General features: G+C 42.9%; 2 protein-coding genes across 2 annotated transcripts in view; one reads left to right on the top strand and one right to left on the bottom strand.

The window, feature by feature from the left end:
* The first annotated feature begins 18,015 nt into the window (after positions 1-18,015).
* On the top strand, positions 18,016-46,797 carry TUBB1 (tubulin beta 1 class VI). The gene is made up of 4 exons (XM_069243428.1): positions 18,016-18,383; positions 32,915-33,023; positions 38,341-38,451; positions 42,207-46,797. Exons 1-4 carry the CDS (start codon positions 18,327-18,329, stop codon positions 43,292-43,294), a joined length of 1,365 nt encoding a protein of 454 aa, XP_069099529.1. The 5' UTR covers positions 18,016-18,326; the 3' UTR covers positions 43,295-46,797.
* An 18,532-nt stretch (positions 46,798-65,329) lies between these two features.
* The window catches only part of ATP5F1E (ATP synthase F1 subunit epsilon), a 14,092-nt gene continuing 7,332 nt past the window's right edge, over positions 65,330-72,089 (bottom strand). The window contains exon 3 of the mRNA XM_069243427.1: positions 65,330-65,483. The gene's annotated coding sequence lies outside the window, so the exon portion shown is untranslated. The remainder of the gene's footprint in view (positions 65,484-72,089) is intronic.

The following is a 72,089-nucleotide window of genomic DNA, read 5'->3' as shown; positions in this document are numbered from 1 at the left end:
ATTACATTTTATTCATCCAAAAGTGAGAAAGTGCAAATTCATTGATTTCATCAAAAAGGTGACAAAGTCCCATTCTGATTGGGGACTTCAAAAAGAATTCAACTTTTTTCATCCAAAAAGTGAAAAGTGCAAATATTTCTTTTTTGTCAAAAAAGTGACAAAGTCCCATTTTGACTTTGCGTTGGCGCAGTTGTGCGTCAAAAAGTATAAATATGGCCCTTAATCTTTTGTCAAAGTTGACATGTTTGCCGGCTCCCATGTCAGAATGTGACTTTTTTACTTTTTGGATGAAAAGATCAATGTTTCTGAATAAAAAAGTGCAAATTCATCAATGTCTTCAGAAAAGTGACAAATTCCCATTCTGGGTGCAGACTTAGAATTATTTTATTTTTTTTCATCCGAAAAGTGCAAAGTCCAACTTTAACTTTTTTCTTCGAAAAAGTGAAAAAGTGCAAATTCATTGTTTTATTCAAAAAAGTGAAAAAGTTCCATTCAGAGTGGGGAAGTGGAAAAAAAATTCAACTTTTTTGAAACAAAAAGTGAAAAAGCTCTAAATTCAACCATTTTCTTTGGAAAAGTGACAAAGTCCCATTCAGAGTGGCAACTTAGAAAAAATGTAATTGTTTTCATCCAAAAAGTGACAAACCCCAATTTCAACTTTTTCATCGAAAAAGTGACAAAGTCTCATTCTGATGGGGGACTTAGAAAAATTGTAACTTTTTTCATCTAAAAAGTGAAAAAATCCAAATTATAATTTATCTTTAAAAAATGTGACAAAGTCCCTATGTGAGTGGGGACTTGTAAAAAATGTCAACTGTTTTCATCGAAAAAAGTGACAAAGTCCAAATTTGACTTTTTTCTTTAAAAAAGTAACAAAGTCCCACTCAGAGTGCAGACTTAGAAAAAAGTTCAACTTTTTTCATCCAAAAAGTAAAAAAAATCCAAATTCACATTTTTTCTTCAAAAAAGTGACAAAGTCTGAGTGGGGACTTGGAAAAAATATCAACTTTTTTCATTCAAAAAGTGGAAAGTCCAACTTCAACTTTTTTGTTCGAAAAAGTGACAAAGTCCCATTCTGAGTGGGGACTTAAGAAAAATGTCAACTTTTTCCATCCAAAAAAGTGACGAAGTCAAAATTCAACTTTATTCTTCAAAAAAGTGACAAAGTCCCATTCTGAGTGGGGGCTTAAAAATAATTCAACTATTTTCATCCAAAAAGTGGCAAAATCCAAATTCAACTTTTATCTTCCAAAAATTGGCAAAGTCCCATTCTGAGTGGGGGTTTAGAAATTTGTAAAACCTTTTTCATCTAAAAAGTGACAAACTCCAATTTAATTTTTTTCTTTAAAAAAGTGTTTCTTTCTCAGTTTTGTCTTAGAAGAACTTTTGACTTTTTTCAAGAGTTGAATTTTTTTTTAAGACCCATCTCATTCTGAGATGGGACATAGAAAAGATTTCAACATTTCTCAAAGTTGACATGTTCCCCGACTACCACATAGAATGAGACAATTAGATTTTTTGATGAAAAGATCAACTTTTTTAAATGAAAAAATGAAAATGTGCAAATTCAACTTTTTCGATCCAAAAAGTGAAAAAACTCCAAATTCAACTTTTTTCTTCAAAAATGTGAAAAAGTCCCATTCTGAGTGGGAACTTAGGAAATATTTTAACTTTTTTCAATCAAAAAGTGACAAAATCCAATGTAAATGTTTTTCCTCCAAAAATTGACAAAGTCCCTTTCAACTTTTTTCTTAAAAAAAGTGGCAAAGTCTCATTTTGAGTGGGAACATAGAAAAATGTGAGCTTTTCTCAACCAAAAAGTGAAAAAATCTGAATTCAATTTATTTTCTTCAAAAAAGTGACAAAGTCCCATTCTGAGTGTGGACTTAAAAAAATTCTACTTTTGAAAAAAGTCAAAAGTTCTTCTAAGTCCCATCTCATTCCGAGATGGATCTTAAAAAATAATTCAACTTTTGTCAAAGTTGACTTGTTTGCTTGCTCCCATGTAAAAATAGGGCATTTTGACTTTTTGGATGAAAACATCAACTTTTTTGATCCAGAAAGTTAAAAAAAGTGCAAATTCATAATTTTCTTCAAAAAAGTGACAAAGTGCCATTCTGAGTGGGGACTTAGAAAATAAATTCAACTCTTTTGATCCAAAAAGTATAAAAATCCAAATTCAATTTTTTTCTTAAAAAATGTGACAAAGGTGACTTCCAATGAACCCTTTCAAGTCTAACATAAACCCTGTCACCGCAACACCTGGCTCCAGACATTAGTAGAGGGTAAATCAGCCCTCTGTGTGAGGTCAGGACACAGTCTATTGACATGTAAGGTGTGAACTACCTCTCCCTCTCCCAGCCCAGGATGACTATCAGTATGCAGATGGATCCAGATGCCTCTCCTGTCACACCCAGCCGTTCCTATTTTGAGGCTATCTGGAAAGTATGCACAAAGTGTAACTATCACTCAGCCCTGATTAGAGTCAGGCTACAAAACACAAGAGGTATTAAAAAAAGAGAAATTCAGACTTTCTAAAAGTGGAGTTTTTAAAATAGCAGTATAAAATTAACTGTACCAGTAATCAGGTGTTTTTACTACCATCCCCAACATGCCAACGGTACTCCTTTCAGATCAGAAGTATATAAAGGAATTCCCAATGCTAACCTATGAGAGAAGCAACCCTCACAGAAGTGAAAAACAAAATAGGCTGTTTGTCACTACTACGACCTGTAAAACATAAAAGTGCATGCCCTACCTTTTACTTATACAGTACCCTGCCCGTAAGGCTACCTAGGGCCTACCTTAGAGATGACTTAGGTATGACAAAGGAGGAGTTTAGGCCTTGGCAAGTAGCTTGAAATTCCAAGTCAAGGTGATAGTAAACTGTGCATGCAGGCACTGCAGTGGTTGGCCTGAGACAGGTTTGAAAGGCTACTTCTGTGGTTGGTATAATCAGCGCTGCAGACCCACTAGTAGCTTTTAATGTATGGACCCTGAGTATATGGTATGCCATTTTACAAAGACTTACAAGTAATTTAAATGTGCTAAGCTGGTGTAAGTCAACCATACCATGTTTTAGAGGAGAGAGCACATGCACCATAGCACTGGTTAGCAGTGAAAAAGTGCCCAGAGTCCTAAAGTCAACAAAAAGTAGGTCAGAAAAATAGGAGGAAGAAGGCAAAATGTTCGGGGATAACCCTGCAGAAGAAGCATTTCCAACAGTCATGAAATACGCCAATGTCTGGATAAAATTAGGTAGGGCATCTTGTACCTCAAGGGCATTACAACCTACGGTACGGCGGCGCTGGTTTGCGTCCAAAATTTTACCGCCGACTAACGCAATTCCTACACGCCATGCGGGCGCCTTATTTAAGGATTGGCGTTAGCCGGCGCTGCGGGCTAGTCAGAGTAAAAAAAAATTACTCAAACCAGGCAGCGCCGACGTAGGGGAAAATGGGGTTTTGCATCAAAAAATGGTGCAAGTCAGCTTTGAGTCAAAAATCATGACTCAAACCGGACTTGCGCCATTTTTTGATGCACAACCCCAATGAAATGACTCCTGTCTTAGCAAAGACAGGAGTCATGCCCCCTTGCCCAATGGTCATGCCCAGGGAACTTCTGTCCCCTGGGCATGGCCATTGGGCACAGTGGCATGTAGGGGGGCCCAAATCAGGTCCCCCATGGCACTTTAAAAAATAAAAAAATGAGACTTACCTCATCTTACCTGTACTTACCTGGGATCGGTCCCCCCATCCATGGGTGTCCTCCTGGGATGGGCGAGGGTGGCAGGGGGTGTCCCTGGGGGCAGGGAAGGGCACCTCTGGACTGCTTCCACGGTCTGAGACCATGGAAGTGAGCCCACAGGTCCCTTAACGCCTGCCCTCACCCAGGCGTTAAAAAACGGCGCACATCAGGCTGTGCACCGTTTTTTAAGGCCCGCACCCTGCTGTGTGTCAAAATGACGCAGGAGTATAAATAAGGCGCACAGGCCTTAAAGTAATTTTTTGGACGGGAATGCCTACCTTGCATGTCATTAACGCAAGGCGGTTTCCCGCATCCAAAAAATGATGCACACTGAGTTTTTTTTACGTCCGCAGGGTCGGGCATCAAAGTATAAATATGGGTCGGCGCAAACAGAGTATAAATATGCCCTTTAAAGTCACCACTCTGATCTTTAACTGCTCTAATTCTAACTCCTTGAGGATCTGTTTGGTTGCCAAAAATGGTTACGGGATGTGGACAAAAAATATAGGAGCTATTCACAGAGCTATTGAGAGAGCTTCACATTTCCTCTGGCTAAGACTCCAACTTTTATCTGGGCCTTTTCACCAGCTTTCATATGTGCGGCAGTTAAGCTAACATTTCAGATGAACCCCCGACTCTGCTTTCGATGTCAAAGCTCTAACCTGCTTCTCAGTGCAGGACAAACTGATATATTTTCCTCCTTGCAAGGTTTAGATTTGCCCTGACCCACCAGTTGTCCAAGTAACTAACATAATCTACTGAACACTAGCACTTCTTTGCTATAATAGTTAGCCCTGCTTCCTTGATTATTTATTCCTAGACCAATGTGAGTGTGATGGAACTTTCAGACCTTTCTGAAGATGGATATATCATAAAAATCTGCCAAAGTAAATGTGCCTTCCATCGAGTGTTGGAAATTCTAGAGACCATTTAACAACTTTGTGAGGATTTGGGTGTAATATATAGTATGGCTGGGAAGCCTTACCATGCAGTACACTCACAAATACAGATTTGGGTCCAGTCAGGTATGTTTATTTAACTTTAATCTCACCCGTGGGTAGCTGTAGCTTGGAGCAGTAAGGCTTAGCAAAGGAGCAATCTGTAAAGCATTCAACAGATCCATACAACAGAATAAGAAAGCCATACAACATAAAAGAAACATGACACTGATTTATAAGAATAGAACACATTTTTATGAATTTTTACTGACCTTAATCGTCAAAATCCACCAGAGGGTTACGGGGATACAGATTTTGGAAATAATTGCTAACTTTTATATCAACTGCAGACAAGAGTTGGCCAACAAAAAGTTTGGAAACTTTTAAAAAGTTTGTAAAAGTTAGTTTGACAACTTCGTCCCAAGTTGGGCGACAAAGTCTGACAGGACAGAGGTCTGGGGGACCAGAGAAAATACTCTGGACAGTTACCTGTCAATGACACCACTTTTATCAAATCATTTTATTGACATTTTCAGTAAAAAGAACAATACCAGTAAAAAGAACGATACAAAATAGAGCAACGTTAAAAGCCTAGGCATCATACACATGGATGCTTTAAAACCCATTATCTGCCTGATTCTCCCACCGCATTGCGATTCTCAACATTGTTTGATGGTTCTCCCAGGGGTTAAATGTCCACAGCCAGCAATAGTGTCTGGGCACAACATATATTACCTCTATAGTCATTCCACCGCCCCCACATTTTAACCCACTTTAGCGGGCAGCCCTGACATTCATACACTTCCCTTTCAGCCAGCATGCACCAGTTCATATTGTGATTCCAACCTTCTAATTTGGACTCTTGTTCTGCTCACCACATTTTTTTAATATTTCTTTTTGCAATAGCAAACCCCAGCATTAACCATATATGTTTAATACAGAGCAAGCTTCTTTCCTCCCAAACATTTAGGAGACACCACTGTGCTGGCGTAGTGAGTGAGGATCCGCACTCTTCATTCAGACAGTCAACTACCACCCTCCAAAGTCCTGTATTTTTTAACATTCCCAAATTGTGTGATAAAAAGTGCCCACATGGCCACAATCCTGTCTGCAGTTGACAATAGTTGTCCTACCCATTTTGAGCAACGTGGTCGGGTAGCAATACAACCCTGAGCATTTTTAGAGCAAGATCCAAACTTTACAGGATGAGTGCCATAGATGACAATGGAGTGACCCTGATGCTCAGGGATGCAGGCTCAAAGATACTCCTGATGCTGTGCACTTCACTGGGGTGAAGTCCAGTCAAGCCCTTGGTCAACAGGTTGGTAGGGCAACTCTGTCCATGGATCTTGGGATCCCAAGAAGTCCTCTTTGCAGTGTTCCAAGGGCTGCCAATGCTAGACCTGGAGCTTTTGCAACACAGTGGTCATGGTGCAAATATTTGGTGGAGGCTGTGGTCCCTCTTGGGTTATGAATCTGGTCACAACCAACACTCATGGCTCCAGCAGACATGGGTGCACCTTTTGTCTATCTCTAAGTTGTCCTTACCAGTGCCTGGTGTCTGGTAGCAGTAAAACTTCTATGGTGGCTCCCAGAACTGCGTCTTGGGCTTTTTTCAACTTTGATGTACCCAGTCCTATCCTGGGGGCCCAGCCAATTGACCTTTGGAGTCTCAGCTGCTCCTCAGCCATTTTTTGACTGGCTTTTTTTTACTTCTTGTCTAGATTTTTTTAGTTTTAACTCCTGGTGCATCACGGTTGTCAGCGAGGAAGACCGGGTTCAAGCCCTGTGGCTCCTGTCATCAGGCAATGTTCATGATGAATCTGCACTTCATGTGTCCTTGCTGTCTAGAGCGTCACCATGACCCGAATTTGTGCTCGAGGATCTGTAGACTTTAAGGAAGCGGTCTCTGAAGTTAATGGCGGACCAATGATTGACTCTGCTCAAGTCGAGATTTCGGTCAAGAGGAAGGTCCCAGGCTTGGTCGCAAATTCCTCCATCATTGTGGTCCCACCCCAAGTCTTCAAGGCGATTGGGTAAGTCAAGGCGCAATTAGAAGTCTAAGAAGTCAAAGTGTACTTCGACTTCTCGTCCGTCGGCTGACGAGACGAGGGAGAGTCGACGTTCTAAGCCTTGCTCTGCAGAGCCTCAGCCTGGGATGACTTCACACCTCCCTGAGTTTCCGGGAGCCAGAGTGACCCCTGCCCAACTAAAAATGTTTTATGAGACCACACTCCTCATTTTTGGGCAGTCTGACACCAGCTGGAGTGCCTTTGGGCCCTGTAGAGTCAGAAGGGGCCCCTTTGGGTTCCGCACCACCAGTTTTGAACCCATTCATATCCCCAACTTCGACACAGAGCCAGATGTCCATTGTATGATGCTGCCTCCAACACTTGAAAAACAACAAGTGATGGACGGAATGCTGAACATTGTCAAACATTCACCCCCAGTCACAGATCTGGGTTTAATCCATCGTTTTTTTGCTGCCCATGCCATTCCAGTTTGGACCCAGCCATATGCAAATCAGTCTTGACCCTGTTCCCCATGGGAACAGAACAGCCCGAACTGCTAGGCCAGGTCTTCCCTGGACTGGAAACAAGCATCCTGGGACCGGTTTCGGGGTTTCACCCCTCATCAGCCAGGCTAGCTTGAATCCAGTGGCATGGGAAGCACGGGACCCACGTCTGGGCATACCCTTCCCACTTAGGATGACAAATGCAAAAACAACAAGTGATGGACGGAATGCTGAACATTGTCAAACATTCACCCCCAGTCACAGATCTGGGTTTAATCCATCGTTTTTTTGCTGCCCATGCCATTCCAGTTTGGACCCAGCCATATGCAAATCAGTCTTGACCCTGTTCCCCATGGGAACAGTCCAGCCCGAACTGCTAGGCCAGGTCTTCCCTGGACTGGAAACAAGCATCCTGGGACCGGTTTCGGGGTTTCACCCCTCATCAGCCAGGCTAGCTTGAATCCAGTGGCATGGGAAGCACGGGACCCACGTCTGGGCATACCCTTCCCACTTAGGGCAACAAATGCAAAAACAACAAGTGATGGACGGAATGCTGAACATTGTCAAACATTCACCCCCAGTCACAGATCTGGGTTTAATCCATCGTTTTTTTGCTGCCCATGCCATTCCAGTTTGGACCCAGCCATATGCAAATCAGTCTTGACCCTGTTCCCCATAGGAACAGTCCAGCCCGAACTGCTAGGCCAGGTCTTCCCTGGACTGGAAACAAGCATCCTGGGACCGGTTTCGGGGTTTCACCCCTCATCAGCCAGGCTAGTTTGAATCCAGTGGCATGTGAAGCACGGGACCCACGTCTGGGCATACCCTTCCCACTTAGGGCGACAAATGCAAAAACAACAAGTGATGGACGGAATGCTGAACATTGTCAAACATTTACCCCCAGTCACAGATCTGGGTTTAATCCATATTTTTTTTGCTGCCCATGCCATTCCAGTTTGGACCCAGCCATATGCAAATCAGTCTTGACCCTGTTCCCCATGGGAACAGTCCAGCCCGAACTGCTAGGCCAGGTCTTCCCTGGACTGGAAACAAGCATCCTGGGACCGGTTTCAGGGTTTCACCCCTCATCAGCCAGGCTAGCTTGAATCCAGTGGCATGGGAAGCACGGGACCCACGTCTGGGCATACCCTTCCCACTTAGGGCGACAAATGCAAAAACAACAAGTGATGGACGGAATGCTGAACATTGTCAAACATTCACCCCCAGTCACAGATCTGGGTTTAATCCATCGTTTTTTTGCTGCCCATGCCATTCCAGTTTGGACCAAGCCATATGCAAATCAGTCTTGACCCTGTTCCCCATGGGAACAGTCCAGCCCGAACTGCTAGGCCAGGTCTTCCCTGACTGGAAACAAGCATCCTGGGACCGGTTTCGGGGTTTCACCCCTCATCAGCCAGGCTAGCTTGAATCCAGTGGCATGGGAAGCACGGCAGAAGCATTGCCTCCTATGTCAGATCCGGAGCCCCTTTCTTATAGGCTAGGTTACGGTTAGGAATGGGACAGGTCGCTGGACTCTCTAGAATACCAGCTCCAAGAAAGTATGGACTGGCATACAGACTTGGGTGAAGCCTGTAGACTGAATACTTCTCCAGAAACTGGCATGCTTTTTCCCTCACCGTAGCTATTGAGGAGGGAGCTTCCTATTCCATGGTGGTGAGAAGAGCAGGCGAGGTCCTGGACCTTGAGTTACCTTTGGTGACAGTCAGGACTAACCTCCTGACAGAGGTGCTTCAACCTGGAGCTTCCTGTTTAATGAGGCCCTCACAGATGTCTTACTAGGTACCCAGTCCAAACCTAGAACAGGGGCTCCTGTGAACAGGACAATTGTTCCGCCGTTTCACCTCCTCCAGGGGACCCAAGTCTTCTGATGCAACACCCCATCCCTGAGAGCTTGGTTATCCAACCCTCCACTTCCCAGAGCACGTTCCCTTTCGCAGGCCTGGATAGGGAGTCCTAAAGGCTGGATTCGCTTAGGAAGATTTTTTCATCCACCAGTCTAGCATTGGGGACCGTGAACACAACATGCTTCTTTGGGCTGTTACTACCATACACTGCTGCGCTTGTGCTGCCACAGTTCCCAAAGGAGGCACGGGCTATACTCTCTCAGGCAGTTGCCGATAGGAGAGACACAGCAAAGTTTACTATCCATTGTGGACTGGACACGACCTACTCGCTAGGCAGAGTGGTTTTGTCAACAGTGGCCCAGAGGCGCCATGCCTAGTTGAGATTGATGCCTGGCTTTTCAGGGGACATCCAATCTACTTTGATGGATATGCCCTTTGATAGCACCTGTCTCTTCAGAGACAAGGCAGACTTGGCACTCAAGTGCTTCAAGGATTCTTGGGCTACGGCCAAGTCCTTGGGCCTTGCAGCAGTCCCTCAACCTTCTCAATCTGCCTTTCACCCCTTTCGTGGCTACAGAAAGGGCACTCCACCCATGCCCATTCCTGGCCAGCCACTGTGCTGTGCATGCTGCCAAGCCTCTGCCTGGTTGAGGACCGTGAGATCCACTGACCTTATGGATCGAGGAGCCAGCGACCCCCCACTCTGCAGCAGCCTATAAGCCTTCTTAGTCCGAATCTCCCCAACTAGGGCTAGTTGGAGGCAGAATCCGCTATCACCTGCCCAAATAGCAATCCATCATGTCAAACAGGTTGGTTTCTCAGATAGTCCAAATGGGCTACACCCTCCTCCTCGAGACTATCCCTCCATCCATGCCACCATCCTATGATCGGATGAAGGAGGAACACTTATCCTTTCTTCGCAAGGCGTGTACGGCTCTCTTAGCCAAGGGAGCCATAGAGAGGGTTCCGTGCCAGAAGTAGGAAGTGGTTGCTATTCCGGCTACTTTCTGGAACCCAAAATGGACAAAGGCCACCGCCGTATCCTAGACCTTCAGGTCCCTCAATCACTCAAGATAGTCACTCTGGCTCAGGTTCTATCTGCCCTAGCCCGAGGAGACTGGATGGTAGCGTTGGACTTGCAGAACACTTACTTCCATATTCCCACCCTGCCTGCCCACAGACATTACTTGCAGTTCACAGTGGGCCACAAGCACTTTCAGTTCACCCTGCTCCCCTTTGGCCTTACCAGCGCCCCTTGGGTGTTCACCAAGGTGATGGCAGTAGTCCCAGCTCATCTGTGCAGTTCAGGGGTTTCAGTCTTACCCTATCTTGATGACTGGCTGTTGAAGGCGGGCTCGCCCCAGGCTGTCGTCTCACATCTCCAGTCTATGGTGGACCTCCTGCCTTCACTGAGGTTCACTATAAATGTGCCAAATTCACACCTGACTTCCTCTCAGACACTTACTTTCATCGGAGCTGTTTTAGACAGAGTTCAGTTTTGGGCTTATCCTCCTGAGCAGCAAGTCCAGGATATTCAGGCTATGATATCAATGTTTCAGCCTCTATTCTGGATTTTTTGGTGACAATGACTCCGAGGCTACTGGGCCTCATGGCCTCTTGCATCTGCTGGAGATACATGCCAGATGGCATATGCGGCCTCCGCAGCGGGACCTGAAGTTTCAGTGGGTGCAGCAACAGCGGAATCTCTCTGACAAGGTCCAGATCTTGGAGGGAACTGCGTAAGGTCTGCAGTAGTGGTTATCGAACCGTGACTGGATCAGAGGCAGATCTCTTTCCTTTCCCCAACCAGATCTGACATTATTGACAGATGCATCACTCCTGGTGTCGTAGTTTGGACTCTTGCTCTGAGCAAGACTGCTGGTTTAAGGATGACAGTACTTTTGTTTGTAGGCGACTACGCCTTTCCTACAACAAGTCGCAACTGTTGTCCCAACTTTACTGGCTCACTAGCAGCACCTCACCAGAAACACAATAGTAAAAGGTGATTTAGGGCAGCCGTTACGCATGGACTCGAGAATAAGACATCTCAGGGAGTGTTGTGGTTAAACGGAGATTACCCCTTTCTCACAGATATATCATGTCTCAAACAAACACAGGCAATGACAAAGATGCAGTAGAGTTTCAATAGTTTTTATTTAACATAACTGCAATTTGTGATAAGTTGCATGGGCTGCAATGATTAGGACAATGAATAATGCAAGAAACATAATTGTGAAGACAAGAGTCATTATTACAAAGACTCCCACCATCTTGCAATACGTAGAAAAGACATTCAAGATGTAATATGCCCTAATGTAAAAGGCCTAACCTCCTACCTAAAGGAGAGCTGGGTTTGTTAACCCTAATCTGCCAATGCCATGTCCATGAGAGGAGCCCCCAACCCTCATTACCTTGGAATGAGGTCTCTATCTCAGACTCCGCAGTGACACGAAGACTGGGTCAGCGTCAAGACGACTGCAGCATCGGTATCAGCGATGGTGGCGATGCCCTCTGGTCGGAATCCCTCTGATTATCTGTCTAAAGTGTGATGTATTTATACAGATCTACAAGGACCCCTGATGTAGGTGAGTTCCTAAACAATAGATAACAGACATGCTTGGGACGGCAATTAATATAAACCATCCCTCGAAAGTATAGAGAAGGAAAATCCCTAAGTGTGAACACCTGCTGTTTGTTTGTCTTTGGTGCTTGATTTTGACGCCTTGGCGCGGTGACACTGATAATGTTACCCATAACAAGTGGCCTAACTATAAACAAGGCAGCCATCTTAGAAGAAATAAATAATTAAATGGGCTAAGACAGAGCAAGCTAAGTAGGTTAAAAGTCACTAGGTGACAGGGGCACGAGTCTGCAAGCCAGAGGCTAAGCTAACTCCTGTTATCCCATTAAAACGAACTAGGATTCACTACACTGGGATGGTCGGCCATCTGGGAGATGTGGAGATCAGAGGCCTCTGGTTTCCAGCGGAATCCGTACTACACATTAACCTGCTGGAGGTCCGTGCGATCCGGCTAGCATTGAAAGCATTTCTTCTCTCTATCAAGGGAAGATGGTGCAGGCGTTCATGGACAACACCACTGCCATGTCAAACTGCAAAAAGCAGGGTGGGTGGGGTCCTGAACCCTTTATCAAGAGACTCTGTGCTTCTGGACATGACTGGAACAGCAGGGAATATCCCTGGTGGTTCAACGTCTGGCTGGATCTCTGAGTATCAGAGCAGACAAACTCAGATGAAAATGCCTAGCGGATCATGAGTAGTATCTCCTTCTGAAGGTGGCACAAGGTCTCCTTCAGCAGTGGGGAGAGTCTTGGTTAGATCTGTTCACATCTGCAGCGAAGGTGCCATGTCAGTGGTTTTGTGTGTTAGAATTTCCAAGGCGGCAATCACTCAGAGACACTTTTCATCTCGAGTGGAACTCAGGCCTCCTATACACCTTTCTGCCCATACCACTTCTGCCCAGAGTTCTCAAGAAGATCAAGAATGATTGGTCCCAAGTAATCCTTATGGCTCCAGACTGGGCACGGAGAGTCTGGTATCCCGAGCTGCTGAGCATGTCCATCGATCCTCCGATCAGACTCCCCCTTCAGGAGGACCTTCTGTCGCAGCAGCAAGGGAAGGCTGTGTACCAAAATCTTTCCACTCGCCATCTTCTTGCATGGAGATTGCGTGGCAACAGTTGACAGCCTTTGACCTTCCCGGCCGAACTATGTGTAACGTAATCTTGGCAGCCAGGCGTCCCTCCACCAAAACAGTATGGCCCATATTTATACTTTTTTTGCTCCGCATTTGCGCCATTTTTTTACACAAAAGCGGTGCAAACTTACAAAATACAATTGTATTTTGTAAGTTTGCGCCACTTTTGCATCAAAAAGCGACACAAATGCGGTGCTAAAAAAGTATGGTCCTATACGCCTGTCGTTGGAAAAAAATTATGGCATGGTGCACAGACAAGTCTAATGACCCACTCTTTGCCCCCCTAAGGTTCTGTTGTTTATCCTTTCTGTGGCCCAGTAGGGTTCTGCAATGGGCACCCTTGAAAGTTATCTATTTGCTATTTTTGTTTTTTTTAGGCTGCCTGATCAACCTACTTTGTTTAAGTACATGGGTTCCTCAAAGGTCTTACACACCTTTTTCCTCCTTCCCCATTTGTTATGCCCCAACGGGATATGAATTTGGTTTCAACATTTCTGATATGTGTGCTCCTTTGGAGACGTTCCACAATTGTCCCCTCATGCTTCTCACTTTGAAACCAGACTTCCTTGTCGCATTACATCTGTACGCAGGGTGAGTGACCTGCAGGCACTGTCATCTAAGCCGCCCCACTGTTCCATCTATCCTGACAAAGTGGTGCTTCACACTAGAGCTTCTTTTCTGCCAAAAGTGGCTACTCCGTTTCATGAAGGCCAATCAATCACTCTGCCCACTTATTTCCGCACCCTCACATCCTTCTAAGGAAGAGGAGAGACTCCACCACTTGGACCCAAAAAGAGCTCTGGCGTTCTACCTTGATTGTACAAAAGAGTTCTGGGTGGATGACCAACTCTTTGTCAGATATGTGGTGCAAAGAACAGTTGGGCAGTGCAGAAGTGGACCATCTCCAGATGGGTTGTACTCTGCATTAAGATCTGCTACGATCTGGCAAAAAATCATCCACCTGAATGTTTGTATGCTCATTCTACCCGAGTTACAGCCACTACCACCTCATTAGCATGTGGAGTTTCAGTCCTTGACATCTGTCAGGCAGCAGCGTGGGCTTCTCTGCTCATGCTTACCAAGCATTACTGCCTGGACAGTTAGGTCCATAGGGACGGATACTTTGCCTGTTTGGTCTAGTATGATCTTGGTTCGCAGACCCACCTTCAGGGATGGTATTGCTTGGGTATCTATTCAAAGGTAAGGTATCTGCAACTAAAAGTCTCTATCAGATGAACAAGTTACTTACCTTCAGTAACTTCTTATGTGATAGACAATATCTAGTTGCAGATTCCTTACCACCCCACCCCATCTCCCCGCTCTGTAAACTGATTTCTAGGGGCACGGACTCCCCTTTCAGGGTCTTAATTTTGATGCACCAGTAGTCAGTGTTCTTCCTGGCTCTGCGCTTCTGATGTGGAAAGTTATGAAAACAAACTGACATCAGCATGCCGGGGTGGCGCCTATAAAGGAACTGCAATGTCATGTCCAGGATGGGCGACGACGGACGCAAAGCTGATCAACATCACCAAATGGCGCGTAGAGGTACTGCTCACGAAAATTCTCCAGATCGAGTCTGACACCTGGGGGAAATTCAAAGGTAAAAAATCTGCAAATAGATATTGTCTGGACCAGATAAGGCATTACCGAGGAAGTAACTTGTTTTTCTTGCCCCCTTCAAGATGGCATGACCCTTCCTCTGTTGTAAGGAGCAAGGTAGCCCATCCTAGAAGTGTGGCTACCTGAGAGCAACGTGCCCACAGAAAAAACGGTTTGGGGGCGAGATTCCCCTCTTTGGCCTTGTGTCCAAGCTGTTTACAGGAACAAAAGGCAACCTGCTGGGGGGTGTTGGGCCAGGCGGCCCATCAAACGCAGCTTCCCCTTTGAAGCATGCCTCTGGGCTAACTACCCGAATGACCATTGGAAGAGGAGGTGACACCTCGCTGCTTCTGCACTGCCTTTGCTCCTGAGTCCGGCAGTCAGTCATATGTCTCCCCAGGTGGTCAGAAAGCAGTCTGTGTGAAGTATGTCTTTGTGAGACTACTGGATGAGCAGAGCACATAGTGGCAACTTTCTAAAAGTTACCCACCTTTAATAGTGACAATAATTTTGAGCTGGACATCAGGTCACATGTAATGCCACGATTAATTTGATACCTTACATGACCCAGTTTGGTAGTCCCAGTGAAAAGTTAGCTGAGTTCGGAAGACACGCTGTAACTCTGTTTTAGCCAATGGGGCTCCCAACTTACCCACAGCAAAAAGACAATTTGGAAATGTTACTGTTAAGACATATTGTAAAACATATGTCTTAGTTAACAAAATAATGCTTCCTGTCATAGCACTCTATAGTCCTTCCTTAGGGAAAACCTACATATAATGTGAAGAGATAGGGTGGCTTTGCTATTGGTTTAAATGGCAAAGTTGAACTGGCAGTGAAAACATTGTTCTTCCAGTCTGCAGTGGCAGGCTAGGAGCCTTTTTGTACCTTGCCACACAAAGGTTGGCACAAACTGTACTGCAGCCGAGTGGACAGTCTGTCTTACATTCCCTGTCTACCCTGGGTACCATATTCTAGGGACTTACAGGTAAGCCAGACCTTGACAACTGGGTGTATCCAATGTGACATTCAATTTGTATGGGGTTAAAGCCAAAACGTCTTGTCAGGGCTGCTATTCTTTTAGCAAGAGTACCAGCAGTTCTCAGCAAAAGTACCCAGGTTTTAGTAATACAATGCCAGCATATCTCTGTGGGCCAGGACAGTAGTGGCAATTTCAAGCAGACCTTTATTATATTTAATAAAGTAATAGCACTTCCGAGTAGATTTGTCCTACATTTAAAGAGACACTGTTGGAATTTCTTAGCAGCTCTGTTATATATTTATTTAATAGGAGTAAGTAGTCCCCCATGGCTCGACTACCCATTTAGTGATCCTGTAAATCTGATACGTGATGGCAAGGCTGATCTATTAGGTGTGGTCTTCAGGGAGGCCAGCAAGCTGCAAGTGGAAACTCTTCTGAATCTACTATAGCAAATAAATGAATGTATCCTAAAACCTGTTACCAGTCCTCTGTATATAGTACTGAAATGACACAAAATTGTTATGTATGCAAGTTTTCTCATACAAAGAACAGTAGTGCCCATTGGATCTAACCCCAGCTATATATAACTACAATATACATACACGAATGAACCATCTCTGGACCCTCCACTTAAATGGGATAGTTTTGGCAGGTTATAAGAACAGGACAGGGGCCTCTATAAAGCTGAGTAAAGCAGAAGCCTTGGGACACCACCAAGTGGTGACACAGAATTATGAAGCATTTTGATAAAATTGACTTTTGTCAGTGTGCACGCTATGAAAATCAATGTAGGTCATCAGTGGGAGTGCTGTGCACTGCCTAGGGCCAGTGTTGCCCAGTCAGGTAGACACTAAGAAGCCTGTTTGTCCTAGCATTTAGAGAGGTGACCTGGCAGTCAGGTCTGGAGCTAGGCATGAACAATATAGGCAGCTGCCCAGGCCCCTGCACTCAGCCCACCAACCTGGGGCCCTGCACCAGTAAGCCACATCAAGGCCACGTGACATCAGTCGACTTGTGCCCCCTGCTCATTTGAGAGCAAGGTGTCCAGTTTAAATTGTGCCCATGAGATGGGGGCCCTCGTCTGAGCCTCAATGGTATGGTGGGTAAGGAGACCTAGAGCACGCCCTCCCCTATGGTCCCAGCTGAAGGACGCACGTTCTGCAGGTTTCTTCAGCAGTGAAGGCCTCCTACCGTGTGTCCCATACAGAGGTCCTCTAGGGTGCCCATTGTCTGGCAGTTTAGTGTCCCAGCAGTTTTAGCCCTCTCAGCCGGCAAGCAAGCCTCACAGCAGCTGCACGAGTACAGTCATCTATAGAGATGTTAATAGCCCTCAATTTGTCAGGCTGTATACAAATTAGAAGGGCCTCACACATTCCCTTCCTGCCCATGGCCCCACAAATCCTAGAACTTCCCCTACTGGCACTTCAACCTAGGCTACTAGATGAGGTTGATAAAGAAGACATTACTAACTGTTTTTAGCAAGCGAGTGACCTCAAACCTACAAGTTAATACTGCAAAGCTTACCATTAACCTATTTACAAATCTTGACGCTGAACAAAATACACTATTATGTTATTGTGGTCTGCATTTGCCCAGCACTGGCTGAAGACAGAAAATATTTACTGAAAAAAGAAATAAACGGCCTAAGGATTAGATCCTGCAGACAAGCACTAATCGAAGCATTCAACCCACAAAACACTATATTGAATATTAGATTGGTTAATTTTTTGGAAATTTACTCCGGTAAAATAACGGCTGCTAAAAGAAGAATGTGTTAGGGAGGGAGCAAATAGAGACATAATCCACCTACTTTGAGTAAAAATGACAAAGATAGAAGATATTCTGGTAATATTCGCCATACGGCCAGACCACTATGAAGTACTGTATTAGAACCCAGAGTCAAGTAGGGATTCTTGTTCCTTGTGAATTATGCATTCTCTCAGTTATTTAAACATTTTATGTAATTTATATGTTTTAGTGTATGAGCACAGTTTTGTTAACTTTTTTTTGTTGAAGGATTACATTTATTGTTTTAATTAACTAATAAAAAAACAATCTCTCTCTCACTATTATGTTACATATGTATGTCTTGGATTAAGGCAAAAATACACCATCTAATATTAGGAATGGCTGCTTCTTCCCTTGTACATTACACGGATGTAACCAGTGAATCTGAAGTTTAGTGACTACGAACATACTGTCTTCAGTACATTTGATCATGGCCCATCAGCTTCATCCTTTGTTTGCACTTTTCTGTTTTCTTAACCTATATTATTATCTTTTCCGGTTTGTCCCATCACAGTGGTGTTGTGGCTTTAACATTTTGCAAAGCATGTTGCCATCTATGCAAAAGCTGTGTTTAAATATCCTATTTTGGAGGGCTTTCAGATGCCAGTTGTCATACGTGGTACGTGCACCCGTCTTATCTGTACACACAGCTGTTTGCAAATGGAAAGTGCACCATCATCTTGCTGCGGGCGCTCTTGACACGAAGCCCATTTCAGGGAGGACTGACTGAGAATTCGAAAATATCCAATATCATTATATACCACGCCCGTTCTTCCACGCACCCCAAAAATATTTTATCTGCTGCGTCCTGGCAGTTCCTAAAGTGCGATAATAAATATTTCATTTGAGTGCCGTTAGAATTTCTCAGAATACATACTGGAGCACCGAGCGCTGCAATAGTGTCACATATTGTGTCCACTGGCCGTAGTGTACGCCAGTGATAGCAAGGCTGGGCCCACGCATATATCTAGCATGGCGTCGCAGTGATTAAGGCGCGCCTCGTGCTGACGGATGGCGAGGGCGTGGTGGGGTCTTGCAGCCCTGGGCTGGTGACATCACCATATTAAAGCCTCTCTCTCGTCCCCCCTCACTGTCACTGCAGCGCCTCAGACGGGGCTTGTTCTGAAGACTCGCAGCAGCACCTGTTCCACACACCAGCCAATCACAGACCCGCACCATGCGCGAGATCGTGCACCTGCAGATCGGCCAGTGCGGCAACCAAATTGGCGCAAAGGTAAGAGCGCGCGAGACTTTGGACAAATGGAGTGAACAGTTCAATATGACAAAGACTGAAAATCTTTTAGTATGTTGTATATACGAACGTATATTTATTCGCCCTAGTGCTATACTTTGGCGATTGTGTGTCAGAGAATTTCAAGTAAAAAAATGTGGTACAAAAATATTGTAGCCAAAATATCGGCCACCATCAGTGCAGTAGCGAAACTGGAGAAGGCCACCCTGCAAAGTACAATATTTTGGATACGATATTTTGGGAGACTACAAAACTGGTGACCAACAATAATCCAGAAGATTTCATATCTACTTGCACACAATAGCCAGGACTGATAACTTCTCAAAATATATGTGTATGTTCTTCAACATTTGCGAAGATCTGAAAGAACAGAATTCAGCAGCATTGGCATGACTTGAACCTGGAAAAACCAATAAAGGTAATATTATATAAGGCAAGAAATAGAAAATCTTGCAATTTCCATGGATAGATTCTGTTCACATTGACAACGTCAAGGACTGAAAAAGCACACTTGTATTCTGTTTAAAGGATTGAGAGAAATTGGGGTCAAAATATATCGACACGGTGCGCGGTTAGCAGCACAACAGTGATGCAAACAAGTTCAAAGTATTGCTTTTGGGATTGACTTTCAAGCGCAAAATATGTACCCATGCAATCACTCATGGGTTTGACGCAAATTTCTATTCTACTAACATTGGTAGACAGGGATCCGTCAAGCCTCCTTGGGGCAGGTATAACGTTAGAGAAAAGTTTTCTTTTCTCAAAACTCTTGTGACTTTACATGTGTGCTGTGCAGCACACATACATAGTTATGAAATTGTTCAAATATGTCAAAGCATTTTTTTTTCTACTGAAAACGGTCCCCTTCCAATACAAAACCTATACTTGACTTGACACACACATAAGTTTGCACTATAGGGTTACGGTGTGTCTGTTAGTGCAATGCAACCTAAAATGTGCCATCGTGGGGAGAGTATGTACAGAGTTGTTTTGCTCTTTTCCATTTACACAACACATTCAGCAACTTTTGGCTACTTTGCGCTACGTTAATTCTTTGAACATTGCCCCCCCCCCCCCCCCCCCCCCCCCATTGGCTTTGAAAGCAAAAGTGTAGACTGAAATGAAAATATATCAATGTGGTACAGCCTGATCAGAACACCGCCAATTTGGGCAATATTATAACTCATTATTAAAGCGCCACAGACCATTCAGTTTGTGATGCGTGCTATATGAATTGACAATATCATTGCCAACCTCTATGCAAGTTAAGGTTACGTTCTTATTCATTCTTTCACTCTGTCATGATGCTATTTAATTCTGCTTCATGGCAGATTCAAGTTGTAACATGTACACATATACATTTTACATAAATAGAACTAGTCATGATACACATATGTGAGTTTTATGAAAAAAGCAAAATAATCCTGATGACTGATGCCCCTACTCTATTAATCGCTCCCATTGGTGTAGGTATTTCTAGCTGAGTGCTGAATGGAAGTTCTGTTTTCCCCAGTTTCTTGATTTAAATGTAGTTGCATTCATTTTGAAGCCAAGGGTCAAGGATGTTCCAATGTCTAAGGCTTTGGACTTCCAATGTTTATCTGCCATTTTACAGTCTCTTAATAGGGTGATATTCGCTCAAGTGAGAGGTATCAGACTGTAATTTCCTGTCTGGCACATATTGGCGAGCCAATTTTTGGATCTAGTTAGAACATTTGCCCTAGTTTTGTTGTACATAATGCAAAGTGTTTTTAAATTTATTCCGATGTTCACAGGCAGCCAGTAGTAGGATTTCTAGGATGGCCTTAATATGGTTTTGACTCTAAAGTGCAGGCATAGCATACAGCTAGGTTTTCCACTCTTTGCAGCCTGGCACTAATTTTTAGGTCTGTCTGTTGTGAGAAATGTTGTTATCTCACAGTGGGGACCTAGAGTCCGTGCAATGCTTACCATTGGTTGGCTTCATTGTCACTCTCATACACTTGCTTCTTATTTATCAGCCTTGTAGGCTTTCCTTCCTTTTCTTGCATTTGTCCCTCCCAAAAGCATGGACACATTACTTGTGTCCTTACTTTTGTCTTTTTGTTTAAGCATTCTATAAGATCACCTGTTTTTCCAACTGTCTCACTTGTGTACTTGTCCCTCCTCCGTAGCTCTCTTTTTTGGCTGTCCTCAGTTGCTGTTCATGTTTCCTCCCACCCATGTTCCCTTGTCGTTCTCACTTCCCCACCGCCCCTTGTTTGTTTGTTTTTCCAGCGCCACCCACCCACCCTCCACTGTTCATGTGTTTCCTCATCCCCTCCTGCCTGCCGTTGTCAGCTTGCTTTCACAATCCCCTCCCACACACCCTCCACTGTCAACTTGCTTACCCGCCTCTCCTACCCACCCTCCAAGGTCAGCTTGCTACCACAATCCTCCCTGCCCATCCACGTTGTCAGCGTGCTGCCCCCGTCCCCTCCTGTTCACCCTGTGTTGTCAGTGTGCTTCACCCAGCACTTCCTGCCCATCCTCTGTTGTCAGGTTTTTCCCTCAACTCCTCCCGGCTATCCCCCATTGTCAGCTTGGTCCTCCATCATCATCCGCCCACCCTTCGCTGTATCCCCAGCTCTCCTGCCTCCTTCCCATTGTTCATGTGTTCCCTCAAACTTTCTTACCCGTGTGCTTTCCCAGCCCTGCTTGCCCACTCTCTGTTGTCCATGATCTCCCCCTGCCGCCCACCCTTTGTTGTCAATGTGCTTACCCAGCCCTTCTCGACCATCCTTCTCGCCAGCTTCCTTCTCCATCCCCTCTGCCCACCTTTTGTGGTCCATGTTCTCTCCCAAACTCCACCCTCCCACCTTCCGTTGTCAATGTGGTCTCCAAGCCGCTCCTTATCATCCTCCTTTGTCAATTACCAGCTTGCTGTCCTATGTCCTCCCATCCACCCCGTTGTTAGTTTGCTTCCCTATTCCCTCACACCCACCATCAGTTGGCTGCTGTTTCCCCAGCACTTCCCACCGGCCTTTGTCTGTGTGCTCCCCATCCACTTCAACCCAACCATCACCAGTTTGCTACTACAGCCCCTCCCACTTGTCTTCCTTTGTCAGCTCAATAACCCAGCCCCTCCAGCCCACCCTCCAATATCAGCCAGCTTCCTCAGCCCCTCATACCTGCCCCCCATTGTCAGCTTGCTTCCCTAGCTCCTCCCACACACCCTCTGTTGTCAGTTTGCTTTTTCAGCACTCCCACATGCCCTCCATTGTTAGCTTGCTTCTCCAGCAACTCTCGTCTTCTTTCTGTTGTCAGCTTGCTCCTACCACTCGCCCTCCTTTGTCAGCTTGGGACCCCAGCCACTCCTGCCCACCACCACCCATTGTCAGTTTTCACACCCAGCCGGTCCCACCACCCTCCTTTGTTCATTCACTTTACCGACCCCTCTCGCCCATTCTCTGATGTCTGTTTGCCTCCCCAACCCATCCCACCCATTCTCTATTGTCCTTGTTCTTCCCCATGGTCTCTTGCATGTTGTTAACCACCTGCCCCTGTGTACTCTCCTGTCCTCCCTCCTTCTGTGTTGGCTCATCCGCCAGTAACAGGCTGTTGTGCAGCGTGGATAAATATCATTGCTAAAGCCAATGGATCTCATGGGTGAGACCTACTGACTTTGCAAATGCTTGATTATGGAGATCAATAAAGGCTACATTCTTCCAGTTATGTAGGTGTACCATTAGCAGACCTCAATGTTGTTACTTTTGGAGATTAGTTCTGAGGAGTGAGAGCTTTTTTTTTTTTAAAAGAGGTATTTAAAGTTTGTTCTTTTGACAACTGAGCTCATTTTAATGATGATGCTCAGGTCTGAATTACAAATGAACCCCATGTTTCTGAACTTTTGTGTAGTGGTTGATGGAGTAGAGGTGAGCGAGCCAACAGAAAAATAGAGAGAGAGAGCCGTGCCGGTGGTTTGGCTGGGCTCTAAAAGTCCATGCATGATTCAAGCCCTGAAAATGTGTGCACGTAATTTGTGTACCAAACACCATATAAAATATGATAGACTCTTCAAAATTCAAAAACATTTATTTCTGAGGTAGCATTTCAACTTAATACATCTGATTACATCACAGCATTTTGGTGGCAGTTTTTAAAAATGAACTCAAAAATATTCATGCCACTCTACTGCATAATGATGGCAATGTCAAGTCAGTTGTTATGTGCCTCCTACATGTTGCCTAGATTATTTCAACAAACAACATTGTAGCGTATTTAAATTAAACACTAGAGGGGTGCTTTAATAGCCTGAACTCACCTATTACAAAGTGATCTCAAATACAATGAGCAAAAAGTAATTAAAATATTAGCCCAGGATCACACACGTTAGTCAAGCAGGAAAGTTTACTTAAATCACAGACTTTTGGGTTTCATATTGTCTCATCCAGCCACTAGATGGGTATGTCTTTCCTTTTCATGTTTAACGTGAAAGTTTAAAATGTTTTCTTTAATTCTCGGCACATGTGGTTAGAGTGTGGGTGTCCGGCGGAAGCCAAATGAAAGCTTAGCTCATGTTGGGCTTCAGCAGCAGCGCCCCTCCACGAGAGTGGAGGAGCGTCGCCTCGCTAAGAAAAATGCACCAGGGACAGAAAAATAAAATCCTTTGTTTATTATCATTTTATTTTTCAGTACCCTGTCTGGAACCGAGTGTCAGGTCGGGGCGGGGCAATTGCTGCCAAGTGGCAGACAAGAGCTGTGTACTTGTTTAAAGTGCGCATGTCCCTTTGGCCAGCTGTCTTGCGATGGCCAGCCTGATATGCGCACTTTAAACATCTCTAACCGAGCTGTCTCAAGACAGCTGGGTTAGAGAAGGCACAGGCCTCCAGTGCTCTGGTGAGCACTGAGGATGCCTGCTCCCACCAATCCTGCCACTGCTTTCATACTGGTTGCCAGAATGAAAGAAGCGCCGGGATTAGCTAGGGCAGTTTCCTGGGTCCCGTCACGCGTTGGACCCAGGAGAGAAGGCGAGACGAGGAGAGGAGCGTATCCGTCCAAAGGTCAGTGCCGTCTTTTTTTGTTTTTCTTTTATCATTATTGTACCCCCCTTCCCGCCCGCATTGTAAATAAGAGCCACCCGCCGCTGGGCTTCAGGGTCTAAAGATGTCCTCCAGCTGAGCCATTGCCAAGCATCTAGCTTTAGCCTGACTCACTCTTTCAGATGCTCAGTGAGCAAATTGAAAGGGTACAACCAAAGCCTAACCCTTTCTCTGATTAGGATTCAGTCACTGTTGCATTCATACACAGGAAACACTCCTGTATTCAAAGGTTTATTTGATCGAGGCAATCTGCGATGTGAAGGTCCTCCTTTGTGCCATTCTCCCGCCAGATGATTCTGGTTATCATCTGCAAACATTTGAAGCTTCCACTGGCTGTAGAACAAGTACCTGCCTTGGGTAATATAGAAATTAAAGAGAAGATGGGAGAGGAATGGGCCCTGTGGTACTCTGCATGTGACACTGTGGAAGGCTGAAGCAGAAGCTCATTGAGTATGACCCTCGGCAGTAAACTACTTGAGCTGGAGTATGGATACTGAGAGGCCTATTTACAAGAATTTTGTGACGCACCAGTGGTGCATAGTGAAGGCCCATATCTACCATGCCACGTAAAGACAATTTGCATGCCTTTGCTTAGCCTTGTGGATATGGTGTAAGGCAATGCAGTGCAAGTCCCTTCATTGCCTACACGGAGTCAGGGAGGCATTCCAGTGGGTTTTCCCACATAGCACCCATGGGTTTTGGCGCATTCCAAGATTTACAAGGCATTGTAAACCTGGGAATGTGTCAAAACCTTACTCCTATTTTTGCAGCACACATAGAAAGAAGAAAAAACCTCCATGGATACTTCTTATGCAGAAAGGTGTCCCTTCCTACACAGAAACAATCCTGTCAGTGATGCAGGCATCCTTGCACCACGGTGCAATGGTGCCTGTGTCAGCGCTAGGCAGCCCTTTGTGCGCCGGCATTGGGGGAGAGGACAGACATGCGCCGTATCTTGTAGATACAGTGCATTTCTGCCCTTTCCAGGGGGCAAAAGGTCACATGCTGCACTGCCCTTCGCCACAGGGCTTGTAAATAAGCCCCCTAGTGCCCTAATGCACATTTGTACTGCTCATGTTGCAATACCATGTTTACTTCTACTTAACGAAGTACGTGACTGCTTTGACTTGTTTTCTATATAGAATCCTGGCTCCCTAACCGAGCTGTTTGTTTATAAACTTTACCTAGACGACATACAAGAAAAGGCCTGGGCTGAGTTCAGGAGTGATTCAACATTGTACATAACCGGTTACACCGATCCAGTATGGAAGTTGCTGTCGCGGTGCCGTGGCACGGGCGGAAATCCCCCTTGTGGGTTTGTCAATATCGGCGCCACCTTTAAAGCCCCACTCGAGATCCTTTTAAAAGAAGAGTTGTCTGTCCGTGCAGGGTGTGTCTGCGGTACAGAGAGACAGGTTGCTACGAACCGATAAAGTAAGACCAGGCTGTTCATACAACTGCCTCTTTCAGATAAAAGACGTCCAGTGTATTTTTTCGGAGTGTCCACGCTGTTAAAGTCGAAGTTGGCAAATAAAGGCTAATTTAGCTTATTTTTTTAATTTGAAGTGTTTTCTTTCACAGACCGTGTTCTCTCTTTCACTCACCATTGTTTCTGAACTGGGGGTGTTACTGCCCACATTTTAAAAGGTGCTTAAAGCACCGATCTCTGTTTAAATGTTAAAATAATGTGTCCCCCACATAGACAAACTTGGGCTGAGCTCTTGCCAATGCTTGTCTGATAATCTTATCAGCATCATGGAGTGGGGGCCTTTTCACTTCTGTGGCTGATAAGAGAAACCAACAGCCACATTTACTTAGGATTAGTGCCGTGCAGAATGATGCAAACTAGTGTAAGCTCGTGAAGACAATTTTCTTTACAGCACAAAAGTTATTTTGCTCTGGAAAAGTAAACTTTCCTCAGTTCAAATAGTGCGTTGCGCTCCTTTCCACCACTTCAAGTGAAGTGGGCTTTACTTCGACGGCTCAGCGCATGCACTTTTAGTTTTTGACGCAAAGTCTGATCTACTACTAATATAGCCAAACAGAGCTTTGAATACAAAAACATCCTTGAAGCAGGTGCTTATAAGGAGAAATGTTTTAATTTTACCAAATGTTCCTCAGAATGAATGTGTGCTGCACGGTACACCACGCACACATTGTGTGGAATGATTATGAATTTTGTCTTAGCAAAGCCTTTTGTTGTAGAAGAGTATGCGTCCAGGACAAACCTGACGCTAGGGAGCACACACACACCGCTGCACCAGTGCTTAATTTGTAAATAAAAACGTGCGGGTCCCCAAAGCCCTCCTCAAACACCCTGCTGCTACAATTAAATGTGGGAACACGGAATACTGAGGAGACGTAATCCTGAAGCCATCTCGGGCCTCTTCAATCCACATAAAACCACTCCCTGCCCCTTCAGCTCACTCTTGCAGCTTTCTACTTTCTCCCTTTGTGACGTTTTTTCGTTTCCCCTTCCCCCGTCTTTCCCATATGTGTCTTTTGCTCTCAGCAAATGCTTGAGGCAGAAGAATAAGAGCCGGCCCTCAAAAATAAGTGCCGGTGCTCAGCACCGGAAACAACAAGCGCAAATTAAGCACTGCTCTGCGCCACGATGCAAAGGCTGTGAATGGATCTAGGCAACCCGTATGTGCACCAGCACAGAAGTGGAGAGCAGCGGCTGGCTATTGTTAATAAAATGTCTGTGACACTTTCTTCCCTTAGTGCCACGCAGCAGCCATGATTGCTGTACAGCGTTCTGCTAAAAAATATAAATCGGCCTCTCGGAGTGAGCTCTGCCTTTAGCTGTGACTTGCGTCAGGTTCATGGCGTGTGTTCAGAATTCTCCTGTGGCAAAGTTCGGACTCCTGGAGCTAGATCTAGCTTTTCTTAGCGGTTGCTGTCAAGTTGATGGAGTGAGCTAAGACTTTTTCTGTTTCTACATCAGATTGATGCACGGAGCTTGGACCACTCCCGAGGATTGATGTCAAGTTTTTGTAAAGTGACTCGTTTCAGGATCCTCGAGTGATATTTAACCTCTCCTGTGAATTATATCAGGTTTACAAAAGGAGTCCTGCATTCCGTAACTCATTACAGTCTCCTGGAATGAGGTCTGACTTTTCTAGTGACTGAGGTCAGGCTCTGGAAATTACCATTTGCTTCTTTCAAGACATGATTATCAGGTTCTGTGTGTGAGCGCTTACGCAACCTAAGAGTGATAGGTCGCTCCTCAAGTGAACAAAACCGTCTCCTCAAATGTGTGTGAAGCACAACAAATAGATGAATGTGTAACATAAGGTATGGTCTTGTTCATTTCACCCGTCCCCTCACTGCCCCACCCTATACTGCTTTCTCAACTACCTTTGATGTGACTGAGCTAAAACCATTTGTTAAAATGCGCACATTATGCTGCAGACATTGGATTGTGTGGCAAGACTGGCAAATTTATATTTTCACAGAAAAAAATATAATTTTGAAATGATTAAAGCAGTTAACTGAAACATTAACTTGTGGAAATTTGTCTAGAAAGGACAATTTTAACAGAATGTTTAACAATAACGTTTAATATAGCACGACAGGCCATAGACAACTATTACGATTACCCAATATAACAGTATTCAGTTTACCGACTTCAGAAGGATGGAAGGCTAAGTTGATAAGATTTGAAAGCATGACTTTCAGGTCAGAGCACTTGGGAGCATAATGTCACCAGTGCAGTGTGATGTCACAGTCTGGACATACAGGGCAGGAGGTAACATCTAAGATTACTTCAATGACATAACAACATTCCCTTAAGAGAGGCTGGAGCTCACTTCTGGAACCTGATGTTATTCCTTGAGAAAAGCAACAACTCACTATGGACACCTGACGTCAATCACTTGAGGAACCAGATGTCAGTCATTGTGAGAAGATAGGCTTATTAGGGAACCTGAAGTCAGTCAAAAGTAGAAATCAGAGCTTTCTTTAGGACACTGACGCCATTTTTTGGGAGCAAAAACAGCTCACTCTGTGAATATCATGTAATTCACAGGAGATTTCAGAGCTAGCTTGAGGAATTTGGGGACATATTTATACTTTCTTTGTGCTTAATTAGCGTTATTTTTTTTACGCTAATTCAGCGCAAACTTAACTCCGTATTTATATTTTAATGCTAAACCCAGCTAGTGCCAAAATATTGCAGTTAAAGTCATTTTGGATACGTGAAACCACCTTTCTTCAAAGAGATGCAAGGTAGGCGTTCCCGTCCAAAAAATGACTCAAAGCCCCTAGCGCCTTTTTTATCCTCCCGTGCAAAAAAGCTGCAACGGGGGAGGAGGGCCTAAATAATGGCACTAAGCCTATTTAGTGCCAGTATTTAATGCCTGGGTCAGGGCAGGAGTTAGGAGACCTGTGGACCCATTTCCATGGTCAAACACCATGGAAAGAGCCCACAGGTGCCCACCCCAAGCCCCAGGAACACCCCTACCCACCCCAGAGGGACATCAGAGGATGGGGGGACTCTATCCCAGGTAAGTAGAGGTAAGTATTTTAAATATATTTTTTAAGTGCCATTAGGTTCCCTGAAATGGGCCCCCCTGTATGGCACTGGGTGCAAAGGTCGTGCCCAGGGGACCTTTGTCCCCTTTAGTGGTCATTGGGGTGGTGGGCATGACTCCTGTCTTTTACAAGACAGGAGTCATGTGGTGTGGATGGTTTTGCATCAGGAAATGACGCTAGTCTGGTTAAAGGGATTTTTTTTTGTCTCTAACCTTACTAATGTCATTTTTTTGTGCAAAGCCCCATTCCCTCATACCGCTACCCCGAAACCCGGCTAACATAATTTTCCTAGACATTAGCCCACCCTTTGCGCCAGCTTGCGGGATTCCATAAATTTGGCACCCGGCTGGCACTCTGGAATAACGCAAGCCGGTGCTATACTTTTTGATGCAAGACTGTGTTTGCGCAGTTTTGCGTCAAAAAGTAGAAATATGGGCCTTGGTGTAATTTCCTGGTAGAACCAAAAGTACACTCGAGAAGCTGAAGTCCCTCACAGGAGAAGTCAGAGATTGCCCCAGGCACCTGACCTCATTTTGTTGAACAAGCAGGAGGTCGGGGAACATGGCATCAGTCACGAGAGAAGTCAGAGCTCATTCCATGACCTCAGCATTGTCAAAGCGTTTGGGTAAAACATAAACAATGTTGCATTCTGCTGGAAAAAGGCCTGCATATATAGAGTTCGATTATGGAGAGGGGTTTTTCAGATACCTGGCATGTCCTGATTTAACGTCAGAGGAGGGCAGGTTCTTAGCACGTCATCCTTCAATGAAGATGCACTCATCGTATTACAACTCTTCTCATCCTATGGCTTGTCTTGGTGCAATGAGGCATATCTGAGAGTCTCCCCACTGCAAGTCATTGCTGCCAGAGTCCAGTCATCCTGACTGAAGGAAGGTCAGTGAGATCTGCACCATTCACAGATCACAAGCTCCTAGTGTTTCCAGGTTAGGTGGTGATCCTTCAAACAAGGTTGAGGTTTGAGGCCTCTAGTGGATACTCACATGTCACTAAGCCAAGATAGTAAAACCTCCTTTCGGCCATTAAAGTTGGAAGATTCCTTCATTCCTGCCTGAGGAAACAAAAGGGCTTTGATGAGGGCATGAGATGAACCCTTAGAAATATATTACTGCAATCATGTTTACACTGAATTTCCAGACTGTTGATGTCAATAGCTGCTTACAATGTGGCAGTATGCATGACCACAGGCCTGAACAGAGGGACCACGTCACTAAGGCTTTTAGCATCTCGCATTGACTCCTAGTCCAGAAGCAGACTTATTTGATGTTGCCAGTTGGGGGTAAACATGTTCTAAGCATCTGCAGCCTTCTTCTTTTTGGGAAAAATAAGTAAGAAGTTGCCAGTCAGTCAACCACTGCTTACATCCTCACAGGCTCTCAAGAATGTATAACACACCCTACTGAAAAGAAACATGAAGTCCCCAAGTGCCCTTCCCCCTCCTGGCTGCTACTCAACTTGTTCACCTGAGATCATTTGGCAACAACCTCCAGGTCTGTGATGTTAATACCCAACATAAATCTGGAGGTTGTTGCTAGATGATCTCAGGTGAACACGTCTGTCTGCGGCTATCAGGCCAAAACAATGAAAATGATCAATACAGATACCACCGTTAAAGGAGAAAGAAAAAAGTGCCTGATTGAAGTGACTTCTCTCTATGATAACAGAGTGACTTGCAGTAATAGAAAGTGGAGATCCAAGAGAGCATGGGATTACTACTTGTCAACTGCTGCATCTAAATAATGATGAAAAGTTTAGGCATAAGTATTGACAGCTTTTGTTAGATCTCACCGAAGAACACAGTAAAGTATTCATCTACCACGATCGTAGGACTTTCAGAAATATAGATTTATCTTTCTCCTACTGATCACAAGACCATGAATCAAATCTGAATGGCAGACAATTTAGACTTATATAAGCTGCACGTGTTAAAAAATTGGAAATTAGAGCCCCTACTTTAGAAGGCTTTACCATCCCATCTCCAGCTTAGCAGTAAGCAGTCATGTTTTTGTAATTTTCCCAGGATCTACACCTTTGCTAAATATTCTATCCAGTACCATGGGAGATGAGGAGCCACCATGGGAAGGAAGGTGTCTGTTTGGTCAAAAAAATAGTTTTTCAGGTGACTAGGGCATTGGCCCACCTTTTGGTGGCATCCTTAAAAGCATAGGCAAAGATTTTCGAACTCAGCATCTACTAGTAGATTTCCAGAAGGGATCATCAACCTTATCCTTAAAGCAGTGGCTCCCAGTCCACAAATGGTCAAAGTCAAAATCTAACACTAGTATGTAGGAAATAAACGGGATGCATCACTATGCATTAAATTCAAGATCTCACAGCACACTTACATTGTCTCCATAAACTAGGGGACATATTTATGAAAGGCTTGCACCACCATTGTGACACTTTCAGTAATGCAGCAGCAGTGCAAACCTCTCAATCATATCTAATTGGCCACACAAAGCCACTTTGCGTGGCTTTGAACTGACTCATTGATATGAAGTAAGGCAAGGCAGTGCAAATCACTACCTTGCCTTACTCTGCATCTGTGAGGCATTCTATGGGCATTGCGGTGAGTGTTCTCAAACAACACGTGGATTTTGACGCATCCCCAGATTTATAAGGCCATGTAAACCTTGGGATGCTCCAAAACCTTACGCCTTCCTATGGTAGGCACAACAAGAGAAATATCTGAACTTCTCCTTGTTTTTTCCTCTTTCTATGTGTGCTGCATTCTGTAGCACAAATAGAAAGATAAAAAGGCCTCCCAGGATTGCTTTTGTGTAGGAAAGTGCCCCTTCCAGTGTTGAATCTCAATGATGCATTAATGCTGCACTCAGGGAAAAAAAACAAATCCCACTTTATCCACAGTTACCCTTGTAGTATTTCTGCATAATTTTATCAGGGGCCTTTGAATAATTAATCATTATTCCATTAGAAAAAAACTACAGCATGGAAAGAACACCCTACTGTACCTGGTATTTCTACATCAATAAATGCAGAAAAACACACTTGAGGGGCATATTTATGTAGAAATCACGCAGTGCAGCAGGTCACCTTGCTGTGCTGCCCTGAGTGATTGGGAAAGTGTAGGAATGCGCCAAATTTAATATAATAAGTTGCATTTCTGCCTTTTCCCAGCGCAGGCGCACAATATGCAGCCTAGCACCAATACAAGCACTCTTTCCCCAAGTTGCAAGGGTGTCCGTGTTGTAGGCAGGATTGTTTTCTTGCAGGAAGATGCATCTTTCTGCAAAAAAAATATCCACGAGGCATTTTTCTCTTTCTATGTGTGCTGCAGGATACAGCCCACAAAGAAAGAGGAAAAAACAAGGATAAATAAAAATATTTCTCCTTGTTACATCTCACCTGGGGAGGCGTAGCAGTTTTGGTGTATTCCCAGGTCTACCACTTATGGTAAAATATGAGATGTGTCAAGATCCATGGGTATTCCATATGCATACCCACACAACACCCCTGGAAAACCTCCCTGGGACAGAGTACATCAACTTGAACTACATTGCATTACTCTGGATTTATAAAGCCGCTCAGGGCCACGCAAAGTGGGCTTATGTGGCTTGATAAATGACATGTAGTAGTTGCATCGTGCTTGCACCCAGTTGCGAGGTGCAAAAGTGACACAACTACTTCATGAATATGACAATGGATTTACACAAGGTATTCCCCATTTTAAGTCATAAAAGGAAATCAGAGTTAATAACACAAATTCTACCTGTATTAATGTCATTACATCATCTTGGCATGTTCTCTGAGGCAGCATGTGACTCAACAGGAGGGTGAATGTAACAGTGACAAATCATCTGCAGGTGGTTAGCTGCCTTAGTGGGCTAAGCATTTCCTGCGGTAATCTCTGTGCATTATCCTCGTCACAGGTTCAAATCCTGGCTGTGCATTCTCATTCTTCTGTTCTTTTGACATTGATTAAATTAGTATTAATGAGTTGGGGTATAAAGGGCCAAATTTACTAACATCATTGGTTGCGATTACCAAATAATAAATTTTTGTGGTTCACTTTTTGGTAATCACAAACACGAATGTACCAAAGTGTGTTTAACACTTTTTGTGATTCCCAGTTGGTCGCAAATAGACCTTCCTCATGAATATTAATGAGGTAGGTTGCAGTATGCAACCCATTGGAAATCGCAAAAATCACAGGAATGGTGGACTGCTGGGTCAGCAGACCACCATGTCTGTGACTGCTTTTAGATAAAGCAATCATTTTTTGGAAATGCAGCCCATTTTCTTTAATGGAATACAGGATGCTTCACAAAAACATAAGTTTTCTTTTAATTTTTCAAGAGTTGGCAGTGATCTGTGGGACCACAACCTTCTCTCCAAAAATATTTTTCAACCATTCTCAAAGAGGAAGGGGTTCCTTGGGATCCTTTCCCATTTGTGAATGGGTTAGCACCAAATTCGAGTTGTTGGTAAAATATGAAAGTTTTGCAACCGCACTTTAGTCAAAAACATTGGTATATACCAATGAGAATCAGTATTAGGAAGGGACGCCTTAACCACACCCCTTCCAAATACCAATTCACAATCCCAACTTGCAGGTTACCGAATTGCAGTTTGGGCTTTGTACGTTTGAAAATGTCTTTTATGTTCGCAAACGGCCCAATTCTGCGAATCGAGCCATTTGCGAACAAAAAAAGCTTTGTACATCTAGCCCGAAATGTATTATTTCAGTTTCATGGCAAAGTGCAATTTCTGAAGTGCAGTCTATAAATGACACCTCCCCATTCACTAATAAGCATACAGAATTGGTTAAACTTGTATTCTTTAAGTTATGGTTCACTGCTTGTCTCTAAAGTCTAGGAGAGGGTCGTTCTGGATCCCCTCCTACAGACACTGACTCCTCTTCCTGTTTGTCCTTCTCAGTTCTGGGAGGTGATAATTGATGAGCATGGAATTGACACAACAGGAAACTACGTGGGCGACTCAGATCTGCAGCTCGAGCGCATCAACGTCTACTTCAATGAAGCTTACTGTGAGTACTCCAGTTTATTTTAAGGGAGGGCATTTATGATTATTCATTGCCCACCATGCAACTATGTGCCAACGCCGAGTGCAAGAGCTCATAATAAGGGTACAGCACAGTTAAAAGGGTATCCTGCTTTATCTTCAGTTCTTTACCATACCACTGCCCAAAGTAAAAAAAAAAAAAAAGATAATAGCTTACCTCAAGCTCTCATCGCCAACACTCCCTGTGGTCTTCCCTTCCCCTTCCATTTGAATCTATGCTTACTGCTCTCCATAAAGCAGAGAGCTAGCACCACAATGACAGTCTCTTCTGAGATCCGTGTCAGCACAGCTTTAAATTCCCTCTCAGCAGTGGTCTATAGAGACCCTGGATGACAAACAATGTGGTGCCTAGCAAGGGTAGCGCAACGTCTGCAGTTGTGTTGATATGCAGGAGAGGTGGAAGAAAGTGGATGGCATCACCAGCCATAATCCCTCTCTGGTCTCTGAAAATTTGGGCGGGGCGAGGGAACACCAGGGAAGTGAGGGCTTCCACCGGTGACGTCACAGCAGCGCAATGAATACCCAAATTTAGAATCCAGGTTTCATGCTCCTGGCTGCCAGTCAGAGCCATACACAACAGTTATTAACACACTACTCCACACGTCACCATGGGCGTCAGTTCATCAAAATGTCAGGGGTAACAGAAATAACATCACACACCCTTTGACCATAATGACATCATACAACCCTTGATCCTGATTTTATTTTTTCAAGAAACTAATGTCATATGACCTTAACCATGATGACATGACAAACATTTATTTTAGACACCATCTATGCTGATTTGAGCTTTGAAATTTCTGAGAAGTAAATCTTACCCCTGTATTGCAGTGAGCAAGCAAAGCCAAAAAGACAGGCCTCTACTAACAGGTTCCCTCCTCACCCAAGAAAAATGTGAAAAGAATGTGGTAATATAATGCATTTTAAAGTACACTTTTCAAGTAAATTTGCTATATACTCAGAAGTTTTCAAATCCTTTCATGGTGTGCCAAGCCAATGAAACCTGATGCTCCATAGAATTAGACCCCATTTATTTTTCAAAATGTGCTGTGGATACCACCATATGTCAAAAATTACCTCCAGTGTACCTGGGACAACATTTTATCATGGGTGCATCATATGTCATTGGTACCCCTGATACTCCAGTGCCAGAATGTTTCCATTTATACCATCTATATATCATTTATTGTCAAAAATTACCTTAGTATGTCATGATCAGCATTTTGTCATGTTTGACCTCTTCCTATATGTCAGGCTGTCCTCCTTTGTGCCAAGAAATACCCCCAATGTACAAGTACCAGCATTACTTCTAGTATGCCACTAATGGGTGCTAATTATTCCAAGAATGACCTCCTCCATTGTGCTGCCCATATTTTGTCAGAGCTGTCAGTCAGGCTATGAAGTGCCTCAAGTATTCCAGGCTGCCTCATTAGACAAGAATGACTTTTAGTATTCTAGGGCCTGAGACAGATTTGCAGGCATAACAACATGCTCTCACACTAAATTAAATTCACTCACTCACACACACTGGCGCTCACATAAACACACTCTCACCTACAAGAATGCACACAACATACATTTAAATGTATTTCTTATTTACCTTAGCTGCCATCAGAGGTCCATTCCAGGTAACTGTGCTCCATTTTTTCACACTAATAATGAGTAATGGAATATTATTCACTATTAGTATAGCAAACACTGCACCGAAAATAAGGAGTCCAGAGTCACCCCTGTGTTCCAGGCACATTTTTTGCCACCTCTGAGGCCAAGGGTCGTAAAGACAGTGCCAGAGGTTGCAAAGGGTAAGCTAGGTGTCGCAGCTGCGACCTCTAAATGATGTCCATGCATCTCACCCAAAAGGCTACCCCATCTGCTTCATGAGCTACTCCACATTTTCACTGAACATAGAATGCAAATTCACGGCAGCCGACAATGCCCGCATTCCAAGCCTTCTGATTGGCCCATCCTAGTGCAGCATTACATGGAAGGTGCTTACATTCATTCTTGTTTGTTTGTGAATTGATGTGGGTGTGGTGCAGACATAGTGCTCTTGTTTGCTGATTTCCATTATGAATTAAGCCTTGTATTTGCCTGTTTTGAACCTCTGTGTCTGGCATCATTCACCATCCATTTATATCACTGTCAGTTCTTTGTTCTAAACCACATGCTTTGTTTCTCTAGACGGCTGTGTCATCAACATCTCCAATATCTCACAAATAGGCTAGCCTCTCTTTTGCATGGAAAAGGCTGCTTTTGCTCACACATATTTGTCAAAGTCTCCTCATTTACCTACCAAATTAACTCTTCATGTGATTCAGCACCATTTGTAAAGCCCTGAATAATCCATTATGTTAGTTAACATGGCCAAAAGAAGACCTAAAAGGAATTCCAGCCAAGCTCAGTGCTAGTATGCATCTACTCCAGACAAAATTGCCTGGGCCACTACTCACTAAGCACTTGTTTGCCCAACTGTTGCACAAATGCAGAAAACAAACCCTGCTATTTGTGCAACTTGTCCAGTGCCAGTAATCAGCACCACCCAATGTTCCATTTCACAATTTTCCCAGTCGACAAAGAGCAGTTAAAGAAAGTCCTCCCTGTTTTGATAGAACAATTCTATTAGATAAATACCAACATCCAAAAGCCAGCATTAAAATTAATTTTAAGAGGGTTGTCCACTTCACCTCTTATATTTTCCTTACCTGTGGAACTTCTTAAGTATAAAATAAATAAGTCTTGATAGCGTCATCACAGACCACCACTTTGTGCCGATTATATACTTTATTGCGTGCCTCAACAGGAACACTCACTACTAAAGTTGGTAGACGGAATCCATATGATTTTCCGAAGTATCAGGATTTAAATTAAATTATTCTAAATCAATAGCTATGACCATCTCCAAACCACAGAATACGAATAAAAATCCCTTAACAGATGGAGGGATTGTTTACTCTGAAGCCCCAGTGAAATATCTGTGAGCCTATTCATCCTCCTAAAATGTGTGTGCTAAACAACTGCAAAGTACCTCATGTGTTAGACAGTCTTTATTAGGACCTAGAGAGATGATGCAGACTAGAGAGCTCCTGGTTTGGTTGCGTGATTGAATGAAGAAGAAATTTAAGCCTCGACTTTTATAAAACAACAGAAGTTGGTACCATTCCCATGGTTCAACAATTCATGCAGAACAGTGAGATTCCACAAAATGGCACTGATTTCACTTTGACATGAGTTATAAAGAAAGTCAGAAAATTACAGGCCGAAATCTCCACCATCCCCTGGACATAATTTACAGATTTTTTTATAATTTGCAAACATTTTCAGGAGTATGTCTAGAAAGCCACACCAAGTTCAGGTTTATCTGGGAAGGTCATGTCATTCCCATCAGGATCCATCCTGGAGAACTTCACACATATGGAACTGTATCATCTGTACTGATAAAAATGTGATTTTATTTCTTCTGGGGGAAAATATTTTACATGTGGTGATTAAACTCCTTTTTTGCTAAATCCCCACTAAATCTGAGGGTGATCCATGCCCCTTATCACCACGGACTGGGATTGATGACAGCCCTTGGTTGGAGTCAAAATCATTTGATTTCCAAAGTGGAAAAGGGATTGATCAAACTATATAAACGCCCACAAATGACAAATGTACATGTATGTTAATGCTCCCAAAATTCTAAGCCTAATCACGCCTTGAAATTACCATTAAGTTGAATTTATGGGTGTGGAGAGTTCTGCTCTGGTTGTAGAAGTCTCCACACCTGTAAATGGGCTTACATCAGTTGAGACTCTCTTTGTGAATTCCTAGCAGTTAAATAGAAGGTAAATTCTGTCTTAAACCTTAATTTGTGGCCGAATTCTCTGACAGACAACAATTGGACCTTTAAATGTAATTTTTCAAGTGAAATATGGAATTGTAGCAATAGACTACTACTTTAGGTGGCCTGGGGTAGTTTGTGTGTTTGTGAACACCATTACCACTACCAGAAAGTGAAAGAGGAGTTTGAGAACTTATTTTTTTTTAGATGTTATACTGGATGACATTATCACATATCACCAGCTGGTTACAATGACTTTGAAGTTTTTTTAATCTTAAGAATCTTGGTGTTAACATATTATTTACTTCATTGTACCACCCTAGAAACAATAGTCTTGGTCTTGTGGAAAGTTGCAATAGAGTGACAAAGGAAAATATTACATTTTCACAGGTGGATGGGTTGGATTTGATGCAGGAGCTTAAGAATTTATGGTGGGCAATCCACACCACTCCAAATATGGACTATATTGGTTCTCCTTTCTTTCTACTGAAGGGAAATTTTCCAAGTTCATAAATAAAAACATAATATAGATGGAGAAAAGGTACCACAAGATAGTGTATTACAATGCATGTGTGAAAAAGGAGAAGGGCCCAGGAGAAGTATGATAAGGCAGGTTGTCGTCTAAAGTTGAAAGAGGAAGTGGTTAGAATCAAGAAACTTTTCAGTGTGATAAAGAAGGTTCTTGATTCTCTAGGCCCAAAAGAATGGTCAAAGTGCATGAACATGCTCTAAGGTTGGATGATGAAATTGTAGGAATAAAGAAAGAGTTGCAAAGGTGCATGGTGAATCTCATAAACAAGAACCTTCTGTGAGTTCAACATCCCATTGGAACTGTGTAGGAGTTCTACCAGGAAATATCACTTCCAGCAAGATTCAGGGGTTAAGTGTTAATGGGATGAGTTATATCTATTGGTTTATGCTATTCTTAATGATTTTTGGGATCTTGTGTTGTGCTGTAAAGGGGGAAGATGTGTTGGGTCTTACAGTATTGTATGATTTAATAAATAATACAAAGTATAGTTTAGGAATATTGATTATGATTTTCAGAATATCATTGGGATATGCGATGAGCAGTTACTGTGATCCTGCTTCCCTGCCAGTTGCATATACACATAATTTGAAGTGAAAGAGTTATACTTGCCTTAAATGGTCTTTCTGGCATTACTTCAATATTACTATTGAAATACATATTTAGACATGGACTAAGCGCTTCAGCTTTAACAGGAAAACCTCTCTGTGCCATTTTTTAAAATTGATTGATTTTTTTGTTTTAAAAAATTGATATATATAATTTTTGTGTATTTGCCCTGGCATTAAAGACCTGAACTGGATAAAAATCGAACTCCCATCAAAATAAATCTGTATCATGTGAATTCATTGTTAATGATTTGTATACTGACCTCTGTGCATTTGCTGCTCTTTGAAGATATGGATGTTTTCAAAGCCTCCTTCTTAATTTCAGCCCACAAGTACGTGCCCCGGGCCATCTTGGTTGATCTGGAGCCAGGAACCATGGACAGCTTGCGATCTAGCAGAATAGGAACTCTCTTCAGGCCTGATAACTTTATTCATGGTATGTGTTCAAAACAACAGAGCTATGATTTATAGAGTGCTAGGTAAGTACTTTATAATAAGGCAGCTCTTCCTTTTGAACATTTCAAGTCTTCAGTCTTCCATGATGTCACTACAAACCCAACAACCTAAACCCATTTATCTGTTAGGGAATGGTTTAGCATTAATGTAAGATTTGTGGGTTTCACTAGTGAACCCACTACAGGGTCTGTCCAACATGATTCTAACCCTAGCAACATCATGACAATCTTTTATTCTCTATGTTAAATTACATAATGACCAATGCAGCTAAGTCCACTGAATGGATGTCCTTCAGTGCTAGGCAATAGCACTATTATTGCCAAGTAGTTGAGTGGTCCATGTTTAACGGCAACCAGGTAACTTTCCCTTACTGAAATTAAATGTGACAGGTCCCATTGTATTCGTTTTAACAGGTGATGGCTGTACAAATTATATAATGACCTTTGCATGGTCATGGAGGTTTAAAACATCCACTGAAAGGACATATTGATGATTGGACATGTTTAGGGCCTTTATATTCCTAAATAGAGTTACAAAAGTCATAGCTGTCCCTAGTAAGCCAAAAATAATATCCATTTTCTTTGACAATTGCAGCTTTGTATATCAATGAAAAGTTGTAAAACACAAATTGTTGCAATGCCAACAGAATCATTTGGATTAATACAAAGACCAAGGATTTCCCCCCCTGCAGCCACTGGAGAAGGTGTTGAAATATGTAGACTTTTTTCCACTCATGGGGTATATCCCTGAAACTGCCACTACTAGGTATTTGTACCCTAGCGCTTGTTTGAAACATTTGTCATGCACATTAGAAAGTTCCAGCATTAAATATGTGATGTAGCTGTCTTCACAATATGGGCAACAATGAACCCTCATTTTGGAAGTCTACTTTTATTCATATTTAAACAAAATAATCAACTATTGCTTTCTGTTTTAATATGTTATTCATTCTTGAACATGTATTTTAAAAGGACTTTCTTGATGTGTCTTAACTCTTATTACTCCTATATCAGCTCCTCGAGACCCTCGAGGGTGATTTGCTGTGCTCTATAAATGTTTGATTAATTGATTGATTACTATATTTATATGCACCCCAGGCTTGTGTTACACCTTGCTTGCCTTGCAGATGATAGACCCAAGTCATTTACTACATCGTAGTAACTAGATTTTATAGAACACCTCATACTGCAGCTCTGCTGTCTCTAAACGTTGTTAATAATAGGTGGTTATATTACCTAGTTCCCTGTTGCTTCATTTATCAGTCGCAGAAAGATGGAAGGCTGAATAAATCGGGCCTGGATTCAAACTCATGACCTGCAGGTTTGCAGCAGTTGTCAGTGAAAGTGTTTATTTCACTCCACTAACTTGCAACATTGAGTTCCTCTGGATAATAGACTGATTATATGACTGTTGTTCTTTAATATTTAGATAAAGGACTGACATTACAGTTATTGCTCATGGCTGAAAACTCTACCTGCTAACAAACAGGTAAATCACAATTGAAGATTATTTAAGCTTATGCATAATGTAGCGCAAAGGGTTACAAAGTGGCACAATGCATGCATTGCGCCACTTTGTAAATTTGGTGCTGCGATTTTGGCCTTGTTGGGCCACATTAGAGTTTTAAAAAATGACACTAATGTGGGGCAAGGAGGCGCTAGGGGCTCTTAAATCTGCCCCAATATTTTTAACCTCTATATTGAAGCTGCCCTGCCTCAAAATTACAGTAGAATGGGTAAAAAAAAAACTTCACCAGTGGAGCTAACCCACAGTAGGGTAAATGCTATGTTGTGTTATGTTTGCAGATATTTGCATGCTGCTGTACCACCATTAGTATGGCCACACAGGGCTGTTGTCTTCTTTACCTTCATGCCCACCCAAAGATTTTGCCTCCTACCTGAATCTCTTTTCTGTGTGAGCTGCATACAGTACAAGTGAATTAACTCTGCTACTGTTGCTAACTGAGTGCAGGTGAATTACATCATTGATTTATGTTATCGCCCTTGGTGAAATCCACCTTGGAGAACCAAGTCAGTTATATCTGATTATGAAGCAAATTAATTCTAGGTCAATTCAGCGTGAGCAGTTTACTGTTTGCTGTCATTGCCTGTGACGTCGCTTTAGGGTAGGAAGTGGGACCCTTGGGAAAGATCAGGGTCCAGGGCTCTGCTGACCTCACTGGACAAAGCCGACTTCCAGGAGAAGAGAACAGGAAGTATGTGAACAAAAGTGACCTCCCTTACCCTGAGTACAGGGACCCGGCAACGTGGGCAGAGGCTAGCTCTTACATTAGTAGGTGAACACAGTCTGGGAGGAGTGCTGTAATAACAAAAGCACACAGCAGTAGACCTGCCTGGCTCCTGTTGTCAGTCACTATATTCCATTTTGGTGACAACAGTCCACAACACTCCCTATGCTGAACTGCTTCCTCCACTCATTCTGTTTTGGTTCATGCACAGGCATTTGAGCAGTTACAAAGATGCTAACACAGTAGGGTGTTTCCAACATGAATTATGTTCTTTGTTCCCCTCTGTTTTTGACATATTTTCTTGGACCGCAAGCCACTTCTCTGCTCTTGGGCTTCTCCGCCATGGTGATCGATGTTTCAGTCCATGTTTTCAGGTTGCATCTCCTACTGTTTCTGTGGTGTCGCCATCTCAGTGGCTACCTTGGAGTAGAGAGAGTCTTTGCTATCACCCCAGTAGAAAAGCCCTCTGCAATTAACTGTCATCACAGTCATTGCAACATCATCACCACAGTCATTGGCCAATGCACTGGTCAATGGGTTGTATTGATTACTGTAGTTCAACCGTGATTGGTGAGCTTTCATGTTGTTGAGAACCTGCAACTGAAGAGAATTTCAATGGCAGCATGGCAGCTTCTCTTTTAGAGTAATTCTGCTACAGAGTGTAAGACTGACAACTGGCTGTATTGCATCTATCCTGCTTGAAGTGACGTCAGAGAGCATTGTTGGCCTCCACCCTGATGCTGGAACTTGGTGTAAATTACAGTAGGATGCAGGTTAGCTCCAATGGTGAGTAAGGCCTGTTTCAGAAGAAATACAAGAGCGAGAATTGCAATAATGTAGTTAACTTACTTTAGTTGTAAATCTAAGGAGAACGGTTATGATCACATTATGTATACTCCAAATAAAAATGAAACAGTGGACATAATTAACTTAGGGTGTCATTTACAGCCACGAGGGCAGGCCCACCAGCCGGCCAGGTTGGTGACACCCTAACATCCGACCCTCTGAAGGTCAATATATATTTTACAAATGTGACTACCATCCAAGCTAACGTCACTCTCATTTCGTAGACCTTAGAAGGATGAAAGGATGAATTAACCAACCTGAATTTTCAACTGGCTAGTCACACACAGATCCTAGAAGTCAGGATATTGAAATATGTGGGAAATGTATAGGAATATACATACATATGTACACCTGTCTCGTTGACTAAACAGAATGTTGACACGCTGAACACACAGAATATTAGACGGTCATAGACTTTAAAAACGTCAAATACCCATTAAAGGTGGTGTTTGATGAAGCTAAGGTGTTATGCTATTTAGCCACCCACTCATTTATTTAGAACTTGTACCCGGTCTAGATGTATGTCTCTACAAATATGTGGGTTTGCAAACTGTGAGAACGGCTTTGGGTGTTTGATTCTCTTCTGTCTAGATACATTTTCTAAGTGTCTTATTTGCTCTTTTACTGTTTCCTGCCTGCAGGGAATTCGGGTGCTGGAAACAATTGGGCAAAGGGCCATTACACCGAAGGAGCCGAGCTGGTGGAGACAGTGCTAGATGTTGTTAGAAATGAATGTGAGAGTTGCGACTGCCTGCAAGGATTTCAGCTTGTCCAGTCACTAGGTGGAGGAACAGGGTCCGGCATGGGCACCCTTCTCATGAACAAAATCCGAGAAGAGTACCCTGACAGGATTATGAACACCTTCAGCGTCATGCCCTCGCCCAAGGTCTCAGATACAGTAGTTGAACCATACAACGCCATCCTCTCCATCCACCAGCTGATTGAGAATGCAGACGAGTCCTTCTGCATCGACAACGAAGCGCTGTACGACATATGCTTCAAAACCTTGAAGTTGACTAACCCAACCTATGGAGACCTCAACCATTTAGTGTCGATGACCATGAGTGGTGTCACAACTTCTCTTCGCTTTCCTGGTCAGCTCAATGCAGATCTACGGAAGCTGGCAGTAAACATGGTGCCCTTCCCCCGCCTGCATTTCTTCATGCCCGGGTTCGTACCCCTGACATCCCGTGCAAGCCAACAGTACCGAGCTCTCACTGTGCCGGAACTCACACAGCAAATGTTTGAGGCACGTAATATGATGACAGCGTGCGACCCACGTCATGGGCGCTATTTGACAGTTGCAGCCATCTTCAGAGGGCTCATGTCCACCAAGGAAGTGGATGAGCAAATGCTAGCTGTCCAGACAAAGAACAGTGCCTACTTTGTGGAGTGGATCCCAAACAACGTCAAGGTGGCAGTTTGCGACATACCCCCTCGTGGCCTCAAACTATCATCCACGTTTATAGGCAATAACACTGCCATTCAAGAGATCTTCCGGAGAGTGGGGGAGCAATTCTCAGCCATGTTCAAGAGAAAGGCTTTTCTGCACTGGTACACGGGGGAAGGCATGGACGAGATGGAGTTTACTGAAGCCGAATGCAACAACAATGACCTGGTGTCCGAGTACCAGCAGTATCAGGAAGCCACAGCTGACGTGGAAGGGGATTTTGAAGAAGGGGAAGAGGAAACAGAGCAAGTAACAAAAGTAGTTGAAAAAGTGTTTTAGATTCGACAGACAGTTCCAGGATACAGTGGACTTTTTTCGGACTGCTTTCACATTAGGCTGAAATTGGATCGGCCTTCAATGAGATTCGGCAAAATTCAGAGACTATTTTAGGTCTTTTTGATCAGAGTCCAGAACCTTTATAATATAAGAATTATTTTAAGTATGCAAGTTCCTAATTATCCCGACCAGCCTGCTCCAGAGCGCAGGCAACGATGCTTTCAGCTTTTCATGCACAACCAATCCATGCTGGCGTTTAAGTCTTTTTCCTCAGTTAAGTTGACTGGACTCTAAAGCCCATAAGGCATTGAGTTTCTGAACCTAAAATCACTTGCAGATGCTTTGATGAAGAGCTGGCGTTTATTACCTATCAGTCCAAAGGCATAAACAGTAGGGTACTTAATTATACATCAATGTGAAAACCACCTCAATTTATGTTACAAAAATACATTTTATTGGGTCACATACGACAGCACCCCTTGCTATTATACAAGTCACAAACGTTCAAAGAAGGGTTTTAGTAATGACCTTATCATGGGTGACTGCTCAACTGATTACATGAGCCCTTATGCCTTAACTGGATGTCCTTTGATGTGGAAATAATCAATAGTCCATACAGGGGCGACTGGCCAGGTCTGTACGTCGACGTTTCACTTTCTTGTTTTCTAAAGAGTACGTGAAACCATCTTCAGGGCAAACCGTCGACTTTGGCATCAATTGAGAACCCGAAATAAAACCTAGAAACCCATCTAAATGCATTTAATTGGAAGAAACAATGAATGCTTGAATACAGGTCACAGAGCCTAAGCCATACACGGCTAAGAAAATGGGAAGGAGACGCCAGAAGTTGTAGACGCGGGAATCAGTCAAGGATCACTTGATTGAATCAGGCATCTACAACTGTTCGCATACTGCACCCTGTCTCCTTAGTGATGTACAGTTGTGGCAAGAGGCAGCACATCTCGATGTGCTGTAGGGGGCACTGAGTGATGTCAAAGAGTTCTCCTGTGTCAGGGATCAGCAGCCCATCAAGTCCTGGTCCTTTTTCATTGCGCTGTGGGCTAAGGAGTACTGTTTCAGTTATAAATGCAGTGTTGCAAACACTGATCCATTTGAGTCATTTATTTAAAAGGAGAGGAAGCTCAGAGTAGCTACCATTTTTACAATGGGCACTTTTTTACTTGTATGTGCTTGCACAGATATACCAAAGAAGCATACATAAAAAGCACAGGCCTGGCAACATTTCAATTGCGATAGCATAACCATACAAAATGTTAGCTATTTTACATTACACTTGTTACAAAGTTAAGCTATTATGCCATGTTGCATAGTTATGTGATGTTTGCTAAAAAAGTGCAAATGCACTGGAACAACACGAACAACCAGAAAGCGAGCAGCTACTGTCTGTGGCACATGTGTTATTTGCACTTTTTAGCGTAAAATGCATCCTTGGCCGATTACACATAAGCTATGCATAATTCTGAGTACTTTTTTAAAGATGTTGGTTATCTATGCAAATACAAATTGCACGAATTTTGTACACCTCTATCACATATGCACCGCAGGTGTCTACAATTATGCAACTTTTTGCGAAATTTCATGACAATTTTATGAAATCACATGAAATTACCCTTTCAGGGTGAAATGTAGTTTGTCGGTATCTTGTGTGGCTTTATGCAAATTGAGATTGAGAATTTGCATAATGAGAACATTGGAGAAATTCCACAAACGTCACATAACACGAAATTCAGGAATTTCAAGAATTTCACTTATGTAATCTCTCAGCCCTAATATGGACACCTGCAAGAGGCCCCGCATGACACATTCAGCTCGTATTTTCCATGTTTGGACTTTTAAACCCATACTTAAAATGATAGAAACAAAACTACAACTACCAGGATGAACCATTTTGCAACTATGTACATGGACGGGAAAAAAATGGGCAATGAAAATCATGAAAAAAAATAATTTCCACCAATGTGAACAATTTTACTAACCTTTGGGGTGGTGTATTGTGATGTTCTCTGTTTTTTCGCAGTTTCGCTTTTTGATCAAATGAGTGTGCCTTAATTAAGATTTTTGCTTTTATTTACCTCGCTCATCTCAAATCTTTTCATAGTTAATAGTCACATTTCAATGTAGGCACAACAGAGGTCATCCAATAGAACTTTGTGATGAGATGTGAACCTTGTTAATATAATGTAATACATTTCCTGGCTCAAATTAATTTTTGTGAAGACTGGATTTCATTCTAATATTGCACTGAAAAAATATTAAAGTACAATGTGTGTGTTTTAGAAATGCTTTTAAATATTCATTTAAAGAATAGGGCTTGAATCAGAAGACATAGCATGTCTTGATAATAATTTGTAAAGCTTATGTTAAAATCAGGCATAATGTGCTTTGATCAAAAACCGATTACATTATTTGTAAGCTAGGACCCATGTTTTAATGTTTTTAAGGATGGTGTAAAGAATAGAGCACATTGATTTCATGAAATAGATTAGTGGTTCCTAAGCTTTTAACTTCTGTGAACCAGCCTTTATCAATGATGGAAACCCGGGGACCCCCACTGAATAATTAGTGGAACCCGGGAACCCCCCACTGAGTCAATACTGAAAGCTGGGGACCTAATCTGTTAATATTACTGAATTTTCTAAGCAGTCACGGACCCCCTGAGGAGGCTTTGCGGACCCCCAGGGGTCCCCAGTCCACAGGTTGGGAACCACTGTATTAGATAACGCATGTTTCAAATATATTTATCAACTCAGTCAGTGAAAACAGTAGAGTTTGTTTTAGTGTTTTTCAAATTTTGTGAGTAAAGAACAAGCGTGTATTGTGTTCATAAAAATAATATTAATGTAGTTTATACAATTATAACCATTTTGTAGCCACAAAGTCCATGGGTCTAATTACGCATGGCACCTGTCCTAAGCAATGATTTTCTCACCGGATAAAATCCAACACAGAGGTGTTTAGAATTTAGCAGACACAATACTTATCACCTGGTGCAAGTTTTTTTGGGGAACATATGCAGATTTTGGTGCTTTACACAACAACATCGAATGTGCTGGCAAATACCAGGTCTTTCCCTTAAGTTGAATTTCAGCGGCTTTGACCTGAGGAAACTGAACAAATGGGGCAAACTTTATCACACCTGGTAACTACGAGGCGTGTTAGTTGCGACGACAGGTGTTTGCCCAGGGTCGCAGTTTAATGGCCTCCTGTAATCATAACCCTTGATAAGAAGAGGTTGTATTTCACTGTTAGCAAAATGAAGATTTCACACATCCGATTGTCTTGGTGCTAATTTAAAAATATGTTTAGGTGCAAGATAATATATAGGACATGGAAAGAGAAATAAGTACTTGATGAAGGAACAAATCGTAGACTATATGTACTTTGGTAAAGCTGTGTGGTATATTTGCTTGAAAGCCGACAGAACTCAGTGTAGACTGAAATCTTCAGTTTTACCTGGAGCTACATTTTTAAATAATTTTGTTATTATTATGTGTCTAGTGTGCTTTGTAATATAAGTCAGTGGGGCTTGTACAGTGCTAGTTTCTCTGGCTCCCTTCTTTACCACATCTGACCAGTGCTTAATTTTTGCCGGTGGATCCGGTGTGGGGCACTAGAACTTATTTTTGAAGCAGGCACTTATTTTCCTGCCTCAAGCATTAACTGCAAGCAAAAGACAAATTGGTAAAGACGGAGGAAGTGAAACACGAAAAAGTGTCACAAAGGGAGAAAGCAGAAAGTTGCAAGAGTGAACTGAAGCAGCAGGGAGTGCCTGTAAATGGATTAAAGGGGCTTTGGGTACTGGCACGTTTTTATTTACAAATTAAGCACTGCATCTGATCCACCATGTTGGGCAAAATGCACCAAGGCTATGCGCTTTTGAAGTGTCACAAAAAGTTACAGAAACTTTGTAAACTAATTAATATTCAGTGCGAAAGTGGCCCTAATGTTACGCAGTTTAAAGCTTTGCTCTACTTTGCATCAAGAGGGCAACATGTGAGTGGTACATGGGTGCCCCCGTGCCGCCACCTACGTGTTTTGATCCATATCTACTACAAATGGCAGACAAGTCTCTAGAGCAAATAATTGTGCCTCCTGAACGCAATATTAACGTTCGAGAAAAGTTCAGTAAAAATGTATGTGCATTTATTCTGCACACACTATATCATCAGTGGAATCCTGAAATGGCACTTGTGAAATCTCATGGATATAGAATAGCACAGTAATACTGATATGCAACAACTGTCCTCACAGGTGTTCCATAAACAACTACTAGTTGCCTCCACAGACATTACATATTATTAAAGACTGTAGTTCCATTGCTATGTGAAGAATAAAGGCTGTAATTCCACTCAAACATCCTGACGCGAATTCCAAACACAACAAAGGCTTTTCTTAAAGTGACAGTAGAACAATGTCTTCTCCAAGGTTATATGGAAGGACATGGCGGGGTGTGACCTCATACTACCCAGTTGACACTAACTAGATGTTCCCAGAAAAGATACCTAGGACCGAATTTAAGAAAAGTGGTGCTACATCCAATGCAGCGCCACTTTTCTTGCGCACTCCCCCAACATTACCATGTGTACGATGTGTATATGATACAGCACACCATGGCGGTAGTTAGAACAATAGCGTCAACATTTTTGATGCTATTGTGGAGCTTTGCTACACACGCTGTTGTAGCAAAGTGCAAGGAGGCCCATTGATTTAAATGGTGTTAAAAATGACAGAAAATTGGCACAGCAAAATCTTTTACATTTCACTGCGCCATTGTTAGGGCTCCTAACAGGGGAACGACCCCTTGCATACATTATGCCTGGCGCAGCATAATGTAGTGTAAGGGGTTACAAAGTGGCATAATGCATGCATTGCTCCTCTTTGTAAATATGGCATGGGGAAAAGGCCACCTTAGCGATGCCTGAGCATAAACAAATTACGCTAAGGTGGCATTAAAGTGGGCAAGGGGCTCTTAAATCTGCCACTAGTTCGAACTGGCTATAGTTTCCCTACATCGATGTCATAGTGAATGCATGGGGATCAGAATCTGGAGTACCACTCTCAAGAACAAAGGCCCTACTTATGGGAAACTGGCGCAGTGCAGTGCTGCAAGTTACTTTGCTCCACTGCATTGCGTTACTGGGAAAGGGCAGGTTTGTGCCATACTTAAGTCATATGGCGCATTCCTGTCCTTTCCTCCTGTGCTGGTACACAATGAGCTGCCTAGTGCCGATGCAGGCACCCTTGCACAGTAGTGCAAGGGTGCTTCCTTTGCATGCAGGATTCTTTTTTAAACAATCCTGGGAGGCATTTTCCTCTTTCTATGTTTACTGCAGAATGCAGCACACATAAGAAGAGGAAGAAATGAGGAGAAATAAAGAAATGTTCCTCGTTTTGCATCTCCTGGGGAGGCACAAGGTTTTGGCACATTCCCAGGTTTATCAAGTGGAATACCCACGCAATGCCCATGAAACGCTCTCTTGTTCAGATTTATGCAATGCAGCGATTTGTACTGTGTTGCATTGCTCTATATTCTTTTAGCCACTCAAAGCCACGCAAAGTGGCTATGCATTGCTTCAAAAATACAACTTAAGGTTTGCATCGTGCATGTACCATGTTGTGTGGTGCGAACATGACGTAAACCACTCATAAATATGCCCCTAAATGTCTCTTCTGTATAGAGAGTATACAAAAAATAAAGGCTGCTGCAGTTTTAAACAGGTCATGTTCTCACAGTCATTAAATGCAGCTAAAGGGCTGCAGTACCCTTGTCAGCAACTAGATGAACTCAAAGTTATAGTATAGATTACATACTCTGTTGCAGTTACATTCTGAAGTAATATATGTGATCACAGATGTTTCATGCAGAAGCAAGGCTGGATTTGTGCCCATTTCACTGGGAGACAAACACCAACACATGGTGATTGCCATTTCTTTTACCGCGCTGCGCCCATGCCCTGCTGCCCTCCTTAGCCTGCCCACAGGCATTGCGCCACCTACAACTGCAGTGCTGCTTAATTAGGTGCTGCAGTGGAAGTGGTGAGATGTCAATCGGTATAATTAACGGCACAAAGTCTCCATACCACAAGGCTGCACCCGCCCATGCTCCGCTGCCCTCCCTACCCTGCCCACAGGCATTTTGCTACCTGCAGATGCAGCACTGTTTAATTAAGCGCTGCAGTGCAGGCACTGAAAATGTCCATCAACACGGCACAAAGTCACACACCACAAGGCCGCAAAACCACTATTAGCAGCCAGCGGCCAGATTTGCTATGATTTTACTCTAGCGATACTGCTTGTGCAAAGTGATGCAAGTAAATTCAATCCCACTATTAGCAGCCAGCGGCCAGATTTCTACGATTTTACTCTAGCGATACTGCTGCGCAAAGTGATGCAAGTCAATTCAATCCCACTATTAGCAGCCAGCGGCCAGATTTGCTATGATTTTACTCTAGCGATACTGCTGCGCAAAGTGATGCAAGTCAATTCAATCCCACTATTAGCAGCCAGCGGCCAGATTTGCTATGATTTTACTCTAGCGATACTGCTTGTGCAAAGTGATGCAAGTAAATTCAATCCCACTATTAGCAGCCAGCGGCCAGATTTCTACGATTTTACTCTAGCGATACTGCTGCGCAAAGTGATGCAAGTCAATTCAATCCCACTATTAGCAGCCAGCGGCCAGATTTGCTATGATTTTACTCTAGCGATACTGCTGCGCAAAGTGATGCATGTCAATTCAATCCCACTATTAGCAGCCAGCGGCCAGATTTGCTATGATTTTACTCTAGCGATACTGCTGCGCAAAGTGATGCAAGTCAATTCAAAGCAGTCCATGTTATCCAGCTCTGGAGTTTTTGACTGTACCAAAACGCTTTGTTTCATTTTGTGTCAAGGGGGCGCTGTAGTGGTTAATCTGAATCTGTTCAGAGTAAATCAGCAGATGTTCTCTTTATAATCAATGCAATGACATGTGGTCCAAATAAGCAGCGCTCTGTTGCATGAAGAGGAAAACAGAATAGAGCAATATCTACTAAGAATGGCCTGTTGCTGCTATCATGGCCTGCACAGGTGCACAAACAGGATGCCTTGTATCATGCACAACCTCACACCACTGCGCAGCCGAGAGTGTGCATTGTGTAGCGTAGGATTTGTACTCAAAGCATACCAATCCAGTACAAATTGTTAGGCATAAACAATAGCACTTGGGTCGGATGCTCTGGATCTGTGCTCTGCACTGCAGCACAAACGCAATGCATTGGTTTTCTGGAGAAATGACATAGTTTCCTTTGTTCACACCTGCTTGAAGATGACGTTAATTTTAGATGCAAAGCCTTAATGGGTTTTGGGCCAAAAACTATGGGTGTGTGCTGATTCTTGTACACATAAAGCTGAGATGTTGAACATGGTATCTTTTATTGCTAATCTACCAGGGACTACTATGGTTACTACTAACACACGTGACCTAACACAAACACAATGTATTGGATCCTAGCTCTTTGATACGTACCACATGTACACCGCTTGGTGGGGATTTAGGAAAACCTACTTCTTATTCTTTGCGCTGGTAACCAGGGTCATACTGGGACACAAAAATAGACTAGGGCAACAAAATGAAAGTAGCTCTCATTAGTCAATAAGATAGTTAAAAAGTGTCCGATGCTTGCAAATTTGAGACGCTCTGAACTTTTTAAGGCATGCTGTAGATGTGGTTTACACAGTGTGGAAGGCTAGGTGGAATTGAGCTTTTTACAGACAATATTTGTTTTATTATCAGTATAAACAGGCCGAGCAGACCACAAACAGCCAAACAACCGACCACACACTGACATTCCAGGCAAGTCCACCGGGCACTGCCTGATTGCCCTGTAGGCCAATCCAACCCTACCGGTAACACATTAACTCTCCCATTTCACTAAAGGTATAACTAGTCGCACCAAATCACAGTTTATCTACTCATTATATGGTGAAGATGTCAAGTCGGGAAACCTGTTGAATAACAAGCTAACTGACTAACAGACTCTAAAGTATGTGATATATAAACTTCCCTGTTAACACTGTAATTTGTAATCAAAATAAAAAATGTCTCAGTTGGCAATATTGATAACTGGAATTTGGAAAATGAAGAAATAAAAGAACAGAGCATTAAGGACTAAAGACTGCTTGAATATTTATTGAACAAAGACTATCCAAAAAATTCATTTGATGATGTGTTTGCAGCCCAACTATTAAATATGTGTTTCTGGGAATTCTTCGCGGATGCTGGCAATTGTACTTGTGCACAGGAGTGTGTGGGATTGAGTTTTTGTTTACTTTTATTAAATAAAGTGAAGGGTATTTTAAGAAGTGTGCATTGTGTATATGAAACAGTGATTAGCTTTCTTCTGGTTGCTAAATGGAGAAGCCTGACTATAGTTCTACCTTTGGAAACTAGAATTCCTCGCTGCTTGTTCATAGAAAAAAAAGGGCGCTGCAGTTGCACTCACTACTAACACATTTCCTCTAAGGCTGCAGTACCACTGTCAGCAATCAGATGTCCTCACAGTTTAAATAAAAAAGTCATCTGTAATGTCAAATGAATCATGGCCTGTGGCTGTGTCTAGTAGCCTTTGGGGCAAGGGACATGGCATTGAACACCTTGTTAGTTCAATCCCACTGCTCCCTGTGCTCAATGGGAAATGCTGGCAGCATTGTTCACTGAGTACTAGGTAGGAAATCTGGCAGTAGGCCATTTATCAGCCTGAGCACCCTGCTGCTAGTTCTTGGTAGCCTATGAAAATACTCAGTGGCTGCTGGGCATGGAGCAGGGACTTTGGTTGAAAGAAATGTGAAGAAATTGATCATAGCACAGGCTATGTAGTGCAGTATCAGATCATAATTTAATTCACTATCAACTATGATACTCCATCCAAACACAACAAACCCATCACACATACATCCATTCCCTACAGAACACCAGTGTACCAATATCATATGCATCAAAAACACTAAGGGCCATATTTATACTTTTTGACGCACAACTGCGCCAACGCAGTTGTGCGTAAAAAAAATTAACGCCGGCTAACGCCATTCCAAAGCGCCATGCGGGCGCCTTATTTATGGAATGACGTTAGCCGGCGCAGCTGACCGGTCTGCGTCAAAAAAAATGACCCACACCATGCAGCGCCGGCGTAGGGGAAAATGGAGCTTGGGCATCAAGAAATGGGGCAAGTCAGGTCTGAGGCAAAATATTGACCTCAACCCGATTTGCGCCATTTTTTTGGACTCCCAACCCCCATTGAAATGACTCCTGTCTTAGCACAGACAGGAGTCATGTCCCCTTGCCCAATAGCCATGCCCAGGGGACTCATGTCCCCTGGGCATGGTCATTGGGCATAGTGGCATGTAGGGGGGCACAAATCAGGCCCCCCTATGCCACAACAACAAAAAAAAAAAATTACTTACCTGAACTTACCTTAAGTTCCCTGGGATGGGTCCCTCCATCCTTGGGCGTCCTCCTGGGGTGGGCAAGGGTGGCAGGGGGTGTCCCTGGGGGCATGGAAGAGCACCTCTGGGCTCCTTCCGAGCCCACAGGTCCCTTAACGCCTGCCCTGACCAGGCGTTAAAAAATGACACAAAAGCGGCTGGACGTCATTTTTTTTGACCCGCCCACTTCCGTGCGTCATTTTTGCACGGGAGTTTAAATAAGGCGCACATGCCTTGGAGTCATTTTTTAGACGGGAACGCCTACCTTGCATATCATTAACGCAAGGTAGGTGTCCACGCTAAAAAATGATGCAAACTCCAAGATCTTTGGCGCTAGACAGGTCTAACGCCAAAGTATAAATATGGAGTTAGCTTTGCGTCGGATTTGCGTTAAAAAAACGACGCAATTCCGGCGCAAACAGAGTGTAAATATGCCCCAAAGACACATTAAACAGAATAAGACATGATGCAACACAATTCAGACAAGCCACCTAACTAGCAGCTCAACATTCCAGGGCATATTTACTAAAAGTTCACACAACACAAGACAGCAAGCAAAGTTGCTGCCCTGCATTGCGTGGGTGGGAAAGAGCTGAACAGCACCATATCTACGAAGGTAAACCTTCCAGCACATAAGCCATCCTAAGAGGCAGAATGTATCACACACAGAAAGAGGAAGTAACAAAATATATTTCTCATTGTTATGCCTCTTTGTGGTAGGCACACCAATTTGGTTTTATCCCAGATGTATTACCTTTAGTAATTCTGGGATTGCATCAAATTCCATTTATGGACGCATACGAAGACCCATGCTCCACCCATGGTATGCCTCCTTCAGCAAAAGGTAACACAACACAGCATTAAATTTCTTTACCATGCCACGCAATATGGTGCAAATAGCCCCTTGCGTGGCTTTGTAATTCCTATTTGAAGACTTGCTTTGCCTTGTGACAACGTGCGTCACACAAGAACCACTCAATTCAATAATAAATCTGGTCTTCTATCTGTAAATGGCAAGCAGCAGGCAAAATCCAGACCTAAAAGATGATTCAGCAATCATCAAAGCACACTGCCACATCTCTCCAATACTAAAATCATACACTCATTGCTCAATAAATAACCAGAACCAGTGGTTAATTTGTGTTGGTGGTTGTCTTGGGCACACCAACACTTATTTTAGAGGACATATACTCCTTGGCAGCTACTTCGCTGTCCCAGTCCCAGTACGTGCAGCTAAAAGCAGCCAGATAGTCTTTCATTTATTTCCACAGAACATAGAAATAGAAGGACAGAAAAGACCGTGATCCTTCACCATTTCAGTGTATTTTCAGCCCTTCTTCTATTTGCATGAATTAAAATAGGAATGACAGTAGGACTATAGCGCTCCTTCCAGGCTGATTCTATGGCTGACAGTCAGGTTACTGGCAGAGGTGGTGGAGTTTCCAGGCAGCAGTCGCACTCCAGGTAAGGCCTTACATATTAACAACTGACCAGGACACCCGAAACATCACACGCGGAGTCAGACTTCGGGCTGCTATAGAAACTTCAGAACCGTTTTGAAAAGCACTCTTGAGATAGTAGCTGGAAGCATAATGAGAAGCTTTCAATAGAATATGGGCCAGATGTACAAAGCGGAATTTGGCGTTTGCGACTGCTAAATGGCCTTGTACCATGTAACAACCCTATTTTGCAACTCAGTAACCTATTAACGACTCCCAAAATAGGGTTTGCGACTCACTATTAGGAAGGGGGTGCCAAGGGCATCCCTTCCTAATAGCGAGTCGCAGTGGTATGTGTGAATGTTTTGCGACTGGAATGTGGTGGCAAAACATTCACATATTACTACCAACTTCAAACCATTTGGAAGCAGGAAGGGGTCCCAAAGGGACCCCTTCCTCTTTGTGAATGTGGATGCAAACATTTTTCAAGAGTGGGCAGTGGTCCCACGGACCACTGCCTACTCTTAAAAAATGAAAAGAAACCATTTCATTTTTGTTTTTGTAATGCAGCCCATTTTCCTGCAAACAAATGGGCTGCATTACAAAATAAATTCTTTATTGAGAAAACAATCACAAACATGGTGGTCGGCTGACCCCAGCAGACCACCATCCTTGTGATTGTAGCCATTCACAATGGTCGCAAATTGCAACCTGCCTCATGAATGTTGATGAGGCAGGTCCATTTGTGACTCACTGGGAATCGCTAGATGTGTCTGAGACACATTAGTATATCGCAGTTTGTGATTTCCTAATTGTGAATCGCAAAGATTCGCAATTAGGAAATCACAAACCAGAATCATTTGGCCCTATGTGCTTTACACATGCCATAAACATATACAAAATAACAACACTCTTAGAACACTGCCACTATAACACGACCTATATATACACCACACTCCAGCTACAACGAAATTTCCAAATTGGAACTGAAACAAGTACAAAAGTATCAAAACAGGGCATCTGTTTAATTATGCCTCAAATCATACAGCACTGAGGGAATACAAAGTCTATGACACCAGGAAACTACAGCTTCATTTAAAGGGTTTAAAGTGATGTTACTTAGTAAGGCCCCTACAAGATGTCTGGTCAGAGACTGAATGACTGCCATGTGAGGAAACCGGAAACCCTTTTGACACACGGATTGTTGCAGTTCAGTCAGTCCTGTGACAGGTGCCGCCCTTTCATAAACAACTCCTAATTTCCACCTAGGTAGTGCTTAATTTGAGTTGGTGGTTGCCGGGGGTGGGGGGGGGGGGGGTTTGTTGGTTTTAGCAGCATTCATTATTGGAGACTGACACTTATTTGTTTGCATCAGACATTTCATTCACTGAAAGAAGCAGAGGGGAAACTGCACAAAGCAGGAAAAAAAGAAAGACAGAAAAACTGTCACTAAGGTAGACAGCAGGAACCAGCAAGAGTGAGATAAAGGGGCAAGGACTGACTGGGGGTATTAAAGAGTCATGAGGTGGATTCAAGACCGTGCAGCCTTAGTATTCAGCATGCTGCCATTTCATTGCTCTGGCCGAAGGCTTCTGAGCAGAGCTTCAGACACCGGCACTCGTTCGTTTACAAATTAAACACCTAGCCCTGTCTGCCTTTTAATAAAGGGCACTGGAAATTATGCTATTCCGTGACTGCGGCTTTTTTTTGCATAAATATGGATTTGCTGCATTTGCCACACAATCAGTCATCTACTGCATAATCTGCACATTTTAACAAAAATAAAATGTTTCTAGCTCAAACGGATCAAAAGTTACTAAAGACGTGGGGACGTGCTGTGTGCCGGGGAAGGCCCTTCGTAAAAGCTAACTGGTGATCTCAGCTGCTTATTTCTGTTTGGCTCTTAGACTGGTATTAATGAGGTGAACGCTTTGGTTAGACAGTAATACTATGTGTAAAAAATACAAAATAATGGAGTAGTAGTACCCAAAATATGCTGCATTATGCTGCATGACTTGTCTTTTCTTGCTGCATAATTTCTTTATTTATTCTCCTTTTTAGGTCGAGCGCGCAAGCGCTTTGACCTGTTGTAATCTATCTGTGGGCTTTTAACCACGCCCACCGCATGCCCATCACTATCACTCGTTCATGGGCTTGCCTTTCAAAAATCCTTTGTTGCCATTGGTAAATGCTTTACGTTTGTCACTCCTTGGGGCGGTTTTGTTACCACCTTGGACACCGACCCTGTTACATGGATAATTGCACGACTGCCGATATGTTTGACTGCAATCAAACTTCTTTTTTCTTTTATGTGTCTCCTTCGCGCTCATGGCAGCCATGGTGCTTTGAATCAGCTCGCTTATGTCAAATATCTTACTTTTCATTTTTTAAAGCATGTGGCGATTAGGTGTGTTTAAGTGACTAGCGGTCGTATTGTGCTCCAAGTTATGTATAGTTGAGGGTGAGAATAGTGCTCCCAGCAGTGCATACATGAGCTACGTGCAGGTAATTGTAGGGAGGCTGTACACTGCTGTGCAGTGTGTACCGTTGAGAGGTGAGCAGCCCTGTCCTTGAAATGCACTCTACCGCCTTGCTACATCCCTTTTTATACCGGGGAGGAGTCCTCCTCAATCGAGTTTTAACGCTATCTCAATACAATCTACTTCTAAGCACTCTCAAGTTAAAACCTGAGGATAGGTGGCACTGGGAGGGATTTGTAGATTACCCAGTTTTAATCCGAGTGTCACGGGGGGACAGGATTGAAACTATCTATACCTTATTCTGTGTGAACCTTGTTTCTGTCCAATGCCGACGCAGCCTTGGTGAGCCCACTATAGACGTCATCACACCATTGCATGGGTTTGACCCCAGTGCCTGGGATCATACCACGAACCCTAGGAGGCAGCTGTGATTTGGTTCTTGGGCAGAGTCGATGAAAGAGGTGTGAGGTCAGGGTGTACAGAAGCTGTGTTGTGGTGATTTTTCACCATTTACAGCAGATTTGATTTGCCAAGACCCTCCACTCTGCCCAGTTTCTTACCGGATTTGGCAAACATATATAACAAGGTCTCTGGCTTTACACTTAGATGCTCTCTGTATACTATCAGGCCCGCCCAAGGCTATGACCTTCAGAACTGGATGTGATTTTATGGATGTGGCCTCCAGAACTGGACAGAGTAAGGGGTAGATTTATGGAAAGTGGCGCTGCACCGAGTGCAGTGCCACTTTCCCTGCGCCCCTTAGCAACCCGTACAGCCAGCATGTGTGCACTGTATTTGAACTACAATACACAATGGCACATGAGTAGAGCCAAAATATTGGTGCTACTCCTGCAGAGCACATAGGGCCCCATTCTATAGAAGGGAAACCCCCTTTTAACACCTGTTCTTGAGCAGAGCAGGCCTTAAAAGTGCCATAAAAAATGGCGCAAGGAAATCTCATAGATTTCCTTACGCCTTTTGTTTTTGGCTCCCCAAACAGGGGAACGCCCCCTTTGCATACATTATGCCTGGTGCAGGCATAATGTAGCACCAGGGGTTACAGGGTGGTGCAATGCACGCATTGCACCATCCTGTAAATACAGCGCAGGGATTTTGGCCTTGTTCGGCCACATTAAGGTAAATAATTATGTTAATGTGGCGCAAGGTGGTGCTAGGGCATTATAAATATGCCCCTAAGCCTTCTAAATTAGGTCCAGTGTCCCAGGTATGTATTCCAGTACTGGAGATGGTAGTCCAGATGTCGCCTCCTGACCTGGGCGTAATGCATGTTTTATAGGTCTGGTCTAGAACCTGCGTGAGCTGTCTTGATGCTTACGTAATCAAAAAAATATTAGATAAACAAATACAAAGAAAGGCATGCGATCAGTCACTTTCATCCACTGGGCTACTATGCTGTCTTTCACATTCTGCGCTCAACATCATACAGCAGGGGCAATGGGCAGCCAAATTGCATTGTAAGTGACATTTTGCTCCATCACAGGTTCACATCTGTCTACAAGGAACAGATGTCAGTGACAGGCCTACACTTTAAATCTCCAGTCAGTGTTTCTTTTCAATTTTTGTATCATTTTTTAAATGTATTTATTTTTTGTCATACTGTGTGTTTGAAGTAGATCTTCAAGTTACAGCAATTCATTAATAGCTTTTCTTTCCACAAAAAAGGATCATATGTCCCTACGATGCATATTACAACAAAAAAGGATTTTGCAACATGTTTTAATGCCCCCCGGACTGTTTATATGTGGAAGTATTCTTTTTTATTTAAAATGTTTATTGTAATCATATGGCTACCATGTTTAGACTGTTATTTTCAGGTCGCATGTGCAAGTGCTTTGACCTGTTGTAAGTGTTGCGGGCTTTTAACCACACCCATCTCACGCCCATCACTTTCACTCATTCATGGGTTTGCCTTTCAAAAATCACGATGTCATTGGTAAATGCTTTATGTTTGTCATACCTTGAGGCTTTTTGTCACGCCTTGCAGACTTCCCCTGTTACATGGATTATTGCACGATTCCAGATGTACTTCAGCGTGGGCAAACTATTTTTTAGGGTCGAGCCTGTGTTACATGGCTTCGCGCATGCGTATCGCAGCAAGACGCTTTAGTGCTTAGAAAAGGGCTCGGAGGCCTGTCGACATCACGTCAGTGTTTTTGATTGGTTCATGGGCTTGCCTAATAAAATCTGCTTGCTTTCATTAGTCGAAGGCATGCATACGTCATGCCTTTTCCGGTGGCTAACCCTTCACGAGCGCATCGACCAACTACAGAAAACATGTGAGGCTCGCTGTTTTCTGCCCGGCTCGTGCACTACTTTTTCTATAATTTACTAGCGCGATTTCGCTTGGCAGAAGTCGAGCGCTTTACATAGTTAATTGCACTTTTTTGGGTTACGTACATAAATGCACTTTTGCCGATAGGTGAAAAGTCGGGTTAGGAGTTTACAACGCTATCAGCTCTAACATGAGAAAACGCGAGACCCGTTGCATTGCAAATGCTTGTTTTTCTTTTGTCTCTCCACTTCCTGCTGCATGCCGGGCGTGGCGCTCACAGCACGAACAGACACAACAGTGTGATCTTGATTGGCGGTATTGGAGTGCTGGTCACATTGTTCACAGTTACCTAATCAGAGTCATTTCTTGTGACTGTCCCAATAAAACACTTAAAAATGCTAAATGCTTTATCTAAAACAGAAATCCTCAAAGCAAAAGCGGCTCTCCGGCACAGCGGGAGAGCAGATACCACAATATGCACTGCACTCAGGAAACTTGCGCCATAATGCTTTGCAGGGCATTACTTTAACAAAACGTTTTTATGCCCATAACTTAGTCTGTGGTGGTCCTAGAACAATGGGGCCACCACCAAAACGTTCAGCACGACATGCTCTTTCGGTCTACAACATATCTGGGTCCTCACACTAGGTCAGTGAGTACCCCCAAAATAATAACCTCTCCCACCATTCAGTGTCCTTTTAAGTGCTCTCATGGCTGGAACTTTTTTTTTTTTTTTTTATATAAAGCTGAGAGTAGTTTGTGTTTTAAGGGCCTTCTTTGCAATATCATTGCTATAGGCCTGCTATCCCGAAAATGTTTAATGTACTACACTCTTTAGGGGCTAAATATATGGTTATGGTAAATTATTTGAGGCCATTTCCTTTTTGTGTGGTTATGTCCTTTAGGGGTTACCTATATAGTTAGATGACCATGTTTCTTACAAATGCTATTTTCACTGTGGTGTCCTCTAGAGGCTATTTGAAGCATTACACTCATATCATTAAAATATTCGTGGCACACAGAAACATAACCCATAATGCCTTGCAGGACATTTATCTTACAAAACATTTTTACTCATATCTCAGCCTGTGGTGGTCCTAGGACAATGGGACCACCAACAAAACGTTCAGCAGGACATGCTCTTTCTGTCTACAACATCTCTGGGTCACCACACTATGTTAGTGGAGACTCCAAAATAATAACCCCTACCTATTTTTTTAAAAATTATTATTTCTTTTTAGCTTTTTTATAGTTGGAACTTTTGTTTTACAGCTGAGAGAAATTATGTTATATGGGCCTTGTTTGTAATATTGCACTATACCTGTTAGCCCTGAAAATGTATAATACACTATGCTCACTAGGGGAAAAAGTATTTGGTTAATTTGCATTATTTTCACCTGTTTTTTCATGGGGTTATGCCCTTTAGGGGCTAACAACATGGTTACATGTCCATGTTTCTTACAAATGATATTTTTGTTACGGTGTTTCAAACATTATAGTGTAATGCCAAAAGTTTATTTCTGATAAAGTTTGCTATGATAATTGTATGTTTTAATAATCTCTCCTTATTGCAATTATGCCATCAATCAGGCCAACTTAACATCCTTATTACACTATCACTGTTTGAACACACTCTTGATACGTTTGGGTTACCCTTCTAGTTTATTTCTCCTCCGTGGCTGTCTTGTGTCTTTTTGGGGGAAGTGTGTTAGCCAGCCGGCAACTCTGATGGTGGGGTGGTGAAAGTGGTATTCTATTGGAATTAGCATGGCAGATTTAAATTAGGATGCTAAGTAGCAACCTTTTCATTTCTTGCTGCAGATAAGAGGCAGAAGGTAAATAGAAGTGCTTTAGATATATGCAGGGCCACTGGAATTATATGGCAGGATAAGCCGAAATTATGACGCAGGGTTGACCAATTCATGTGGCAAGAAAAGCAGTTATGAATTTACAATGCCAATAGCTCTAACTCAAGAAAATGCTAAACCTATTGCATTCCAAATGCTTATTTCCTCTTTCTGTGTGCTGCAGAGTGCAGCACACATAGAAAGAGGGAAAAACATCTCAGGATTGTTTTTGTGCAGAAAAGTGTCCTTTCCGGAACACACCTGCCTTCAGGAACATATGGCAAATGTTAAAATAAAAAAAATATATATGACTTTATTACTAGGTTCCTGATATTAGCCTGTGCATTTTACTGAGCTTTCTATAAAATCCTGGTCGTGAGGATCAAATTGCACTGATACATCTTGGAATCTGTCGCAATCTACAGAGGTACCTGAGATGGGTGCCCCCTCTGCTCTTCACTTTAGCCATGGAGCCCTTGGCGGCCAGAACATGGAGCAAGGGTCCAATGTGAGGCATTACCCTCTAGGATGGCATGTATTCCATCTCCATATATGCTGATGACTTTTTCTTTTATGTCCGGGATGTTAGAGAAGTTGCCAGGACCCTGGAGGACTTCAGGCGGACCACGATTCACTGCCTACAAATAAATATCTTCCACAACGAGGGGAACCGCCGCAATGGCAACGTTGTGGGGTGGTGGCAACTATTTGGGTGCAGGTGGCCTTTTTGAGAACGCTTCAATTATTGACCCAGAGTCAAATTGCCATAACTAAAATGGTGACAGTACCTCACCTTTTATACTATTTGCCAATCTCCACTTGCTCCCCATGTGCAGATTCTTCCATCATTTAGATGCATTGTTGGGAAAACTCATTTGGTCGAGCAGTCATCGTAGATTGACACTGCACCCACCCAGGGAATGCCTCCTTTCGAGGCTTACTACTTAACAGCCCACCTGCAATGGCTCTCCAGGTGGTTAGCGACCATGGCGCTGGAAGAAACGGGTACGATTACCACAGCCACACACAGCTCGAAATAAATAGCTTAGTCCTCCCTATGACATGGATTGGTTCCCCTGCACTCTCTGACCAGACTCTGGGTAATGACAGGTTGCAAGAATCGATACGCCCAAATATCCAGCTGTTGGGACCCCGAGATTCACAACTATCTCCCAGATGCCAGACAACTGGCTCCCTGGTCCACCCCGGGACTAGATACAATGTGTTTTTTTTTTTGTTTTTTTTTAAGAATACCCATCTTCAATCCTCTGAGGGCCTCATACATAATCACTGTTTATATTGAGAGCAATTTGTGATGTATTATATGCTCATTTACACTCTCCAAGCTATCTGGGCATTTTGTGAGGAAGCACTCCCTGTCCACCAACCAACTCACACTTCAAATATGGAAATATGTCAGCACAGTGTGACCTGGCTCTATAGCTCGCACTACTCCCACCCACAGAACTCTGGGTACCCTCTGGGAGACATGGTAGACAGACGTCCACTGTGTACTATTTGACAAAGAATAGGCCAGGGCCCTGGAATACATAAGTACAATCTCCTGCAATGCCCGTTAACAACTGATCCAAATCCACTGAAAAAGACTGCACCTCTTCGCAAGTTCAGTGGGGATCTCTCTATAGATGCAGTTATATAAAACAAAACATTGTGGTACAATTCTTTTGCTGGGAGCTTACAGAAACTCTACGTTCATCCCTAATCTCTGGAATGGTTGTCTGTCATTGGTCTTCTGAGAGAATCCATGCTAACGATCGATCCAACAAATTGGTCCTCTGAGTAAGTTCTGGCCATGTAGAACCATTGATTAATGCAACAAAGTGTTTCTGTCACAGTTGCTTCCTCTTTAGAGAGGTCGGCAAGTTCAGAAAGCGCTGCAGGATCCCCCCACTACTTTGCACTTTGGCTACCTCTCCCTGGCCTGGTTTCACCAAGTTTTTCCCCTTGTTACCTTTAATACGTGTTGACTTTTTGTTAACACACAACATTTATATAGCTAAGTCAACTTTACAAACATTTCAAAATATATTTCAGTAGCTGTGAAAGACCATTTTTCTACTTCTGTGTGATGAAAAAAATATTTTAATAGAATGAAAAAAAAAAAAAAAGTCAGAACACTTTACTTGCTGAACTTGCATTTCTGAAGCTCCACTCAAATGTGAATACAATACAATATTTTCCTAGGATCACACTATTTGTGGGCCCGTGACCGGGTCAAGTACATTACAGTTAGGCTGAGTAGATTATTCAAGCTACTCAACCTGCAGGTCTAGTAACATTTTAATGATTTTTCAAGGCCTGTATGTGTTTTGGTTTGGAGTGTAGTGGATGTATGAACAGACGCAGCTGCAGCACTGTCTAGAGGCTTAAGAATGGTGGAATTACCACTGGGACCACAGAAGAAGCAAGCAGCACTGTCTGTAGACTTAGAATGAGATATTACAGGCAGGACCAGAGAAGCAGTTAGAAGCACTTCCTAGAGGACTAAGAATGGGGAATTACCACTGGGACCAGAGAAGCAGCTGCAGCATTGTCTACAGACTAAGAATGATAAATTTCAACTGGGACCAGAGAAGCAGCTAGCAGCACTGTATAGAGGATTTATAAGGAGGAATTTTCCACTGGGTCCAGAGAAACAGCTAGCAACACTGCCTATAGGACTTAGAATAAGTACTTACCGACGGGGCCAGAGAAGCAGCTGGCAGCACTTCTTAGAGGTCTAAGAATGAGGGATTACCGCTGGGACCAAAGAAGCAGTCGCAAAGCGATAACGCAAGCACTGTCTTTGGGAGACCTAAAGTAAAAAAAAGAAAAGAAAAAAAAAAAGGGGGAAACGATTTTAACATTAAACCAGGTTTAAAATAGGCTTCGGCAGAGTTCGGGGAGACCAAAAACTCTGCTGCACCACATGGAGTTCTGCATGTGGCGCAGTGCATTGGGTTGCACCGTTTGCACTGATTTTTAGCGCCAGGTGTTTGCCACGCGTAAACAGCACCATGCGCAGCACAAGAGGGCACTGCTTCTTTTCTGCAGCTCAAGTAGGTGAAATGTTATGCATCAAGGAGTGAGCCTTATCCCAAGTCATACGAACCGCACTCCACTGTTTCATGGAAATTCCTCAATATGGGAAAGCATGCTGCAGTGGCAAGTCCTTTCGAATAAGCACCCCCCCCAACCTCGATTGCTGTTTTACTTGCAATGCACCTTTTATGCTAGCTTGTATCAATGTTCCTTTTCTCGTTTCCTGTCGTTTTAAATTCTTAATTTGTATGTGTAAGCTGGTCTTGTGCTTTTATCACAAATATTCTTTTGGAGACCATACGCTATGCTAATTATTTAAATAAATGGTTGCCTGACAAGAGCAACCATGCTACCAGAGGCATGACAATTTCTCTCACATATAGACTAGGGCACTTCTCAGCAGGTATTTAAACATCAAACATGTTAATTTGAATATGACGTGCTCGTCTCATTGGAGACAAGGAAGGGACAAATGCTTTCAAAGTTGCCAAATCATAGGACTAAATGAGTAGTCATATTTTGAACAAATTGCAATTGTCGATTTGTCTTTTGGAAGACCTCCGCGTATGGCAAATACCACAATCAAAATTTTAGTTTAAGCATATATAAAACTAATTTATGATTTTTAGTATTCAAGTAGGGTAGTGTTCATTTGAGATTTCCCAACCAAAATAAAACTGAGCAGACCACTATGTCTAAAAGCACTTCGAAATTTTAACTGCATCCCACACCACCCTTAGATTCGTCGGTGTTTGTGAGGAGTTAGAAGGCAGAGAAGTCCAGTAGGTTGAGAAATATTGCTTAGAACCTGCTTCTTATGAGAGGAGCAATCAAGAAACAGCCATGTAGCCTCATCCACCTTAAGTGGCTATCTGTCAATCAGAAGTTCAAGAAGTGGTCCTCATCTCAAGTGATCTATGTACAGTAAGTACATTAAAAGGTGGATGGATGTGCGTGTATATGAAAATATATAAACTTGCTCTAGTTAGGAGTTAAAGCCCTTGCAATGACTGTTTACGGTTTAAGGGCACAGCTCTAAAAGCTGCCAGTATGTGTTATCCATATGAATCAGTCCAGGCGACTACTGTACCAGTTTATACCTCCTTTTCTAATGGATGTCAGAGGAGAAAGTATCCCGATACAATTCTCTTCTACCTGCTCAGCTCCGGCCTCCCAGTAACAAACCACTACAAGGAACTTCCAAAAATGGATATATCTGAATATCTTGTTTAGCATCTAATAAAACTTCCAGAACAAAACATAATCATGCAGAAATGCACTGGAGTGATAACGAACACAAGATTATGCATCAACAGAATAAATTACACATGATTTCATAAATGATATTATTATAGGATATAAATAGCTGCTTTTATTAGTGGAATTGAGACTTTCAAGTGACACTTAGAAGAATCATCTCACATTCTACCACTAAACCAAAGACTCGTCCTCAGTTATTTTGAAAGTATGGTTTTATTGGAACGTTTCATTTAAATTACATCTACATTTCAAAGTACAACCCATCAGGCTACATGTTCCCTCTCTGTAAGCACACGGGATTCATTTGCTTGCTCGAAAAGGTGCAGTTTTCACGAGGCAGCCATCAATCTGCAAACATTAAAGAGAAGAAAAACAAGGCGGTAATTTTTTGTTTAATCTACAACACATTCTGAAAACTTAAAAACACAGAACACTAAGTACATCAGCAAATGAGTGCATAAGTGTGAATGAAGTTCATTTTAGGTCTACAACTTTGAGAGTACCTTCTCCTATGATTGTGAGAAATAATCAAAAAGTGCTGTGGTGGAGGAAATGCCAATCTAGAAAAACAAAACTATCAGAAAGAAATGGGGCGTGACCATGGGTGCAGCATCACAAAATGACCTCATATATGTGAAGGTTTTTTTTTTTGTCCAATAACATTTTCCTTACAAAGCACTTAGACAACACTTCCATATCTGGTGCAAATGCTGACCCCAAAACAGGTAGATAGGTGGGTTTAGTTCACGAGGGACTGCATACAATGCCCCCAACATGACACTCAGCCGCCAATCACAGTAAGACCCAAGAATTACACCAACACAACTCTCTGTTCACCTTCACGTCAGGGAGTGCCAGAAGGTGACAAAAATGGAAAGGGGACACCTGTAAAATGTGCCATTTCCTTCGTGCTCTAACTTGACACAGAAGGATAAATGATAGGTTTAGTAAATGACTGTGCCGATGAGACATGTTTTCAGACCTGGCCTTACATTCACAAACCATTCAGGTGTGTTGTGCCAAGCAGCTCCAGGTAACTAAACCAAAACTACAAGTCCCAAAATTCAATGATTTGTTAAATGAAAGCCTAGAACAAGAAATAAGATGTCGTGGAAATATTGAGTAATCTTGAAACTCCAAAACATGTACAACTTCCCTTATGCTATTTTCATCTATTCTTCCATTTGAAAGACAGTGAATATTTTGTTTACTAAACTTTAGAATATTGTGAACTTCGAAGACAGAAACACTAACTTATTATAAACATAGATAAACTTTATGGTGCTTTCGGCTATGATGTAAGAGATTTAGTACCAGCAACACAAATTGCTGCAACAAGGGTTTCATTTTTTCTTTCTTCACAGTCTCTTGATTTTTCTCAAAGTTTGGCACAGCATTGCATCTAGCTTTTTAGATACGGAATGAACATTATATAGATGGTGATTCAAAAAAACAAGTCTATGGCATACTAAATTACCTTGCTGCACACATCCTATGTGGCAATTATTGATGGCACAAATATCTAAACGGTATTTCAGTCACACAGGAATGAGACATGAGCATTAGATATAGAAAAGTTATTACTTACCTAGAACGTCTCCCCTATGACTCGTATTTATCTCACAGGGGCACCGTTATGCATGATGCTTCTCTAGGTATCCAAAGCTTCATTTTTTATGATTTTTAGAAAAAGTGGATGAGCTTTGATAATCTACTGCGAAATAAGAAATTAACTTGTCAGGCCCGATCAGCAGTACAGTAGAACGTTTCTGTGCATGCATAATCAAAAGAGCTGCTTAAATAGCCATCTGAACCACCAGTCCACCCTACAGTGGAATGAGCTCTGTGGCCAATATATTAACCTTCTATGGCCATGCCCGAACGCAAACTATGTACTTACATACCAAGTGACTGACATAGCATATTAGCATGAGTAACCTATAGAGCTATGAGAGGGCATTCTTGCTCCTGGACAACCACATTTCTGGTACAATGACCGTTAGACTAACCACCCAGGACATCCATGAGTAGGGCCCCGTCATGACATAGCGCTTTACTTATTCACACCAACTAAAGGTCACCAACATTACTGAATACATTTGGATCCGAACACTAAGTTTTGTTAATTTGCAACTATATAAGATACAGCGCGCAGGTCTTCTAAAGGCAGCCTCAGCTGGAATATAAGACTACAATTCAGCAATATCACATCCACGCCCAGTATAAATGAATAAGTATACCTATACGGGGAAAACCATGCTTACAAATTATAGACCAGCAAAACTTAAACAGTGGATATTATGATCCACTGCTGCCCTCAAGTGGTCTTTTGAGACCAATTCTTCCTAATGGACAGTACAATAGCCTGCTCAGGTTTCCAGGATGGGTGGAGAAGAGGCAGTTACACCGTGAATAGATCAACTGGTGACCAAATTATCAAAGTGGCCTATTCAATCTTTTCCATTTTTACTGAATGCTATTAAAATCCTATTGTAATACGGTCGCCGAAATCAAGATTTGTATTAAAGTACATGGACAAAGAAGGCGTAAGACTAAGGGTAAACGGCAAGGGAGCGTTGACACCCACGATTTTATATGCGTTATTCATAATAGGTCCAATAGCGCGAGTAATAAAGGTACTCCAACCCTTTACTCCTTTGGTAACGACTGTGGTAAAACTGAAAATGGATAATAAGATTAACAGTTATCTATTGTCTGTTCTCTCTCTTGAGCTCTTATATCTTGGCTGATTTCTCTTTATTCAGGGTTGATTAATATTTTTGTTGTAACATGAACTGTATTAATTATCTTATTTTAAAAGAAAGAAAAAAATTATATATATATATATATATATATATATATATATATATATATATATATATATATATATATATATATATATATATATATATATATTATGTATATGGAAAATGTCACTTACCCAGTGTACATCTGTTCGTGGCATGAGACGCTGCAGATTCACATGCTGTGCATTATCCTGCCATCTAGTGTTGGGCTAGGAGTGTTACAAGTTGTTTTTCTTCTAGAAGTCTTTTCGAGTCACGAGACCGAGGGACTCCTCCCTTTCGGCTCCATTGCGCATGGGTGTTGACTCCATCTTAGATTGCTTTCCCCGCAGAGGGTGAGGTAGGAGTTGTGTATATAGTAAAGGTGCCCATGCAATGGAGTGAGTATGTATGTACATAATGTGTATAAAAAAATATTATATATCTACAAATTTACAAATGTACAAGTTTCATCAACTTATAACGGCTACAGGCTCCCGGGGTGGCGGGGGGGCGCATGTGAATCTGCAGCGTCTCATGCCACAAACAGATGTACACTGGGTAAGTGAAATTTTCTGTTTTATGGCATGTGTAGCTGCAGATACACATGCTGTGCATAGACTATTAAGCAGTTATCTCCCCAAAAGCGGTGGGTTAGCCTGTAGGAGTTGAAGTTGTCTGAAATAATGTTCGTAATACAGCCTGTCCTACTGTGGCTTGTTGTGTTGATAACACATCTACACAGTAATTTTTTGTGAATGTATGAGGCGTAGACCATGTGGCCTTACAGACTTCTGTCATAGGTATATTTCCTAGAAAGGCCATTGTGGCGCCTTTCTTCCTAGTGGAGTGCGCTTTTGGCGTAATAGGTAGATCTCTTTTTGCTTTAATATAGCAGGTCTGAATACATTTCACTGTCCATCTGGCAATGCCTTGTTTGGATATTGGATTTCCTGCATGAGGTTTTTGGAAGGCTACAAACAATGGTTTTGTTTTACGAAATTGATTTGTTCTATCAAGGTAATACATTAGTGCTCTTTTAATGTCTAACTTACGTAAGGCTCTTTCAGCTACTGAGTCTGGTTGTGGAAAAATGACTGGGAGTTCCACTGTTTGGTTTAGGTGGAACGGTGATAATACTTTTGGTAAGAATTTGGGATTTGTACAGAGAACCACTTTATGTTTATGTATGTGTATAAAGGGTTCTTGTATGGTAAATGCTTGTATTTCACTTACTCTTCTAAGAGATGTGATAGCTATTAGGAAGGCTACTTTCCAGGTTAAGTACTGTATCTCACAGGAGTGCATGGGTTCAAATGGTGGACCCATGAGTCGTGTCAATACAATATTGAGGTTCCACGAGGGGACTGGTGGTGTTCTCTGGGGTATGATTCTTTTTAAACCCTCCATAAATGCTTTGATGACTGGGATTCTAAAAATAGATGTTGAATGTGTAATCTGCAGATATTGCTGTGAGGTGTATTTTAATAGAAGAAAATGCTAGTTTAGATTTTTGTAAGTAATAAATAGCTTACAATGTTTTTTGCGGAAGCACGTAGTGGTTAAATTTGATTATTATGGCAGTAATAAACAAATCTTTTCCATTTGTTTGCGTAACAATGTCTTGTAGTAGGTTTTCTAGCTTGCTTAATGAGCTCCATACATTCTTGTGTAAGGTCTAAATGTTCAAATTCTAAGACTTCAGGAGCCAGATTGCTAGATTGAGCGATGCTGGATTCGGGTGTCTGATCTGCTGTTTGTGTTGAGTTAACAGATCTGGTCTGTTTGGTAGTTTGATATGAGGTACTACTGACAGGTCTAGTAGTGTTGTGTACCACGGTTGGCGAGCCCAGTTTGGTGCTATTAGTATTAGTTTGAGTCTGTTTTGACTCAATTTGTTTACCATATAAGGAAGGAGTGGGCGAGGGGGAAAAAGCGTAAGCAACTATCCCTGACCAACTCATCCATAACGCATTGCCCTTGGACTGAGGGTGTGGATACCTGGACGCGAAGTCTTGGCATTTTGCGTTTTCTTTTGTTGCGAATAGGTCTATTTCTGGTGTTCCCCAGAGTAGAAAGTAGTTTTGTACTACCTGGGGATGAATCTCCCATTCGTGTGTTTGTTGGTGATCTCGACTGAGATTGTCGGCTAACTGGTTTTGAATCCCTGGGATATACTGTGCTATTAGGCGAATGTGAATCGCCCAATGCCAAATTTTTTGTGCTAAGAGAGACAGTTGTGATGAGTGTGTCTCTCCTTGTTTGTTTAGGTAATACGTTGTTGTCATGTTGTCTGTTTTGACAAGAATGTGTTTGTGGGCTATTAGTGGTTGAAATGCTTTCAATGCTAGAAACACTGCTAACAGTTCTAACTGATTTATGTGCAGTTGTTTTTGGTGAACGACCCATTGTCCCTGTATACTGTGCTGGTTGAGGTGTGCTCCCCACCCCTCCCCACCCCATCATGGAAGCATCTGTTGTGATCACGTATTGTGGCACTGGGTCTTGGAATGGCCGCCCTTGGTTTAAATTTATAGGATTCCACCATTGAAGCGAGAAGTGTCTCTGGCGGTCTATCAACACTAGATCTTGAAGTTGACCCTGTGCTTGTGTCCATTGTGTTGCTAGGCACTGTTGTAAGGGCCACATGTGTAGTCTTGCGTTTGGGACAATGGCTATGCATGAAGACATCATGCCTAGGAGTTTCATTACAAACCTCACTTGATAGTGTTGGTTTGGGTACATGTTTAAAATTACATTTTGGAAGGCCTGTACCCTTTGTGGACTTGGAGTGGCAATCCCCTTTTGTGCGTTGATTGTTGCTCCTAAGTATTGTTGTATTTGGCACGGTTGTAGATGTGATTTCTGGTAGTTTAGGCAGAACCCTAGTTTGTGTAGTGTTTCTATGACGTATTGTGTGTGTCGAAGACACTGTTGCTGAGTGCTGGTTTTTATTAACCAGTCGTCTAAGTAAGGGAATACGTGCATATGCTGTCTCCTGATGTGAGCAGCTACTACTGCAAGGCATTTTGTGAATACCCTTGGGGCTGTTATGCCGAATGGTAATACTTTGAATTGGTAATGCACGCCTTGGATTACAAACCTTAAGTATTTCCTGTGTGAAGGATGTATGGGTATGTGGAAATAAGCATCCTTGAGATCGAATGTTGACATGTAGTCCTGTTTGAGCAAGGGAATCACGTCTTGAACCGTCACCAAGTGAAAGTGATCTGATTTGATGTAAAGATTCAGCGTTCTGAGGTCTAATATGGGCCTCAGTGTTTTGTCCTTTTTTGGAATTAGAAAATACAGGGAGTAGACACCTGTTCCTTTTTGATGCTTGGGTACTAGTTCTATTGCTTCTTTTTGTAACAATGCTTGGACTTCTAGTTGTAACAGGTCTAAGTGTTGTTTGGACTTATTGTGTGGTCTTGGAGGCACATCTGGTGGCAATTGGGGAATTCTATGCAATAACCATGTTGGATAATGGTTAGGACCCATGCGTCTGTTGTTATGTGTTCCCAGTTGTGGTAATATGTGGTAAGTCTCCCCCCCACTGGTGTTGTGTGGTGGGGGTTTGTGACATTGAAGTCACTGTTTGGTTTGTGGGGTTTTTGGGCTCTGGAATTTCCCTCTTGCTTTAGGGAACTGTCCACCTCTATATTGTCCCCGAAACCCTCCTCTTTGATACTAGCCCGGATATTTGGGTCTGACTTGCGAGGTGGAAGGCTCTGTGGTTTGGGAACGAAACCCCCCCTCTAAAGTGCGGCTTCCTAAAAGTGCCTCTGCTCTGTGGGGAGTAGAGCGCGCCCATGGCTTTGGCTGTGTCCGTGTCTTTTTTCAGTTTTTCTATTGCCGTATCCACCTCAGGCCCAAACAATTGTTGTTCGTTGAAAGGCATATTCAGCACAGCCTGCTGGATTTCTGGCTTAAATCTGGAGGTCCGTAACCATGCATGTCTACGAATGGTTACTGCCTTGTTCACTGTCCTTGCCGCCGTATCTGCGGAGCCCATAGCCGACCTTATTTGGTTGTTAGAGATAGTTTGGCCCTCCTCCACAACCTGTTGGGCACGTTTGTGGAACTCTTTGGGAAGGTGTTGAATTAAATGCTGCATTTCATCCCAATGTGCCCTGTCGTATCGAGCCAGTAGAGCTTGAGAATTGGA

The sequence above is a fragment of the Pleurodeles waltl genome, chromosome 7, assembly GCF_031143425.1.
Source record: "Pleurodeles waltl isolate 20211129_DDA chromosome 7, aPleWal1.hap1.20221129, whole genome shotgun sequence".
In the NCBI taxonomy this organism is placed as follows: domain Eukaryota; kingdom Metazoa; phylum Chordata; class Amphibia; order Caudata; family Salamandridae; genus Pleurodeles; species Pleurodeles waltl.
This window is presented reverse-complemented; position numbering and strand designations above follow the sequence as displayed.

What these genes read in the sequence shown, in the direction of transcription:
- TUBB1 (XM_069243428.1), top strand. Translation starts at nt 18,327, where the DNA reads ATGCGCGAGATCGTGCACCTGCAGATCGGCCAGTGCGGCAACCAAATT. An exon ending in CTACTTCAATGAAGCTTACT is followed by an intron (nt 33,024 to 38,340) that starts GTGAGTACTCCA and finishes TCTTAATTTCAG; the next exon opens with CCCACAAGTACGTGCCCCGG. An exon ending in GCCTGATAACTTTATTCATG is followed by an intron (nt 38,452 to 42,206) that starts GTATGTGTTCAA and finishes TCCTGCCTGCAG; the next exon opens with GGAATTCGGGTGCTGGAAAC.